Below are 72089 nucleotides of genomic sequence, written 5' to 3' on the forward strand. Positions count from 1 at the left end.
GAGTTAGGGAATTGGTCCTCAGGGAGCTGTTACCTCACCAGATTCTAAGCCTTTATCCTGGCAGATAAATGGCACAAGGCATAGAATGCTGGAGTTGGGAAGCTCTGAGTTCAAATCCTATCTCAAACACTTTCTAGTTGTGTGACCCTAGGCAAGTGACCCAACAACATCTGTCTACCTCAGTCTCCTCATCTGTAAAATGGGGATAATAACAGCACCTGCCTCTTAAGGTTACTATGAGGGGGAAAAAGGGCATATTTATCGATTTGGAAACTCATGCAAAGTAGATTGGTAAGGAGAGAGCAGCTGAGGTCATGGACACCATTTAGGAGACTATTACAAAAATCCAGGTGAGAGGTAATGAGGGTCTGAGTGAAAGCAAAGACTGATAGGAGAGAAGTTAAGAGATAAAGACCTTTTCTACTACTCCTTCTTCTCTTTCAGTTACTTATAGAATAATATATAATTATCTAGTGGGTTTTTTTTATTTGTCCCTACTAGGTTTTAATTTCAAGAGCAAGGATTCTGTAGGGGTGTTTTTGTCTTATACGTTGTAGAAAATGCTTAATCAATGTTTGGTGGACTCAAAGAGTCATAGTACTTCCCGACCCTTTCTGGTGGGACATGAAAGGATGGAAAGAAAGTCATATTCAGACTTTAAGCTGCATCTGTAATCACAAAATTTCAGCTAGAAAAGCCTAACCATAGAAGCCAACCAGTTTAACCTTTATCTGAACAACAACACCACCAATAATAAGAACTTCTATGACATAATCATACAGCCTTTCTTTGAAGGCCTTTCACCCAGGGGGAACCACCACTTCCTATGGTAACCCATTCCATTTTTGGGTGACTCTAGTTTTTAGAGAATAATCACTAAGATTCATATAGAGTCTTAGGGTCATCTCTAGAGCAGGAAAGGACATTTAAGATCATTTAGTCACTTATAATACAACTCACTGTCTTCCTCCTTACCTTCCCACCAGGAAGAAACCTCCATCCTGAAGCCTACTGTCTTAATTGGTGACTGTTTCTAGGACCACTATTTCAGGAAGGTCTTCAGCCATACTTGGTTCTTCACCTCACTCACACCTAAATGCACCACCCAGATATCTTTTTAACAACCACTTTGATCCCATATGGGTAATCTTCCTCCCCCACCTTCATTTCTAGCTTCATTTTATTTGTTGTCTTCCCCCATTACAATCTAAATTCTTTGAGAGCTGGGACTATATAGCTTGCTTTCATCTGTATCCCCTGCCCTTAGCACAGTGTCTATCATTATTAATTTTCTATTTTTGTCTATTTATTTTTTATTTATTATTGTCTATCATTATTAATCACTATTAAGTGATTAATAAGTTCTTCATCTATCTTTCCATACATCTCTCCATCTACATACCTCTCTATCTGTCTATCTCTATTTATGCATCTCTCATCCCTCTGGGCAGCTTAGTAGTGCAATGGATAGTGCCAGACCTGGAGTCAGAAAGGATCATCTTCCCAAATTAAAATCTGGAATTTTCCAGCTGTGTGACCCTGGACAAGTCACTTAACGCTGTTTGCCTCAATTTCTTCATCTGTAAAATAGGGACAGGCAATAGCAAACCACTCTAGTATCTTTGCCAAGAAAACCCCAAATGGAGTCACAAAGAGTCAGACATAACTAAAAATGACTGAATAAAATTATCTTATCATCTACCCACCTATCTATCTATCTGTCTGTCTGTCTATCTTGCTCTTATTTTAAGATGAAGACAACAGAGGCCTTGAAAAGTGAAGGGACTTGCCCCAGGTCAGACAAGCAGGAAATAACAGAGGCAGAATTCAAATTCAAATCTTCTGACTCCAAAATATAGGATTCTTTTCATTTATTTCTTAACAATATTACAAAAATTCAAAATAATCGAGATTAAATGGAACATAAACTATTGTATCAAGAAACAGCAAAAGTGTTTTTGCTTATTTTTTTATACAAAACAGAAGACCCATGGAGCCAAAATAGATATGATTACATGTTTCCCCTATCCTTACTGTCTGGTAACCCCGTGCCTTTGTAATGAAAGTTGCAGCTGGACTCTCTGATAACCAGAGTTAATTGTTAACCAGGTTTCTATGCATCAAATAAACTCCATTGCTGTGCTCTAGGAATTGCTTTATTACTCAGAAGGCATGTAGATGCAAGAGGGTACAATGATTAGTAACCTTCTGTAGGGGTCCTCAGTGGAGGGCCAACTCAAAAAGATGCATAAGGTACGTGACCCGAATTCATAGAAAAGAAACCACTGCCTCTTTGGGACTATGTGGCCCATAGAATGAATGGGTAGCTTCGACCTTCTCAAGCAGAGTGTGCAGGAAACAGAATGAAGATTGGCCCAGTAGCCCAGAAGGTAAGACCCAATCTGCCAGGCCAATGAACAGGAGCTGTTGTACTGATCTCATATCCCTCGTTAGACCCCAGACAGACGGTGATGAATTATTTGAAGTCTGGAATGATTTGTGAATAATGAAAATCGCCCACTTGATGAGGGACAGCAATTGGTGCTATTCAAAACCTGCCAGATATTCAGATCAGATGCCTGACATATGTAGGCAGAGTGTGAGAACTCATCCAAATAATTCATTTGGAAATAATGATAATATGATAGCAATAAGAGTAAGAGAGATGATATGCATGCGTGCCTGAGTGTCCACACATGTATACACATTATGAAGAGTAGTCCTTAAGGTGACTATGCATGCATCCATCTTCATGACCCTTTATTTCAGAAACATGAACACAGATATTTCTAATTTTTACTTGCTGAAATCATTGATACCATATGTTGATACATTGCAATGTAGGTTTTCAGTAACATACACAACATGTCGATAATGTTTGTTAATAGGCAAATAAACTAACCTGTGATATGACTGGTTTAAAGGCTCATTCAATGAATGAACAAAAGCAACCTCATTATCTCTACTTATCAATTCTTGTAGAAATTGCTTCCTTCTTGGTACTTAGAGCCCCAGTTCCTCAAACAGTGCCTGGAACTTAGTAGGTGCTAAATAAACACTTATTGATATTCCCATAGATCCTTCATAGAGACCCTGTCATATTCTTAAAGCCTTTCCTTCTCACTAGATGCTAAAATTTCTCTGGGGTGACCAAGAATAAATAAACAAAACCTATGAAAAATAAAAATCCACATTAATTATTGACCCTCTGTCATATAACCTTATTCTTCCCCAATGGGTCCTGGGTAAGCTACACAGTGCATCTGTTCCTAGGATGGGGGAGTGGAAGTTTAACATCTGTTTAGCTGCCTGAAGTCAACTCTGGAAGATGAAAGGTTTGAACAGCTTATGTAGTCATCGTTAAACAACATCTGTGGAACATCAACATTATGTGAGTTCAGATTACAAGGAAGACAAAGTCTCTGCTGATGGGCTTAGAATTTAGATGACTCCGACTGGAACTGTAGATGGGCAGAAGGTAATATAGCCTGTTACACAGAAGAGTTCATCTAGTTTTGTACCATTGAATGAGTGAGATCTGTCTCCCAAAGCAATTTCATTTGGCCCCTTTCCCAAACACTTCTTGCACTTTCTCCTATGGAAACGATATGTTATCTTGTCCAAAATCAAAATCATTTATCTCTCCTCTGAAACCTACTCCTCCTTCTAAGTTTCCTCCTTCTGTTTTGGGAACCGCCATTCTTCTATTCACACAAGTTCACAATCTCCTAGTTATCCTAATGTGCCAGTAAAAAAAAAAGCACATTCAAATTCTGTCTCAGACACTTACTGACTGTGTGATCCCAGGCAAGTCTGGTAACCGCCTTCAGGATCAGTTTCCTCATCTGGATAATAGTATTTACCTCACAGATCAAATGATATGTAAAGCATTTTGCAAACCTTAAAGCACTATATACGTGTTAGCTATTATTATTTTTGTTTTCATTCATTTCCCATATTCAATCAATTGAAAAGTCATGTGGATTGCATCTCCACCACATCTTTCATTCCATCTTTCTCTTCACACACCTGACCAACGCCCCATTCAGACACTCATCTCCTCCAACTTTGACTATTGCTATAGACTCACAACTGATCTCTCTTCTTGCATTATTTCCCCTTTCCAGGCCATCCTCCACACAACTGCCAAATTGAGAGCTCTAAAGTTTAGAACTGTCCATGCCATTTACCTGAGTAGGAGCTTCAGTGAGTATTCTCCCTGCCTCCTAACAGAGAGGTGGTGGAGTTAGAGTGACCAATAAGATGTATAGCTTTTGTAAATGGTCAATGTAGGAATTTGTCTTATTTTTGCTTTTAGAGTTTAGGGTTTTTCCTGCCTTTTTTAATAAGAGGAGGAGGTAGGAGATAGAGAAAATAGATTTTTGTTCGTTGAAAAAAATAAAAGTAATTTTTAAAAAAAAGCTTCAGTGGCATCCTGTTGCTTCTAGAACAAAGTACAAATTCTTATAAAGAATTTGACTTTTAAAACAAGGAGTTTTTTTTTTTAAAGCTCCCTGTATTCTGGTTCCAACCCATCTTTCTCAGCTGATTGTACATTTCTTCCCATCATGAACTCTCTGTTCTATCCAAATTAGCCAACTTGTTCCCTGTACAAGACAATCTAACTTCCATTTCTATGACTTTTTGTAGGCTGTTCCTCATGCCTAGAATGCTCTTCCTCCTCATTTTTATTTCTTAAAATTTTGTTTCTGAGTTGTGTTGCCTCCTTCAATGGGCCTTTCCCGATTCTTTGTCTTCCTGTCTTCCACCTTCTCACAAAACAACAATAACAAAGAAAACTATGTATTTATTTTCTACATACATATCTTTGAACATATTGTTTTCCCCAGAAAAATATGTTGAAGGTAGGACCCATTTAATTTTTGCCTTTGTATCCCAATGGATCTATTATGACCTCACTGATTTTGAGTTTCCCAGAGTGATACAAATCTCAGCCTATCGCTGAGTCTCCAGCCTGTCTGGCACTTCCGCTTGCTCTCCTATAAGTTCATCATATATTGTTTTCTAGATGTCTTCCTCAATTTCTCCAGGCATTATGAGGATACCAGGGGAGCACTAAGTCAGTCTACCTATCATCCCTTGACTTTCACCAAACAGCCCATTTTCTTTTCCTATCATATGTTTCCCTAATGGAATATTTTATCCTTGTTCTTTTGAGTTCCTCATTTGATAGAAGTTACAGGCTGTCTATTCCTATCATATATATGCCTCTCCATTACCCTCCTTGTGATAATTATTTTAAGTTCTTCAGAGACTGTGGAATTCCATGTCTTGTATTCACAAAACTATAAGGGGAGAGCATTAGTATTTAAAATATTGCCCTTTGTTTCCTGGAGAAATTGGGGTCATTAAAGGAGCTTTGCAATTTCCTGAAGGCAATTCAGTATGCATTCCTTCTCATTTTGACTCTGGGCCCCAATCATTGTCTGTTTGTACTGTCTGTTCCAGATAGGCATACTGAGAGATGGATCTATAGGTTTTCCATCCAACTGAATGTTATAATCTGGACAATAAACATTCTTCCTCCCCTTTTTCTTTCCTCTGTGGATTGTCAGACAATTCTTTTGAGTAGTTATAGGGATCAATCCATAAGGGATCTACAGTCTCATGAGGTTTAATGCAATTATCAAACTGTCATTCACAAACAGGAGTGTCTGGAGGACTTTACCAGGAAAAGAAAAAAAAAAACACAGGAAATCCCTCTTCTACTTTCCCTGGATCTCCTCCATCATACTGATGAAATGCCTCTGACAAGCATACATCTTCCTGTCCTATGCCCCACATAATACTTTATGGTCGAGTCACTAAATAAATCTGTTATATCTTTCAGGAAATCTTGAAATAATCTTGCTGAAAGAATGGGAAACATCTTAATGGAAGTGAAAATTTAAGTAGTCACTTTGCTATACTTAAATGCTTTTTCATAATCAATAAGCTCTTATATTTTTACAAGATTGTAAAGATGAAGTTAACTGTAAAAATATTACTTGTGAAAAGCTACCTCTTTCCTACCAATACTCTGTATAAATGGAAAAGTAGGGATATAGATTAATAGTTAATCAGTGAACAGAGCGTTGGACCTAGAGTCAAGACGACCTGAGTTAAAGTCTGGCTTCAGGCTTAACTTCTTTATGCCTCAGTTTTGTCAGTTATAAAATGGGGACAATAATAGCATCTACCACCCAGGGTTATTGTAAGGGTGAAATGAGATAACATTTGTAAAACACTTAGCACAGTGCCTGACACATGGTAGGTACTTTTTTCCTTCCTTCCTAAGATTTTTTTTTTTATGCCATGACATCTTTGCATCTTTCATATACATTGTATATGGATCATTCAATACTCTTACTTTTATCACCTCTAGCATGACTCTTTTATATAAAAGACTCGGTCCAATGAGACTGCTTTCCTATCTTACCTTCTCCTTAGTTCCACTTCCATTTTCCATTAAGTCCATTCAAAACTTCAATGTTCGAGTCAAAGTTTAGTGATGTTACCATTACTGATAGTGAGAAGTTTGTTTTAATTATTCTTTCAGATCTTTTCCATTTTTCTTCTGTTTGTTTTCCTCCTTCTGTATCCATTTTTTAATGTACTCAGGCTGACTTTGCTTTAATTGGATCTCTTGTCAAACTTTTCCTTAAACTGGTTTTACCCTTCATTGCTTCCTTTCAATCTGAAGCAAAATATTAATAACCATCCATCATCCTTCTCCATGATGTTTGCAAATGAATATATTCTCAAAACCAATATTGTTTTGGTTGACTTTTATATCTTTCTCTGCTTGGCAGATAAATCAAGTGTTTGCTGACTGAGGTACTTTTGGGGATTTTTTTTTTTGTTATGGCAATTGATTTATATCTGTTAAATTTTTATTATATAGTGACACATATAGCATACAGGTCACACATACTTATATCTGATGTGTTACATACTTTTTAATTTATCATTAACACATGATTATTGGCTACAAGGTTATTTTTGCTATGGACTATGCTTTTCATTACCAATCATTTGTCTAAATTCATCAGGATTGAGTTGTTTCAATCATTTGCCCTATCTTTTTTTTCTTCTTATACTATTATTATCTTACTAATTTCCTGATCTTTGTTCTGACTAATTGGTAGTTTGACTGTACATAGCTAATTCAGGGATAACTCCCGTATCAATAATGAATCTTTTTTTCTGTCAGTTGAAATATAATTAATTTCATTTTTATATCATTTGGTCCTTGCTATGTCCAGTGCCTATCAATTATTTTCTTGAAGAAATATTCAAGATGTAGAGTCATGAGGCTTCTGTGAATTATACATACACATATTATTATATATACATAGAGAGCTATATTCAAGCCTCTCATTCCTTCTTTCTGTTCCAAGCTTTCCTATGCTTTTCTCAGAATTCCTACCTATGGCTGCCTTTGCAATGAACTTATCATGTGTCAAAGTACATCAACTTCTTCACGTAATTTACTATTTTATCCTTTGCAACCTGTTTTGGTACAGAAGCTTTAAGTATTTTAATGGTGGTCTTTTGGCAAATACTTTAAATGAGTACAATAATACAAAATGACTGAACATCCCATAAAAGAATATTTTTATGGCCTTTGGACATAGTGCAAAAACCTTATTTTGCTTATCTCATTCATAGCAAGGATATTCTTTGAATAAGAAGCCCCATTTGGAGTATCAACTATCAAGTTAAAATACACAGATGATCCAGAACTGTGATTGTCAGCATATTCTCCCTCATTTCCCCTTCTTGTTGTTGTTCAATCATTTTAGTCATGTCCAACTATTCCGTATTGGAATAAAAGGAGACATTCAGAGATCATTCAACAGTTAAAAAGAGATTTACTTTGTTGTCATTTAGTTGATTAGTCATGCCCAACTCTTTATGACCCCATTTGGATTTTTTTTTTGAGAAAGATACTGACATGGTTCACCATTTCTTTCCCCAACCCATTTTACAGTTGAAAAAACTGAAACAAACAGGGTTAAGGGACTTGCCCAAGGTCACACAGCTAGTAAGTATCTGACGTTACATTTGAATTGAGGAAGATGAGTCTTCCTGACTTCAAGCCAGGTGCTTTATCCACTGCACAACCCAGCTGCCTTTATATCCTGTTTAATAAATGCTTATTGAACTGAAAAACCACAAAGGTCAAAATGACTATTACTACCACTAAGTACCCTCTGGCTAGTTGTTTAGTTTTCCAAAGTAGAAGAAATAGATTTTCACTGGGTCATTCATACTCGCAGACCAGTGGTGTCTAATGCAAATGGAAACAGGTCCACTAAATCATAGCTGAGGATTCCTGGGACTGCATATTGATAGAAAAATATATATTGACATTACCCATGCTCTATTGTATTTTTATTTGTTTTGTTAAATATTTTTCCAATTACATTTTAATTTGGTTCAGGTCACACACTCTGGCTGCATGTGTGTGTTTTTACACCTCTGTCTTAGACCATATCCCTACATGAAAAATGACCTGACATCTGTATGGTAACCCAAAGGAGGTATTTCCCTTTCCTTTTTCCAAATAAAGTTTTATGGCACAGTTCTTCATATTCTCCAAAATAAAAGGTTGTTATGGTAAAGGATGGAGAGAAAGAAAAAAGGAAGGAAGGAAGGAAGGAAAGAAAGAAGGAAAGAAATATTTTTAAAATTCAATTTTATTTTATTTTTAAGTCCATATTCTTCTTTTCTACCTCATCCTCTACTCTCCAACTCTACCCTTCCAATTTCATTGAAAAAACAAGAAAAATAAAGCCTGTTACAAACACATTTTGTTATTGTTTGTTGTTCATTTTTTAGCGGCGTCCAATTCTTTGTGACCTCATTTTTTGGGGGTTTTTTGTTTTTTTTTTTCTGTGTGTATTTTATTTTGCAAAGATGTTGGAATGGTTTATTATTTTCTTCCCCATCTCATTTTACAGATGAAGAAACTGAGACAAACAGGATTAAGTGATTTGCCCAGGGTCACACAGCTAGTAAGTGTCTGAGTCCAACTCAGGAAGATGAGTTTTCCTGACTCTGGGTCTGCTGCACTATCCACTGCACCACCTATCTGCCCCTACAAACACATATAGTCAGGTAAAACAAATTCCTTCATTGGTCATATTAAAAAAAGGAATGTCTCAATCTACACCATGAGTTCATCACCTCTCTAATGAGATGGCAACAGGCTTCATCATGAATCCTCTGGAATTGCAGTTAGTCCAAGTTCCTAAGGCTTTCAAAGTTGTTTGCCTTTATCATATTGCTGCTAGCATTAAAATGTTCTCCTGGTTTTTCTCACTTCACTTTGATTCAGGTCTTCCCAAGATTCTCTGAAACTATCCCCTTCATTTCCTACAGAACAAAAGTATTCTACCACATTTATATACCATAACTTGGTTAGCCCATTCCCCAACTGATGGGCACCCTCTTGCTTTTCAGCTTTTTGACACCACAGAAAGCATTATCATAAATATTCTCCTTGTTCTTTGATCTTTGGGAGGGGTATGCACCTGCTAGTATTATCATTAGATCAATTGATACATGCAGTTTAATAGTTTGGGGGCAGAGCTTCAAATTCCTTTCCAGAAGGTCTGGACCAGTTTACATTTCCACTGAAACACTGAAGTGCCTGTTTTCCCACAGTTGCTCCAACATTTGTTATTTTCTTCCTTTGTCAGCTTTACCAGTCAGATAGGCAAGAACTGGTACCTCAGAAAGAAACAAATATCTATTAAATGCTTATTGTGTTCCAGGCACTATGATAACTGGGGAATATAATTGGGAACAAGCGAACAAAGACAATCCTACCTCCAAGGAGATCAACTTATGAAAGATGATACACACAAAAGGAGGTGAAAAACAGAAAAGGAAGGAATAAAGGCTGACATGGACCCCTGCATAAAATGGGAACACTGGGAGGATATCACCAAGGGGATAAAATGGGTGGACCTTGCAGAGGGATATTCCAAATTCAGAGGGCTGCTTGGATGATTGAAAATTCAGGACAAGGCAGCCCCAGAGTCTGAAGGAAGATAAAGGATGAGGCAGTGGTGAAGGCACAGCAAATCAGAAGTAAGGCAATGGAGGAGGGCAACGGAGGCTGATTTGGCCCCTCCACAAGAGGGAGACAACCAGGATAATAAAGAAGGGTATCATTAAAGTTCCAGCTGGAAACCTTCCTCACATGTTTTCCCTGAGGAACCTGCTTCTCAAGATGATAACCCAGCACTCTTCAGACTATGCAGCTGGCTAAAGGTCACAGCTCTAGAGAACAGGCTTATTTTTTACTTTTGGTCTGAACCTTTACTGTGTATATTGAGCTCCTGGGTATAAGACACCATCAAATTTCAAAATATTTTTAATAAAACTGTGTAGAAAGGGCAACCTGTTCATTTTGATTCTCTATTGGGTCATTCAATTAAAGCCCATATTTGGGAAAACCTCAGCCATCCTGACCATATTTTCTATTAGTAATAATAATAGAAGATAATTATGAGCCTGTCTGTCAGATAGTTAAGGCACTAGTACCTCAAGTTAATTAATTACTAATTAAGATTTGAAAGGATGACAGTGGTTCTGACTTCATAATGCCTCAGAAAAATCTCACTTGGTAAAAATGAATTTAAATGTCCCATGATTTGAAAGCTGATAAGAAGGCTGGGCAATCTCTGGTACTGATCACAATTGGATGATGTGGCCCGGGGTGCTACAAGAAATGACAGCCCACTGTCCTCTTTCATGAGTTTGCTATTAGCAAGTTGGAAACAGAGATAAATGGAGTATTCATGAGATTTGCACTCCCTGCTGAATCAGGAAGTCCTGCCCAATCAAGTTAAAGGAATCAAAGAATCTTAAAACCCTAAATAACTTCAAAGTCTCTTCTTTATTCAATGAAAATCTTACCTGGTATTTTCCTAGTTCTTATGTACTTATATAATACACACTAGCCAGAGAATACATGATAAATGGATTAAGCTGTCCAATGTTACTTGTTGCCCTTTGATGCAGCAGGAGACCCCGCTGAAGTGAGAAATAGCAGATTGTGCTTGCCTAGAGTGAATGAAAAAGGGTCTATAGAGTTGTACCACCTCACTACTCCTAAGAGCATTTCCAGACCTGTTTAAATGCATACCTGGCCTAGGGCCAGCATTTCTGGCTCTGGGATTCAGAATCCTGTCTTTTATCAGGCTCCTGTGTGCATTATGTCAGGTAATGGCTCACATCCCCAAATAGTTGACATCTTCTAGTCATTTAGAAGATAAAATGATAAACTGTAATGGGTTGGTCCATTTTTTCCCTGTAACAAAATTGAATGAGTCAAACATTTTGCTTGATTATTGGCCAGTATTTTCACAGACACTCAAAATCCAAGATTCTTCATGGTGACCCCTGCCTCACTCTCTCTCCCAGAGCAGTGAACAACTCCTCCAGGAATGGGGAATGAGTAGATCCCAGATATCTGAAGAGTTACAGTTTGAACTTTGAATTGCTAAGATTTGAGTCAATTATGCCACACTTAATGGAAAGATCAAGTCTCTTGGTTTAAAAGATGAAGATGGGAATCTCCTCTTGGAGTTCTCTGCTTCCTTTAAATTTCTCTTCCTAATACCCAAGGGGAGATGGTGGTAGATTATTATAATGATGCTTCTGTGTAAATACTTCAAGGATTAGAGAATTTACCAATATGTGGGTTCCATCCACCATCATTCCCCACCATTATTTATGCAAGATAACGAGATTGCACAGTGAGTAGAGAGCTTGTCCTGGAATCAGGAAGACCTGAGTCCAAATCTAGCCTCAGGCATGTACCAACTGTGTGACCCTGGTCATCAATTTCTATTTGCCTTAGTTTCCTCATTTGTAAAATAGGGATAACAGTCTCCCTCAAAGGATTGTTGTGAGGATGAAATAGGTGCTATATAAATGCTTATTCTTTCTCTCTCCCTCCATCCCCTTCAATACAGACAATTAGACACAGTGGAGAGAGTTGAGTTGGAGTCAAGAAGACCCAAGTTTAAATTCTGATTCATTCACTAAGCAGCTGTGTAACTCTGGAGAAGCCACTTACCTGCAAAACTGGGATAGTAGCAACACCTGCCCCCACGAGATTGTTGTGAGGCTCCAAGGGCTTTGCAAACCTTAGTGTTCTATACATGTAAGTTATTCTTAGTAAGAGCACTAGAACATCTTCATGCATTGCTCTACCCAAAAGTACAGTTCAACTGGTTGAGTCTCATACAACCAGACAATTTCCCATCTGACATCTTGACAGCCCCATTTTATTTTCTTTCTGCAATCTCTCTTTGCTTGGCAAATAAATCAGGGTAGGAGCAGGAAGGGAAGAAATATGGTCAAAGTAGGTGACAGGGACAAGTGAACCCCTTAGCCTCCAGACCCTGTCTGATACAGAGGGCCCACCAAAGGATAACCATAGCTGGGGCTACTAAAACAGGCCCTCTACCAGCAACCAGCTCTTCCTAAAGCCAATGACAGGTAGCCTACCCTGCATATTCAGAGTTCATTCTTACAGATTGCTGAATTTGCAACCAGTAGGATGGTGGTGGGGGTTCAGGCTGTCAATGTTTCCTCAGGAAAGAAAATATGATATACCTTTTTCTGGGCATGTTTCAAATAATATTATTTTAAAAGCAGCTCAACCATGAAATGCTACAAAGTGGCGCAAGTAAATGGATGTTGCTAAAATGTTGGGCAACTTTGAGAAGGGGGAGTGCAAGCCAATCAGCAGAATGAGGGAAATGTTCAACTAGAATATGGCAATTTGCTGAAGTTAACCAAAGGACTGGGTCACATGCTCCTTGGGTTTGCTTTTGCTCTCACTATGACATGGTTCATTATTTATTTATTTTTTCTTTCCTTTAGCATCTGCCAGTGCCTTGTCTAAAATCATTTGGGAATGTGAACTCTATGCCCCGTTCTTTATGCTAGCTAACAGTCTTGACACAGATAGCTGTAGCTGCCAGAATGCCTGCCTGCATGAGAAAGCAGCCCCAATTTCTGTGATAATCCTCCTTTATCACAGGACCTGTTTAACAAGTGCCTTCCACATGATAAGGCCTTTGTTCGGTATCTGCAGGGCTGCATGGTTTGTTAGTCAAACTAAATCGATTTATTGGTGTAGGAATACCAATTGCATCACGTGGAGTCATATAATAAGTTCATTATGAGAGTCATAACTTCTCAAGAATAATCATCTTGACTTCAGGAAGGTTGAGACAGATGGAAAGAGACAGAGAGGGAAGGAAGGGAGGAAGAAGGGAGAGAGACAGAGACAGAGAGATGGACAGAGAGAGGGAGAGAAGAAAGGAAGAAGGGAGAGACAGAGACAGAGAGAAAAACAGAGACGGAGGGAGGAAAGGGGGGAGAAAGGGAGAGAGATGGAGAGAGACAGAGAGGGAAGGAAGGGAGGAAGGGAGAAGAGACTTAGAGAGAGTGAAGGAGGGGAGGAGGGAGAAAGGGAGAGATGAGAGAGAACAGAGAGATGAAAAGAGAGGAGGGAGGTTAAAACATAGGAGGGATGAAGGAGAGAGAGAAAGTGAGAGAGAGAGAGAGAGAGAGAGAGAGAGAGAGAGAGAGAGAGAGAGAGAGAGATTGAGATTTTTTAGTCTTCCAAAAACTAGTTGTCTGACTTCGGGTAAGCCACTTTACCTGCCTCTGCTTCTTTATTTGTGAATCTTAGGACTCGGACTAGATATTGTCTAAGATTCCTTCCAGATGGGAAATTTGATAATGATGATGATGTCAACAACGATGATGACATTTATGTAGCACTTAACAATCTGAGCAGTTCATATACATTTTCTCATATAAGTCTCAGTGAGAGAGTGTGAGATTGGCACAACAGATATTTTTATTCCCATTTTATAAATGAATACACTGAGGCTCAGAGAGTTTGAGTGAGTTGTCAGTGGTTACAGAAACAGTGTCAAGGGTGGAATTTCCATCTACGTCCTCCTTACTCTAAGTCTAGCATTTAAATATAGATATAGATGATGTAAACACACACACTACATACATATATACACACACATATATATCTATAAATATATCTACATATACATATATATCTATATAAAGTCAAATTTGTAAAGGTTGTAGTCTGTTATGGTGTACTTGATTAAATGGTGGGTTTAGGTAAAAAGATCTAAGCTTAAGTCCAGGCCCTGAAGCTCCTAGGTGATCCTTGGAAAGTAATTCATTCCTGAGTCTTGTTTCCTCAACTGTCATAGATTACACTCATTCACACACTTTGCAGTTCAAACAAACAATCCAAATAATCACCTTGCTATCCCTGGCGGCAGGTGGATAAAGGGTTGGACCTGCAATAGGAAGGGAAAGGACCAAGCATTAATTAAGCACCTACTATGTGCTGGGCCCTGTGCTAAGTGCTTTACAAATATTATCTCATTTGCTCCTCACAACAAACCTGGGAGGTAATAGCTATTATTATTCCCATTTTATATTTGAGAAAACAGGCTGACAAAAAGAAAGTGACTTGTTCAGCATCACACAGTTGGTAAATGTCTAAGGCAGGATTTGAACTCAGGTTTTTTTTTGACTGCAAATCAACTGTGAAGCAGCTAGATAGCACAGTGGATGGAGAGCTCTGTTTCAAGCCAGATAGACCTAAGTTCAAATCTTGTCTTAGGATAATTACTAGCTGTGTGACCCTGAACAAGTCACTTCTCCTCTGTTTGCTTTAGTTTCCTCATCTATAAAGCAATAACACTATCCCTCCCTTCCCAGATCAAATGAGACATTCACAATGGGCTTTGCAAATATTGAAGTGCTATAGAAATAACTATTGTTGTTATTACTGATATTCCTCATGCACAAGACTCCCATTTCTCACCTCTGTGATTTTGATTTGGATATTCCACAGGTCTGGAATGACTCCATCTCCATCACCTTTACTTACCAAATCCCTTCTTTTGTTCAGAACTCAACACAAGTCACAGTTTTTACATGACATCTTACCTGAGTCCACAGTTACTGGGGCCTTCCTTCCCCCATCCCCCATCATCTCAAATTGATTTTGTATTTTATTTTGATTTTATATACATATATCTATATCCATGTGTACTTGCTGTTTCCCTTGATTGAAAGGAAATCCTATAAAATTGAGAAATATTTGCTTTTTTGTCTTGGTGTCCCTATAGCCTAGTGCAGTGGTACAGAGGAGATGCCTATTGATGGATGGGTTGATTTACATCGAGAGCTTTATATGTACTTAGTATAGATTTATAGATGTATTTGGCAGTTCCTGGGACTGAATGTAAGTTCCTTGAGGGCAGGGATTGTTTCTTTTTTGTCCTTGTGGTATTGCTGTGCAAGGTGCTCGATTAAATGCTTGGTGATTTGATTGAATGACTTAAACCCAGGCCTTTAGGCTCTGAGTCCAATGTTCTACTACATTTTGTTTATAAAGTTCACCATCCCTCCTTGGACATTTCTCTCAACAAATTCACATCTTAAAGAAAGAAACAGGTGAAAGGGGTAAATGTAGAGGCCACAGGCAAGGCTTGGTAGGAGCTAACATCTTGCCAGGAGGATTTTAGTTCCTTACACCTACTGAGCTTTTAGCCCCCATTTCAATGTCTGAAGCATTATACTTGCTGTAGGGTAACAAATATTATTCCCATTTTACAAAAGAGTCAAACAAACCAGAGAGGTTAAACAGATTGCCCATGGTCACACAGCCCATGAATCACAGAGATAGTAAGGGAATTTGTCTTCTGCTTCTAAACAAATTGTTTATTCCACTATGAACAAGTCAATGAACTAGTTGAATAGCTCCAGTTCTGCAGGAGAATTGAGGGGGTAAATGGGGGAGCAGTACTATGCACAGAAATATTTATTTGGATAAGTGTTTCTGACTAATAAACAGATGTCAAGATGTTTGCAAAACAGGGGCAGCTAGGTGAAGTGCATAGCAACTGGAGTCAGGAGGCCCTTAGTTCAAATTTGGCCCCAGACACTTATTAGTTTTGTGACCCTGGGCAAGTCATTTAACTCTGATTGTCTCCCTACCTTCCCTCCCCCCCCAAAAAAGAAGTATGCAAGACAGTCCCTGCCTTCTAAAAGTTTTGCTTAGTGGAAGGGAAAATATGTAAAGAGAGCACACTAAATATAGAATTAAAAGTCCTACCCTTTAAATCATAACAATCCTGGCACTACCAGGCAATACAATGAAGTCTTAATTAGTGTGAAAAATGAATCCTCTGAAGTGGTCCCATCCATTTGAGTTAACATTATTCGAAGTAATAACTGTAAAATATACTAATCACTTCTAACCAAGCAGAAATATGTCTTGTGAATTCAAATAATGCGACCAACTTCAAGAAATTCATTATTTGTACGAGCTGGGACCTAGTCATAGCTGCCATTTGTATACATTCTTTTAAGGTCAGCAAATGCCTTTGTAGGTTATTCATTGAGTCACTGCCTTACAAACTTGCCTGTGAGGTATGTTCAAGGGGTTTCATTGTCCCTAATTTAGAGTTCAGGAAACCTTGGCAGCAAGAGGTTAAGTGATTTGTCTGTCCATGGTCACTGAACCAATAAGTGTCAGAAACTGGATCCAAAACCAGGTACCCAATGTCCCTAAGGCTTATTTAATACATCATTCTGCCTCCCTCTTACTACCTGGGAGATTTGGGGCATTTTATGTCACCTCTCGGTCCTCCTTTACCTTATTTATAAAATGAGAGGATTTGAATATATAATTTCTAAGGTCCTTATCAGTTCTAAATTTGCCCTCACCCCTCCTTCCCCCCCAAAAAAACCCTTCCCCTTAGGAGCAGTCTCTCTACTAGAATGGAATTTCCTGGAAGGTTGGAATTCTTTAGTATTTTATCCTCAGTGCCCCTACAGCTATGCGTTGTTTTTGTATATGTTCTGTTGGGGAGCCTCTGGGAATGGGGTATGGGGTATTCATGCTAGAAAGTGAGCTAGCAGGAAGATGGACAAGAAAGTCATTGGTAAACAAAGCACAGTTGAGATTCGCCTAAACCAATGGACCAGACAACATACTCACCACTCAGCTCTCTTGAAAATTCTGAGATGAAAGAGCAGCTAATATAGTGCCTTACACATGGACAGCATTAAAAATATTTTTTGGTTGAATAACAAAATAATAGCTTAGAGGAACTGTGGCTTAGTGGATAGAGAACCATCCTTGAAGCTGGGTAAACCTTGGTTTAAGCTTCACCTCTGACACATAGTAGTCATGTGTCCCTGCAGACATCCCTTAACAATGTGCTAGTAAATAATTAACAACTAGTCTACTCCCCCCCCAAAAAAAAGGTACAACACACTTTTAAACTTTGTGTGCAACATTACCATATTCACCATCATTTTCTTTCTTTCTTTCTTTTGCTTTTTGGAGGGCAATTGGGGTTAAGTGACTTACCCAAGGTCACATGGCTAGGTTTTTTTTTTTTTTTTGCATGTGTTAAGTGTCTGAGGCCACATTTGAACTCAGGTCCTCCTGACTCTAGGGCTGGTGCTCTACTCACTGCACCACCTAGCCACCCCGTATCATTTTCTTAAGTCTAGAAAATCAACAAAACAATAAATCAAACCCTTATTTTTACTATTTCTCCTGATGTCTCAACATTCCATGTTGTTGTTCAGTCATACCTAATTCTTCATGACCCCATTTTAGGGTTTTCTTGACAAAGTTACTGGAGTGGTTTGACATTTTCTTCTACAATTCATTTTACAGATGAGGAAACTTAGGTAGAGTTAAGTGACTTGGCTAGGGTCATACAACTAGGAAATGTCTGAGGCTGAATCTGAACTCCGGAAGATGAGTCTTCTTAACTCCAAGCCCAACACTCTGTCCACTGTGCCATCTAGTTGTACCTACTCCTGGCCAACTTCCCTAAGAGTGTGATTTTCAGAATAGAGGTCAGGCTTTGTTGATAGAGGAAGTTTCCTCACCTTGGAATCACCCTAAACCAATAAAATCACAAGCCGCAGTTCCTATGCAGGTCCTTTCAAAGCATACACTACCATATTTCATCCTTACAACAATCCTTGGATGTAGACGATACAAATATCATTCCCATTTTACGAAAGGGTCAAACAAACAAGAGAGGTGAAACAGATTGCCCATGGTCACACCATCACAGAGATAGTACAGGAACTTATTGTTTAAATAAACTTCTAAACACATTGTTTATTCCACTAAAACCAAGTCAATGAACTAGTTGAATATTGCCAGTTCTGCAGGGGAATTGAGGGGGTGAATGGGGGAGCAATACTATGCACAGAAATATTTATTTGGATAAGTGTTTCTGACTAATAAACAGATTTTATAAACCTCAATGGTACTACATTTAGGCTGGCTAATGAATATAAATAATTTAGGGTAAATTGTTTCAGTGGAGAGGGATATATTTATTGACACATTTCTTCATCTCTGACTTCATAACATTTTCCAGCAAGTTACTCAAAACATTTTTTTTTAATCACATATCTAAGACTGTTACTTTTAGCAGTCCCACCAGGCATCTCATGTTTTCTACTTCCCCAGGTGGAAATATGGAGCAGGCCAAATCCCATTATGACAAATTCAATAAGACATCCAAACTTTTTGGTTGCTACATACATTTTTATATAATTAATACATTGTTAGAAATCCAATTCCCAGCTTGCAAAATCTAATATAAAGAATTTTCTATAGTGAATTAGTGAGACAGTATGACAGAGCAGAGCATTCCCCTAAACTGTCTACTATGGCATACTGGGGTTCCACACAATGAAAATAGGGGATCTGTGAGAAAAATTCAATGCTGGTGATATTTTATTAGAAAAATGTTTTATTGTTGCTTTTTAAAATCTTTATCAGCTACTTTATAATAAAGAAAAAAGAAAAAATTTCTAACATAAAAATTTAATCTAAAACTGTTTATAATATTCTGTGTTCATAGTCTCCTACCTCTCTGCTATGAATAAATATGTACATTTTGTTATCCCCTCCCCAGGATCTTCACTGTGTTGATTTTTACCCCGGTTACACAAAGTTAATTTCTGTTGAGTGATATTTTTATATATTTGTGGTAGTCATCATATGTATTGTTCTTTTGGTACTGTTCATTGTTCCTTGCAACACTTAACACATCTTTCCCCATCTCTCTGAATCTTCGTTATGGTTTTTTTGTTTTGTTTTGTTTTTGTCCATGGCCTGTGACATCCTTGGTATAATGACCTCCCAGTGATGAAACTCTCTCAGTCAGTGGAAATCTATACCTTATCATCTTAGAAATTTATAAAGTATAATCTTAGAAAGTTGCCTTGGGCATTGAAAAGTTAGGTGACTTGCCCAGGGTCACACAATTAATATGTGTCAGAAGTATGTGGTTCTTGAACCCAGGTGTTACTATGAGGCCAGCTCTACATCGACTACATCAGTTATGTCAAATCCATATGGAAATGGGGGCCACTAAGCTCTACATAAGGATCCCTAAGTACTGTGTGTAGACTTAGAAAACCACAAATTAACATTATCTATATTTTGTTATATATTTATTTATTTTGTAAAATATTTCCCAATTACATTTTAATCTGGTTCAATCCCATATTTGACCCTACTGCACTGCTTCTTACCACTTATTACTGAACAATAATATTCTGACTTTCTTATGCCATAGATTTTGGGGGTTTTGGCTATTTCCCAATCAATATACACCCATCTTGTATGCATTTACAAAGATTGCTGCTTTGAACATCCTATTATACATTGGGCCTTTATTTCTCTTTTTGACTATTTGACCTTTGACACAGGTTCCCAAGGTGGGCAAAACTGCCCCCCTGGAGTGCTGGAATGATTGGGGGGGGGGTAGTAGTAGCCTTAGGTGCAATTGAAGGGGGTTTTAAGTGTATTAAATTTTAAATGTATTAAATGCAATATAAAGATAAGGGAGTGGTGGAAGCATAACGAAAGAATAGAAGAAAATTTTGAAAAACCATTCATACATGTTTCATCTTTTGTATAGTAGGGTTAAAGTCATAGTGATTACATTATTTTCCAAAAAAACACACAAATTGCAAGTTATAACTATCAACTAACATATAACTTGTTATAAACTAACATATAACTTGCAATGATCAAGTCCACTGACAGGTCTTAACAAGTAAGTTTTGGCAGGCGAGAGTGTTGGGTATTTTGGGGAAGTCCAGCATGTATTGGTAGGAATATATTCACGTAATGACTTGTTTACAATACGATACTATATGGTCACATGACATAATACAATGTCATCAAAATTTCAATGCAGGAAAGCCCCACAAATTTAAAATATATTATTAAATTTAAGATGCGTCATTTAAAAAAAATTTTATTTTTTTGAAATGATGCAAATTCAAAAGAAAATATTAAAGGGTTAAAGCAAGTAGATTTCCAGAGGGGGCACTGAGTGATTTTTTTAAAGGGGGCAGTAGGGCAAGTAAGTTTGGGAACCTCTGCCTTAGGATATCCCTGGTAATAAATTGGAAGGACCAAAGCAGTGACAATCTAGTCATTTTTTGTTGTTGTTGCATAAATCCAATTTGAAATCCAGAATGGTTAAACTATTGTATAGGCCTACCCACAGTGAATCAATGTGTCTGTCCTTATAATGTTGGGTTAGAGGGCCTGGGTTCAAATTCTATCTCTGATATGTACTATCTGTGTATGTGTGGTCTTAGGCAAGTCATTTCACAAAGTCTCATTTTCCTCACTTGTAAAATGAGTGAGTTGGACTATATAGCCTCTGAGGTCCCTTTTAGTCCTGAATCTTTGATTCTATGATTTTTTCACCATCTGAAGGGTGTGAAGCGAAACCTCAGTTACCTTAATTTGCATTTCCCTTATTTTTAGTGTTTGAGCATGTTTTCATGAGATCATTTGTAGATTATGAATCTTTAAAAAACTGAGGTTATCCTTTGTCTCGAGGTGATATTTTTATATTTAAAATAGTGAATACAAAACTATTTGTGTACAAAAATACTATTAAAGTCTTCCACCATCATCCTCCATAAGATTTTGCACATGATTTTATATCCTAAAATAGGATTTCCCTTGGCTGTGATGTCTTTTTGCTTACAGAAGTGATTAAGTGTTTGATGCCTGACTTGACTCTTTCAGCCTCATGTGAAAAACCATCAATTCTCATCCCCTCAATTTACAGATAAGGAAACTGAGGCAGTGACTTGCCCAAGCCCACACATCTTCATAAATTTCTCAGGTAGGATTTGAACTCAAATCTCCCTGAGTTTAAGCCCTAATCTCCATACACACCTCTCCCTTTTTTTCTCATAGATATTTTATCTAATTAGGTCAGGTTGAAGATCAAAACTTCTTATTTTTCAGTCATGTCCAACTTTTCATGACCCTATTTAGGGTTTTCTTAGAGGGTTTTTACTGGAGTGGTTTGCCATTTCCTTTTCCAGCTCATTTTACAGCTGAGGAAACTGGGGCAAGCACGGTTAAGTGACTTGGCTAGGGTCACACAGTTGATAAATATCTGAGACTGGATTTGAATTCAGGAAGATAGTCTTCCTGACTTCAGGCTCAGAGCTCTATCCATTGTGCCAGGGTAGTGAGGATATCCATAGTAGGAAATAATAGGCTGCTATACATTGTTAATAAACTAATATGTACAAGAAGCAGCGTATAAATATCATCAATTATATGTATGAATAGGAAAGTGGTGGGTCAGTTAAGTTAAAAAGACTTTATGAAGCACCCACTATGTGTCAGGCCAGTGCTCCAGGCATAGAGTGAGATCAAGGGATAACAGATGACAGCTTGTGTGCTCCCAGGCCTATTCTGGAGCCAACTTGAACCTACTCGGGAGAAGATTATTAAATTTCCAGTGTGACTATATACACCTCTAAAATCAGCAAACTACAAATCTGGGCTTAATGTTGATTATATAGACTTAAGAAAGTGTGAATAATGCAGGTTAAACCTATAATCTATCATGTATTTGTTTTCCCCCAGAAAGCTGGTTGTTAAAGATTTATGACATCCAAGCAATATCTAGAGATTTAGAGGAAGATCCCCATGAAGGATTTATAGGAAAAGCTAGATAAGAATTGCCCAGAGTCTGATGATATGGATTATTTGCAATCTGCATTTCTGGAGGGGATCCCCAAAATGATGAGATCCCAGATGCAAAGATATCCAAGCAGGCTAAATGTCAATGAAAATTCCCTCCAATTCTCTCTCTCCTTCATCTTGAGAATATTCCAGGCTCTCAGGTTTCTCACACTAGCACTGAAAGTTTCCCTTCATAGTTTTATGATTCCAAAATTCTCTGAAGCCAAATTGATCTGGGTTGATATTAAGAAGAGGACTGGGGTAGGAAATCAGCAAGTAAGGGTCCGTATTCTCATCAGTTCTACCACCCCCAGAAGCACCTTCTTTTTCTCTTCTTGGATGCTTTTCAGGTTGTGTGATTTCAGTTGCTTTGGGTGGCTTAGCAGTGTACATAGATGACCAGTATGTACACTCTGGGTAGGTAGGAAGGAAAAGAATCGAAAAGGTAATTACCATGTGTTGACAAAGAAAATGACCCTCCAAGTGCTCAGTGAAAACTCTGCCCTGCCTTCCCAAACAAGCAGTACAGAAGGGAACTCTGACTGCAAAGCATGACAAAGAAAGATAGGAGAGGGGACTGATGTGCACATTTGTTGCACAGGATTATTCTTTTTTGGAGAATTTGTCATAGTTAGGTGAAAAATGCATGGTTCCTGTGGATTCTTCCTCAGGTCATGGAAACAGCCTGGTCACATGGAAGCTATTCTGAATTGTTCATTGTGTAGAGTTTTACGGAGGAACAGACACAACTTTGCTCAGAGCGATACCATCAGGACTCAATAATAATAATGATGATGATAAGCCCAAAGACAAAATGAGACCAGTAGGAAGTAGGGTGGAAAGAATACTGGACTGAGAATTAGAACACTTCAGCTTTAGTCCCAACTCTACTACCAACCAGATGTGTGATTTGGGACAAGTCCCAAAAAGTCCCAAAAGGCCTAAGGGCTTTCTTGTAGAGTGTAATCTTATTGAGAGTAAGAATTGCTTTTGGGGCAGCTTGGTGGCATGGTGAATAGAGCACCAGCCCTGGAGTCAGGAGGACCTGAGTTCAAATCCAGCCTTTAACACTTACTAACACTTACACTTTAATCCAACAGTTAACACTTACTAGCTTGTGACCTTGGGCAAGTCACTTAACCCCAATTGCTCTGCCTTCCCCCCTCCAAAAAGACAAAAAAAAAAGAATTGCTTTCATTTCTGTCTTTATATCCCTAGGATCTAGTGCAGTGCTGAATGCATGGTAAATAATGATTATGATCATAACATTAAGAATGGTGAAGATGGTAGTTAGCATTTACTGCTTTATGGTTTCCAAAGCTTTTTACAGTATTATTTCATTTTATCTTCATAACAATCCTGTAAGGGAGGTGTTTTTATTATTCCCATTTTTACAGATGTAGGAACTGAGGCAGGCAGTGACTAAGTGACTTGTCCAGCTAGGGTTTGAACTCAATTCTTTCTGATTCTAGGTCCAGAGCTCTATCCACTGGGTCATTTAAGCAGGCACTTCATAGAGACTTGTTCAGTTGAATTTATTTTAATTTAATTGAATTCCATAAAATGTGGAATTGGTATCTCTAAAGCTTTTCCTTCACTATGATTCTATAATTATAATTTTACTTGCCTTATAAACTTAGATGATGTTTATCCAAACCCATTTGTAAGGGGGTTATTTTTGTTGTGGGTTTCTAACTGGAAAAAAAGTATTAATCTGTTTTCTCCCTCTCTCTTTCCTATCTAGGCAGTTACTTCTTCTAAACCTGATAGAGGCACAAGTTTCCTTTGGAGACAGAAGTAAAGAACTGGCAGGAGGAGGGGAGAATTAAAGGGGTGATTACCAAAGGTACTGTGTCACATTCTGTATCTCGTTTATCATGTACCGAGGAAATCTTCCAGGGTCTCTTCTGAAGTTTTGACTGGTTGGTTGCAGATTGCCAGCAATTTAGGGGGCAGGCACTCAGTTCTTGAATCAAAAGTCTGCATCTAATAGTTGATCCCATTAGTGCACTCAGTGCTTTCATCCAGCCACTGAGTCAGGGGGCCAGCAACCTGACTTGTTGGAAGGTAATACAGAGATGACTGTCAAGACTGTGACTTTTCATTTAAAAAACTCTGAAAGTCATTCGGTGATGTAGTTGGCAATAAAGGAATATTACTGTGTTCAGTCACTCCAAGGAGCTCACCTTTATTCCCAGCCCACCTGATCTGCACTGGGTCCAAGTAAATCAACAGTGAATTATTCACCAGCCTGACTTCAACATTTCTGGAGTTTCAAAACCCATAATAAAGTATACTCTTGGTATTATGAAAAAATATCCATCTCTTCATCTCTATTCATAACTGTTAATAGCTGGAGGGAAAACCTGTCTTCCTATTTCTTTTAATTTTAAAGCTTTCCTAATTCCTTTTTCACACGGTGCATTTATATATACAGGTGTTTCAGGAGAAATTTCAGGTTGAAACAATAATTTCTTGGAAGGTTTCGTTGGTGGAAGTCTAGTGTAGTCAAATATTTGACAGGTAACTATAACCACTCAGATGCCCTAAATCCAATCTTGCAAATGCTTAATGAGGAAGAAAAAAGTCACATTGAAGTGACCCCCTGTCGCCATAAAACCATGGCAACCTACACCTACCTCTCTTCCTCCTCCCCGCCCCACCCCCCAATCTCACTGCCCTTTTGCAAGGTTTGGCCCTTAGCTAAAGTGTTCAGAAAAAAACCCAACTGCTTACTAAGACGAAAATTTTTCGACTTCAGTCCATCATCATTGTGTGAGGCATGTTCCCTCAAACCTCAAGCTTGATCCCTGACCAAGCACTGAATATCTTCAGACTGAAATGTCCTCATGGGCAGTTGCCTACATAGTGAGAAGTGAAGACCCTGGTCAAGTGTGTTCTGGAGGCAGCTCCAACCACCCAATGACAGCAGATGGTTAAGTTTTCAAGGTGAGCATTTACACCTGGAAAATCAGCAAAGGCTACAAATTGATACTTGATTTATGGTGTTGTTGATTGTTTAGATTTAAGAAAGTGATAGAAAAACGTTAAGCGTTCAGATTAAATTTAGAAATGTGTCATGCCTGCCAGGAAACTGGTTGCTAAATATTTATCAGCACCACACTGAGCCCAGCCCTCTACCCAACATTGTTTCTAGTCAGTCACATTGCCTGAGATAGCACCATTAGATATTCAACCCCTAAGGCCAGTTATTACTAACTTTTTTAAATATGGAGATCCCTTTATGACATATAAAGTTTTCACAGACCTCCTGTGATCATGGTTTTATTAGTGGTTTCCATTGATTGGGAAAAGAATAGAATGACAGAAAGACAATATGATTCTGAAGAATTTTAAATGCATTTGTATCTTATTAATCACAACACAACAAAAAAATCATATTTCATTCCAAAAAGACAGAATTTTTCCCCTATTAGAAACAAAGGAAGCATTGATAATATAAAAATGGTGATAAAATGGTGATGATGAGTGTACCCATACATTTATAGAACTCTGGTAGTAACTTCTTGGACCCATGGGAGATTCCTACAGATTGAAAGATATTTCTTCAGACTAAAAAGCTACCTCTTTTAAGAAGGTGACAAATCCTGAAGACTTAAAGGGACTGCAAAGTGAAGGAAACAATTCATCTTAGGCCATGACAACTTAATGCAACCTTAACATGCATAGTAGTGTAATATTGCCTAAGGAGGGCCATTTGGGGTGAAATGCCACATTGGAGAGCTCTGGGTGCCCAAGAGGCAGCATGAAGACACAGAGATGTGAGGATTCCAAGAATCAACTTAGTCTATGTCAGTTTTGCCTAAAATTTTCCCTACATAAAGAAAGTCATATTGTGAACCCCTTCCATTTGTGGTTGCTCAGAAGGTACCCAGAATAAGCTGGGATGATAGAGATATTTAAATATTGGCCTAGAATGGTATCAGATCAATCCAGAGTCCTCATTTCTTTTTAGAATGGACCAGATAGGCACAGGTAAATTGTAGTCTCCTAGGAGTTCTCTGGCCCAAATTTTCTGGGCCAACAATGGGGTCCTTACAGGACAATCCTTACAATACAGGGAAAATCAATCCAGACTTAAATGCTTGCATGGAGTAGTGAATTTTATGAAGGCATTTTCTTTGTCACACACTCTGTTAGCCTTCACAGGATTCAGTGGAGGTTCTGTGAATAGCACAAGCCACTGTTTTGACTAGTTTTAAAAGTAAACTACAGGTCAGCTCACATCCACCTGACAATTCTTAATACATCCTCATGTTTGAGTTCAAGGAAGAGAGCGATGCTGTCTAAAATAGATGCCTTATTGATATGTCTGAAAAGAGATTTTCACTGGAATAGTTGGATAAAAAAAGTGGATATGTATAACTTCAACTAGCTAGCTAAATGACCCTGAGCCAGTCATTTATCTTCTCTGAAGGGCTCAGTATTCTAATCTGTGAAATGGGAAATGAATGAAAGGAAAATGCCTTTATCAACACTTACTATGTGCCAAGCACAGTGCTAAATCCCAGGGATTCAAAGACAAAAGACAAAGAATTTAAGGAGCTTATATTTAAATGGAAAAGATAATGGACATGACTACATAGTGTCCAAGGAGGGTTACTTTGGTTTAGAAAGTTACAAGGATGGTGAGTGGGACCATAGAGGAGCAAATTGACACACCCCATCCAGGAACAATAAAAAAGTTTAGGAAAGGGTAAAGTGTCTAGGATTTGGAGGAAGTGACTGGAGCACAGGGAGAATGAGTTACATAAAGACTCTATGAAGGGAAAAAAAGAATTTCCAATACCAGGAGTAATGATTTGCCCCTTTGCCATATTGTCTCCAGGAATGTGCTGGAACTAACTTGATTGGCTCATGGCAGCTTATTTTAAAAGATTTTTAGAGTACACATTTACACGTCGGGAAATTGACAAATGACATAAATTAAGGCTTGATTTGTTGTTTTGCTAATCGTTTAGACTTAAGAAAATGATGAAGAAAATGTTAATAGTACATAACTAAGCTTAAAATTGTGTAGTACATACATGTTGTTTTTGAGAGCCATCGTTCCTACAAGTTCTATAGCCACAACTACTGAAGACCCCAAAAAGAAAGTTCTTAGTGCCAAAGTCCTTGTCACTGTCAAATGGTTCAGCATCAGAAACTGATTTTATTGGTGGAAATGATATTAAAGAAACATTATCATCTGCTTTGCCATTGTACTCTAAAGACCAGAGGACCTTCCATTTGACTTACAGCTGACATTTTCCATAAGTGTCATCTCCCCTCTGAAAGTATGAGCTCCTTAAGAGCTGGGGCTGTCTTACTCTTCTATCTCCTTCCCCATCACTTAGTACATTACTCATAATAAGCTCTTAAAATGCTTCATCCATTCATTCATTTACTCATCCATACATTCAGGTTCTCCGACTCCACATTCAAAGCATTTCCCACTATACTATGGGACCCTCGTCAATTCTTCAGAGATTATGACATTCTATGGTACACAGTCCTACTGTACCTCTGGAAGGATATTGACATTTAAAAGATAGACCTTTGTTTCAGAGAGATACTTGGGGTCTTTCAAAGCACTAGAAAATTTCCCAAATAGAGTCCATCCCACTCTGCTTTTCTGTTCAATTCTGGGCCTACCGTGTTTCCCCGATAATAAGACCTACCCCGAAAATAAGCCCTCCCCTTACTGTGTAAGATTCCTCTAAAATAAGCCCTCCCCCGAAAATAAGCCCTATTGAGATTGCTACTGTAGTGAAGGTGATCCCCTGCGCTCTACGCTACACACTACATTACGGTACCCTCTGTATGCACCGTCCCCCCCCTGTGAAACGCACACCGCGCTTCAAGCTGCATCCAATCAGAGCTGCAGCAGTGAATGCGTCATCCTGTTCTTCCCCAGTGATTTGCTTATTGAATAAAGGTACATTTTTTTGTTCACATTTACCTGTTTATTAAAATTGCTGTCAATGTTCATTAAAATAAGCCCTCCCCTGAAAATAAACCCTCTGGTGTTTTTCTGTCCAAAAAAAATAATAAGACAGTGTCTTATTATCGGGGAAACACGGTAGTTCATTGCATTCTGCAAAGTGTGTCCAAGATGTATGTACAGATGTAGCAGCTCTGTGAGATGTCTATTCAGCTGGCTGCCATAGACTGGACAATGGGCATTCTTCATTTCCTTGGCTTTTCCTGTGTGGAGACTTAAGCCAAACACTTTTGAGTGCTTATGGATATCTCTTGAGAGGCCTTGCAATGGAGAGTTGAAATACACAAAGCACCACAAAGAAGGCCCTTTCAGAGGTGGTAGCTATCCTAAGAAGCCTAAAGGTCATCTGGTCTAATTCCTTTATTTTACAGATGTGAAAATGGACAAATTAAATATCTTCTCCAGGGTCACCAAGCTATTAAATTGCAGAGGCAGAATTTAATCCCAGGTCCTCTTACTACAAATATAGAGCTCTTTCCACATTACTGTACTGTACTCTCTCTGTCATAACTATTGGATGTCCCCAAACTGAGCCTTCCTTTAATCAGGATAGTGTAAATGGTATACTCAGACAATCTGTAACACGACTCCATATCCCAGGCTTTTGAAGCTGGCTTTTTTTGCCTGTTTGGATGAGCCCTTAATAACATTTGAATTTAAATGGTCCCAGATAGACCTTCAACTTCTTGCCAAATTGAGATAAATGTGGTATTGGGGAGCTGAGCTCCCAGTTTCATAGCTGTACTTAGAATAGAGACAGGTTTCCAAGCAATTCCTTATTGCGTGTTTTTTTCCTGAAATGTAAATCTTGATTTCTATGTGTATATGTAATGACTCGCCATTCTAAAATTCTGTATCTACCTACGTAAGCTTGCATATGCAAACATAATGAAAGGTGGCTAGGGAAGGGAGTAGGAAATAATTGGGAGAATCATCAATAAAATTACCCAAACCTTGCCTCTCTCATTCATCAGCAGGATTTGTCATGGCTGCCCACAACTGTGAAAACAAATGGTCAAGGGAACTGAGGATTCCTTCTGATGAAGCATTCTCCATTCTCTATGTATATTTTATAGGATTTAGAACTGAAAGGAACCTTAAAAATCATCTGGTCCAACAACTTTTTTTTTTTACAGATGAGGAAACTGAGACCAAAAGAAGAGAAATTACTTTCCCAAAAGTGTCATGGTTCATTTCATTATACTATGCCACATCCTTTGAAAGGGTATCACTGTATTACATTTTTATGCATATGAATTATTTATAATTTATATATGATAATTTATTAGACTACTATGCATGTTAAGGTTGCATTAAGTTGTCATGGTCTAAGATGAATTGTTTCCCTTACTTTGCAGTCCCTTTAAGTCTTCAGGATTTGTCACCAAAACATCCATTTCAAATTGCTCTGAAGGAGATGTTTATATTATAAAATATATATATTATATATACTGTTGTCAAATCATCCTCCATGGATAATGAAGCTAGGCAGTACAGTGGGTATAAGACCTGAGGTCAAAATTGACCTGAGACACTTCCTAGTTGGGAAGTCCTAGGCAGGTCACAACCTTTGGCTATCTCAGATTTCTTATTTGTAATATGAAGATAAAAATGCACTTGTTTCCCATGGTCCTTGTGAGGATGAAATGAGATATTATATGTAAAGCTCTTTACAGACTTTAAGTTGATATATATAAATGTTAGCTATAATAATCATCATTATTGTTATTAACATCATCAATAATAATAATGAAACAGTATGGCCACATCAGCCTGTCTCTACTGCTGTTCCTTAAATGAACAAGACCAAATAACATTATTTATAGTAGTAGTAAGCCACTTTGGCCCAATTCCATAATGCACACATGTATATGTATACACACATATACATATATACTCATCTGTAGAACATTAGGAAAAGCTACAACATATAACCAAGAAAGATTTCAAATAATAGTAGTAAAAGATATCACTGGGGAAACGTATGATAAGACTAGCACATGAGACAGTCATGCGGCAGATATAAGGGAGGACAAGCAGACAGCCAGAGTGATCCACTAGTATTCACATCATATCGAGAAAAACTAGAGAAGGACCTCCAGGATATTGAAAACCTACATAATAGATATGTTATCATCAGAAGGAGCATCTAGCAATCTTCGTGTACTGGTAACAGTTGGAACAGAGCTGTGATTGTTGCAGTAGAGAACTGAATGAACTTTCAGCAAATTCTAAATCTGCCACAATTGGGAAATTGTTTCTCTGGCAAGGGTGATCCAAAATCAATGTGAAATCTTGATACCATCCCCCACCCCAATTTCTTGTTCACTTACTTTTTTTTTAAGCAATCGGGGTTAAGTAACTTGCTCAAGGTTACAAGGCCAGTTATTTCTGGGTGTGGTGCTGAGTATCTGAGCCCGGATTTGATCCAGGTCATCCCGACACTGGAGCCAGTGCTCGGTGCTCTTACTCGCTGAGCCACCTGGCCGCCCCTTGTTCACTTCCTTTAAAAAAAAAAGAGTAGGAGGTTTTTTTGGCAAGTCATGCTAATTCAACAGACATGTGCTCTACTCCTTTAAAGTCTGCTCAATATCAAAATCAATGGTTTCATGTGAATAATTCCAATATGTGCTTCATGCAATATGACCAAAATAATGTGAAATCTCCTTCTTGAGTAACAACAAACTTCTCAATCAAAAGTAACCATTCGGCTAGATAATTCATGTTGACAGCTTGTGAATGATTTCATTTTCTTTGGCAGTTATCCTTGTGACCACTTCCTTGACACCCATTGTAACCTATGACTCTGAACCTAACTAAACCCTTGGTTCACACCAACAAAATTCAATCCTTTGATCTTTTCAATAACAATCTCTTTTTGGATCATGATCTTCCCCCATAATTTCCTCAGGAACCTCAAAATTTTGAAAAGGGTCTTCAGGTCCCATGTAAGCACTAAAGCTAAGAAAACATTGCATATAGAAGAGGTCTGATTTAACTGAACCAAAGCAACAAAAAAGCAAATTATTTTTATGAAAACCCAGAAACAATTATTACAATTCTTCTTTCCTCTTCAATGAGATAGATAGAACTATCTATCTATATCTTCCTTATTTTTTTTAAAAAAGCTCCTCATTTGACATTGGCCACAAGCCATCATTTTATATATGTCCTCCCTTTCACATACAAACTCCTAAAAAAAGAAATTTTCTCTTCTTGTTCTCATTCCTCTTCTCCTATTCCCTTTTATATTGATTTCAATCTGGCTTGCAAAATCACCACTTAAATGAAGCACGTTTGGCTTCAATGATCATCCCTATGTATATGTCTTCTAAACCTACATGTTCAGTCCTCATCTCCTTCCTAAGATCCAGTTTGACATTTCCAACTGATTGTTGAACATCTTCTGCTATTGTCCCACAGACATCTTAATATGTCCAAAACAAAATTAATTATTCTTAATTATCTTTAAATTATCTTTTGCTCTAAGGTCACTCCTCTTCCTAAATTTCCTGTTTCAGTTGAAGATACCATCATCCACCCAAATCATTCAAGTTCACAACCATGGAGTCATTTTTGTTTCTTCCCTCCATTTGATCCCCATAGCCAATAAGTTAACAAATAATGTTAATTTGGCCTTCACAACATTTCTTATATTTCTCCTTTCCATCTCTTTTCACATTCACTACCCTATGGTTCAGTTTCTCATCACCTCTGACCTGAACTATTCTAGGATATACTTCTAATTAGTTTTCCTGCTTCCAGTCTCTCCCATCTCCAATCTTCCTCCACAGAAAGTACTCATTAGCACATGGATGATACCTTCATTTGCTGCCATTAATATCCTATGCTTAGGTTCAAATACTTTTACAGGATGGTTCAACGTAACTTGACTTCCAAAACAAATTAATTCAGGAAAAAAATGAAGGTTATCTTAGACTGAATTCATAGAAATAAATTGTTCTGAAATAATCCAGCTGTAGTTTACATTGGCTATATCATACCTGGAATACCACGTATAGTTCTGTGCATGAGAAAGGACAGTGACACATTCTGTTGTGGGAAAAACCACACACAGAGCAAAAACACACATGACATAAGAGTATATGCAAAGTAACTGGGGAGATCTCAAGTGACTTGAGGAAACAGGAAAGAACTCTTTTTTTAATAATGTTACTTTATTTTATTTTTTTGCTTTTTGGAGGGGGGAAGGGAGGGCAATTGGGATTAAGTGACTTGCCTAAGGTCACACAGCTAGTTTTGTGTTAAGCGTCTGAGATAGAATTTGAACTCAGGTCCTCCTGACTCCAGGGCCAGTGCTCTCTTCACTGTGCCACCTAGCTACCCCCAGGAAAGAACTCTTATAAGAGATAGTAATTAGGTTTAGCCTTGAATAAAGATAAGAACTCTAAAAGGTGGAGGTAAGGAGGAAGAAATCCCAGTCAGAGGGAACACTGTACAGGAGCATGGAGGTGTGAGATAGAACATTATATATGAAGGACAAGTTTGGTTGGAATAGAGAGAGTATGTAGGAAAATAAGTCTGGAAAAATTAGAAGTCAGATTATGAGAGCCCTTAAATAACAAATAGGGGAGTTTGTACTTTGTCCTAGAGGAAATCACTGTAGTTTCTTGAGTGTGGGAATGCTATGGTTGGACTGGTGAAATACATGAATGAGTCAAAGAGGATTCTCAAATTTCAGTTTTGAGCAGGCAAGATCATGATGATGCTATTCCCATGGCAAGTCTGAGGGGAGGGTGTAAATAATGAGTTCAGTTTTGGATATATTCAATTTGGGATGATGGCTTCATGGTCAGTTGGAGATGCCTCCAAAAGGCAGCAGCATGATGTCATGAAAAAAGTGATAGATTCGGAGTCAGAGTACCAGAATTGAAATTCCATCCTTCTGTTTCCTCTGTGTATGACCTTAGAGTCTCAGTTTTTTCATCTGTAAAATGAGGGAGTTGGGCTAGATGTCCTCCAGCATTCCTTCCAGCTCTAATTTATGATCCTATCAACTGTGAGGGAGTGCTCCAGGCATCTGTCCTTGGCCCTGTACTATTAAACATTTTTATTAGTGACAGGGGTGAAGGTATAGATGGTATGCTTATCAAATTTGTAGATAGTGGAAAGCTGAGAAGAACACTCCATGTGACAGGGTCCAAATCCAGAAAGACCTTACCAGCCTAGAATGATGGGTCTAATCTAATGAGATGGAATTTAATATTAATAAGTGTAAAGTCTTATACTGCCATCTAAACATCTACACAAAAACTTGATGGTAAGGCTTATCTAAGCAGCATTTCTTGTGGAGGGGAAAAAAATAAAACCTTGGAGTTTTAGTGGATTGTGAACTCGATATGACTCAACAGAGTAATACAACAGTTACAAAAGCTCTTAGGTCTCATTAGGAGGCAGAATGCCTGGAATAAGGATTGTGATCACCCTTCTATATTCTGGGCTGCTCAGACCATATTTGGAGGAACACATTCAGTTCTGGGTAGTGCATTTTATGAAGGATATTGACAAGGTGGGAGCTGTCCAGCAGAAAGTGATCAGAATGGTGAGGGGATTGACATCTCCAGAGAAGTCTAATGCTTTTAATGCTTTCAAGTACCTTAAGAGTTGTCATGCAGAAAGAGAATAGATTTCTTCCACTTATACTTCAGAGGGAAAAGCTAGGAATAACCTATGGAAGCTGCAAAACTGGAGTTCTGTTCAATTTAAAGATTTTTAAAGCTTAAGTTTAATAAGATCCCCTACCTCACAGGGTTGTTTTGAGCATCAAATGTGATCATAGATATAAAGTTCTTTCTATAACCTAAATCACTACATAAATATTAACCACTTTAAGGGTGGAAACCTACTATGTTTATATTGAGGTTGTTATTTTTATTTATTTTGTTTTCATTTTTTTAATAACTCTTACATGCATCTAGAAGAGGGACACGCTATCAGTGATAGGGTAAGGCTAAGGGTGGAGTATTTTCCCTTTCAAGCAAAGGCAGGATGACCACTTGTCTTGTATGTGATAAGGGGAAAAGAATGAGCATTTATATAGTACTTACTATGTGCCAGACACTGTGCTATGTACTTTATGAATAATATCTCATTTGACCATCACAGTCCTGAAAAGTAGTTACTGTTATTATCTCTATTCTACAGTGAAGGACATGAAGGCAAACAGAGGATAAATGACTTTTCCAGAGTCACAGAGTCAGTAGGTATCTGAGGTTGAATTTGAACTCAGATCTTCCTGATTCCAGGCCCAGTACTCTTTCCACTAAAAGCCATCTAACTGGTAGTGGGGGTTCTTGTTTATTCAGTTCTGCACTGGCCTGGATGACTTTTGGAGCCTTCTGTGATTCTCTTTGCTTGAACATAGAAATTCTTTCTTCTCAAGAGAATTTCACAGAACAGTCTGACTGACAGCACACTCTTCAATATTCCCCCAAAGGAGTCATTTTAAGCATAGAGTCTACTCTACTTGCAGGATGGAAGCTGGAAGGATTGAGAGCCTGGTTACACTGCCTGCAGCTGTCCAATTTTAACAGGATCCCATCCTCCCTGCCAGAATGGCCATTGTGTTGGGTTTAGGTAAACAAGAAAGGGACAAACAGAGCCTTGGACAGGACTGAATTTTATTGCTGAAAAACTCCTATGGAAATCATTCTAGCATACCACTGTAGGGACCAAAGGAACACAACAAATAGGAACTCATAAAGAATCAGAATGGCAGCGTCATTCCATAAGGCCCCCAACCTACAAAAACACATATCAATTCCACTGCCCTATAGACATGGTACACTTGTCAAAGTATATTGGTACTGCCTCCAAATACTTCTCTAAGTATTAGAGAAAAATAGGAAGAAAACAGGAGAGAAATACATGGGTAGACAGATTGATGCTGCCATGTACAAGGTCATTAGGGACAAATTCTTCATTCTGGGGTATTTTTTTCCATTGTAGTTCAGGAGAAAAATATTGGAAAATGGAAAACCTAAATTAAGTCTTGCCTTGTACAATTAACATCTCACTGTTGTAGGAAAGTCTAGTGAATAGAAGTCTAGACCTAGAGATAGGAAGACCTGACTTCAAATTCTGTCTCAAACTCTTATAAGCTGCGTGACCCTGGATAAGTCATTTAATCTCTGTTTGCCTCAGTTTCCTCATGCATAAAATCAGGATAATAATAGCACCTACTTCCCAGGGTTGTTGTAAAGATCAATTAGATAATATTTGTAAAGAACTTGTCACCCCTTAAAAACATTATATAAATGCTAATCATCGTTATTATCTGTTATGTTGAATCAACAACTTTTCCTCTTTGGTTCTCACTTTCCTCATCTGTAAAATGGGAATAATCATTATATTATTCAGTTTCCTCATCTCTAAAATTAGGGGGTCAGATTTGGTCAGATTTATGCCTAGACAGTCTAAGATCCCTTTCAGTTCTACTTCCACTCTCCTCTCAGGGTTATTATGGGGGAGGAGCTTTAAAAATATGACTTCTTATTTTTCAGAAAATGAAACAGAGTAGGAAATAGAATCAAAGAATCTGTGAGCTCAGTCATCATCCAGTCCAACCAGAAAAATAATCCCCACTGTAACATACATAAGAGGTCATGCAGTTCATGATCTGCTCAGGGTAGCCCATTTGACTCTGGACAATACTAAATGTCAAGATTTTTTTCCCCTAACATCAAGCTCAATTGGCCTCTGTAATTTCCATATATTGTTCCTGACTCTGCTCTCTGGGGTCAAGCAGAACCAGTCTATATACTTGATCACAGCTGTCATATTCCTATCCCCATCTCATGCCTAGTCTTATCCAGGATAAACATCTCTGATGCCTTCAACAGATTTTCTTATGACATGAATTTAAAATTCTTCACCAACCTGACCCCCTTTTATCTTTACATTTTTCTCAGTTATTATTCACTCCATCCCACACTCTACAATCTAGTGACAGTTGCCTCCTTACCTTTCACATCTCACAACACACTTCATCTCATGGTTTCAAGCATTTTCATTGTCTGTCCTTCATGCCTAAAATTCTCTCCCTCCTCATCACTGTCTCTGGCTTCCTTCAAGTCCCAGCTAAAAGTCCACCTTCTACTCTTTTCCAATTCCCTTTTATGCTAGTACCTTTCCTCTGTTGGATAGCTCCAATTTAGCCCGCCTGTATCTTGTTTGTACATAGTTGTGGGCCTATTGTCTCCCCCATCAGACTGTAAGCTCCTTGAGAGAAGGGACTTTATTTTTCCTTTCTTTGTATCCCCAATGCATAGTGTGGTGCCTGACTTCCTGACTGATCTTGACTTCACTTGACTATGATGATGGCTCTCTTATAAATGTTCCCCAACTGATTAATGTCCTGAAACTGTGGTTCCCCACAATTAAAGTCCATTATACGAGTTCTAATTTGGAGTCTGATATTTTTAAGTTGCATGACTTTAGGCAAGTGTCTATTTCTCTGGGTTTCAGATTTCTCATCTCTAAAGTAGGGAAATGATGTCTGTGAATATATTTTAGAAACTATTAAGTTCTATGGGGGTGTTATTAATAATAATAAGATATTAAAACATATTGGACCCTAAATATACCCCAGAATATGATTAGTCTCTCTGATTTAAGCCTAAAGGAAATTAATTTCTCCTTGGGGTTGGGGGTCACTTTGAAATGTCTCTGCTTTGCATTCTTTTGTTCATCGATACCATCTTATCCAGGTTCTGAGATACAAGCAAGATGGTGTCACATTTTTCAGATAAAGCCAATAATTTTGAGTATAGATAATATTTAGAAAGGATCTTGTGTGGTGACAACTCTAAAAATTTCTGTAAAAAAGATGGATAGGAGGAGGCCACAGGAACAAGAAGGGAAGACCAAGTCTGAAGGCAAGAGGCAAGGCATGGTAGGAGGGGGACTGGGTTTTCATGGTTTATGGGCTTCAAAACTGATGTAGGAATGACTTCTTCTGTTTCATCCCCAAATATGCATGCAGCTCTCCCCCTCTCCAGTCCTCCCTTATCCTCAACTTTCGGGGACCCTCAAGGTATAGCAGGGAGATACTTGCAATCCATTTATACCATGGCTTGAATCAGAAGATGCAATTAGAATGTGGAATTTCACTTTAGCTACCTCATAAAAATGGGGTTTTATGGTCATCAAGAGGAGTGATATGTGTATATAAAAATTCCATATTTGACTCTCACTCAACTCTCCAATCAGCATTTACAAAGATAATTTATCCAATGCCAAATCAGCTACCCTACACAGAGCCAGGGGACAGGAGAGTGATTTCCAGTGACCATAGGCAAGTCTCTTCTCTCTGGACCTTAGTTTCCTCTTCCACTGTCACAGAGAAGAATTCAAAATGGTATCAAGGGATTTAGCAAATCAAAGTGAAACTGACCTGATGACAGCTAAGGATGCTTCATGATACAATAAAAGTATTAGCTCAATAATCCAGAGTTCAAATCCCATAATGTCCCTGGTTCTCCTCTCTGGGGTCAAGCAGAACCAGTCTAATTCCTCTTCCACATGCCACCCTTCAAATAATTGACCACAGCTATCATACCCCTATCCCTATCCCATGCCTACTCTTCTCCAGGATAAACATCTCTGATGCCTTCAACATATCTTTTGATGACATGAATTTAAAACCTTTTACCTCTGGCAAAGTCACTTAACTTTACTGGATGTCAGTTTCCTCATCTATAAACAGAGGAGGGTTGGACCAGATGGCCTTTACCATCCCTTTGAGCCATCTTTTCGGTATCCTATGGTCTTCTAGTATCATCTCCCAATACTCAAGAAATGGGTATGGCTCCAAGGGCTTTTTACAGCTCCAAGTCCTGTGATGTCTTCATGTAATATGAGAAAAGTGAAGAAATCCCTGCAGATACAAAATATTTCTCCTTGGTTCATGAACCCAAAAGTCTTATGAAATTGTGAAAAACTTTCTCAACAAATTAGACAAGAGACTCTTTTACCCATTGAAGTGCTTGTAGAGTAAGTATGTTTCCCAATCGTCTAGAAACTTTTCATGAGAATGTTGCAGTTATTGGCATTTGACTCATTCCTGCCTTTTCAAACATTCCTAACAGAGAAGTAGTAGGGGCTCAACTCTCTACAATTGTCTGTCTTTTGCATCCTCCGTATAATTATGTAAACAGATCAAATGTAAGTTTGACTTTTCCACTTTTCTCAGTTCTGTAATTCACTTTCCATGGTTCTGATTTGGTAATGGAGGTAGAGGGGAAGTAAACGAATATCCCCTAGCAGAAACTCTCTAGTGTTTCTCATCTCTCCGGGCAAAGAAGGGATTGAAAAGAGGGACCAGATAATTGTATTGATTGAACATGAAATCTATGTACAAATATTGAGAGATACATGATGTCTAGGGAGGCAGAGTACTATAGAACCCATTGCATGATGGGATGTGCTAGTGAAATCTCTGAAGGTCAGTGTGCAGATACAAATTGATTAAGTATTTACTGAAATTGCTTTTCAACATCCAAATGAGAATTGATCATGAGCAAGACGCAGGTGTATGTGAAAAGTTACCCTTTGGTATTTAGTTAAAATAATTGGAATCATCCAAATTTCTTGTCAGATGAATTCCACTTCAGTGAAGGCTTAGCTATGCTATAGTTAACAAATGGTATAATAAAATATTTTGGTAGCACAGCAATGGCTACAGTATTGGTTTTTTAATAGGGGAATCAGATTGACCCCATGACACTTTTTAAAATGTCAGCTTTCATTTAAAACCAGCATGCTTTGCCCCTCAGGGGGCCTGCCACAACCCACTTTCCTCAGTGGATATCAATTACCTGTACCCAGTGAGGTCAGCAATTTGTCATATTCTTCTTAAAACTTACCTCTTCTTCTCAAAGACCAGAGGTTAGCAACATCTTTAAACATCAGTCCCATAAGCAAAATCATTGATGCTATTGGTCCAAGATGTGTAGGCAATGTATAAAATGGTATTTTTTTAAAGAGAAAGAAAAGGAAAAAGAAAAGAAGAGGAAAGTGGATACAAAAAAGGAGAGAGAGAAAATTGTCAATTTCTATTTGAGTTTATACTTTTCCCAGGGGAAATAGAAGGGGATACAAGAAAAGTAAAAAGCATGGCCCCCAATTCAAGGATTTGTCTCATTATAAAGATGAAACATAGGAATATAAAAATGCTCTAGGGATCTGTGATTTTTGTGATCCTGGTGAACTTCCTTTCTCAAGGCAGTTCTCAAACATCCGGCTTAGATATGTTGAGTAACAGAGAGGTTAAGATACTTGCCTAGCTAGAGCCACACAGCTGGGCATTATCAGAGGTAGGATTTGAACCCTCTCTTCTTGAAACCAAGCCCTATCCATTACAGTAAGCTGGGAATGATCTGAAAAATACCAGGTAGAATAGAATCAAGTGCTTAATTGTGTAATGTCAAATTTATTATTGTGAGAATCCCCAGAAGGAAAAAAAATCAGTGTGTACTGAGGTGAGCAGAGAAAGCTTCACAAAAGAGGCAATTGTACCCTCCCTCTCTTTGTCCCTGACTTCTTATCCTTTTTTTTTATCCAAACGCTATCCTCTAAGACTACTATCCTTAGCCTTCTTATCTCTCTATATCAAGAGTTATTAAGTTGGAGTCCATAGAAGGTCCGTGGATAGATTCAAGTGGATCTGTGAGTTTGAATGGAAAAAAATCTTTTTTTTTACTCATTTCTAACTGAAAGTTAGCTTTCCATTCAATCATGAATTTTAAAAAAATCTGCAAAAGGATTCATGAGTTCACCAGGATACCAAAAGGGTGCATGAAAAACACACAAAAAAAGTTTGAAATTCCTGCTTGGCCTGATGCAATGTACTCTTATAGCTGCATTTCCCCACTATGTGTGGATGACCCTAGGTCATCCACATGGGCTTCGAAGAGGAGATTTTAAAAGGCAGAGAGAAGCAAGGAGGGTATTCTAATATGAGCAAAAGCAAACAGGCAGGTATGAGTACAAAATAGAGCAGTGTTCTCCAATGTGGGAACCAGTTCCTTTGGTAGTTAGTGGCCTGATCTAAAGGGAGCCATGGCAGGTTTCCAAGGGATGTGTGGTCAGTGAGTCAGAGGGTGGGAGGATGGATTACAACTTACCGTTCCTGTGATGGCCAAATATGGGATTTCTTTCCAACTCAACCATATCTAACCTCAACCTCTAATATGCTCTCCATGATGCAAGTTCCCTGTCTCCACCCAGAAATTGACCCCACTTTGAGGAATTATATTCTAATTGTTACCAGGTACCCACAACAACAACTGAATGGGTACCATTGGGAATATCCCATCTTCCCCAGCATGCTTACCCCATGTTTCTCATGTCACCACAAAGCTACAGCAAAATCCTTTTGGAGGGCAGGTTTTGTCTTCTGAGCAGTGACTAATGAGTAAATACCCTGTCTCACTTCTTTCATTTCGGGTGGAACAGTGTGAGTCTCATAAGATGATTGTATTTCCCCCAAAACCCACTTCTTTTCTGAGTTTTCCTCCTTCTGTTATAAGTACTGCCATTCTTTGCATCATTCAGGTGGTTCTTTGGTGTCATCTTTTACTCTACACTGTCCCTCCTCCCATGTATACAATTAGAGGTATCTGGCAGTTTCTACTCTACAACATCTCTTCCACCTGTCCCATTTTCTCCACTCATCCACCCACTGACCTAGATCAGGTGATCACCTCTCACCTGGATATTGTACTAGCCTCCTAAGGATTCTCTGTGCATCGAGTCCCCTTTCTCCAATCCATCCTCCACACAGCTGGCAAAGTGATTTTCCCATATCACCCCTCCCCCCCCAACTCCATAAATTTCTGTAACTATCAATCTACTGGTCCCATGGACTTTAATATCAACTATCATTTCGTTTTTGAGGCAGTTGTGGTCAAGTGACTAGCCAAGGGTCACACAGCTAGTAATTGTCTGAGGCCAGATTTGAACTAATATCCTCCTGATTTCAGGACTGGCACTCTTCCCATTGTGCCATCTAGCTGCCCTTAATATCAATACTATATCCTTTAAAATATCTCCCTTTGGTGTAAGTCTTATTTATAATGTACCTGAATTTATAAAGTCTTATATAATGTACCTGAAATGTAAATAATTTTTGAAGCACAGTAGTACATAAGGGAGTATATTCATATTGACTGTGAGTTTTCAAAAAACATTTTTTACTAGTAGAAGTAGCTTGAAAACATTTGGAAACCACTCTTAAGAAGACAGTAAGGAGAGAGAGAAAGAACAAAGACATAAGAAAAGAATCCATATGGTTAGGAATGCTAGGGGGGCCACCAGCTATGAAATTATGCCATATGTTACTGCTACTGAAGGCCAACAATAAAAAGTGATAAAACAATGCCTGGGACTCAACACAGATTGCACAGAGACTCAGCTAAATAAAAGCCATCCAAAAGCCAGAAAATGATGCATCCTTTTGCTACTTTCCTTGTTTTGAAGAAGTGTTATTCATATGGTATTACCCCTCCGTCTTCAGCCTGATCCTTGGTGATTGAATCCAGGTAGTTCAGAGAGCTCAGGATAAAGCATCTAGAGATGTTTAATGATTATTGAACTACCAGTCCTGCTGAGGAGTCTGGTGTTTTCACTTAGAGAAGAATTTGTCTAGAGTGCTGAGAAGTTAAGTGACTTGCTTAGGGTCATACAGCCAGTATGTGATAAATGTGGCACTTGAATGCCAGTCTTCCTGACAAAATTCTCTAGCCAATATAATACTGAGTATACTAGAGAATATAAAGGTGACTTGAGAGAGTAAATCGCTTCTACACTGAGAACTTTAAAAAAAATCAACTTCATTTTATTTTCAGTTTCAAATTCTCTTTCTTCTTCCTTCCCCTCCCCCACCCATTGAGAATGTAAGAAAAACAAGATCCATTATTTAGATATATGTATAGTCATAAAATACAAATTCTTGCATTAGCCATGTCAAAAAGAAGAAGGAAAGGGGTGTCCAGGTGGCTCAGTGAGTAAGAGCACTGGCGCCAGAGTCAGGAGATCTGGGATCATATCTGGTCTCAGATAATTAGCACCACACCCAGAAATAACTGGCTGTGTAACCTTGTGCAAGTTACTTAGCCCCAGTTGCTTTAAAAAAAAAAAAAAAGGAAGGGAGAGAACAAAGGAAAGGATGGAAAAATCACAGAAGAAAGAAAGAAACAAAGGAAGGAAGGAAAAAGAAAATGAAAGTTTCACTCTGAGTTGATTGATTCCTCTCTGAAGGTGGATAGCATATTTCATTATGAATCTTTTGGAATAATGGCCGGTCATGTTATTAGAGTTCCTAAGACTTTCAGAGTTGATTATCTTCACAATATTGTGTTTATTATATAAATTGTTCTCCTGGTTCTGCTCACTTCTCTCTGTATCAGTTCATATAAATCTTCACTTTTAATAATAATACAATACTAGGATCAAGAACTCATGAAATAGGGGCAGCTAGGTGGTGCAGTGAATAGAATACCAGACCTGGAGTCAGGAGCACCTGAGTTCAAATCTGGCCTCAGACACTTAACACAAAAACTAGCCATGTGACCTTGGACAAGTCACTTAACCCCAACTGCCCTCCAAAAAGCAAAAACAAAAAAGAACTCATGAAATGTTAGAGATGAAAAGGATGTGAGAGATCATCTAGCCCAATTTTTATTTTATAGAAGAAACCCAAGTTTCAAAGAAAAATCTGAAGATTGTGCAGCTAGTTATTGGCAAAGTCAAGATAAGAATTCAGATCTACTTTTCAAATGTATTCCCAGATAGGTTAAGTGATTTGAGCAAGACCATGAGGTAGTAAGTCTCAGAAATGGGATTTGAACCCAGGTCCTCTGAATTCTAGGTCTAGTAGTGATTGCCTAGAGCTTTCTGTTGCTTCTAGTTAAAGCTGCGCTGCAGAAAGAACTTGGAAAGCAAAGGCTCCTAACCTAGGATCCACCATGGCACAAGTAAATCTACCTTTTGCTTAACATGTTTGAGCCACTTGCATTATCTATGTAATGTGGTCAATGTCACATGCACTACCTACTGGCCTAAAAGGGTATTTGTGAAGAAAGGGCTTGCATAAACTTCAAAGCTTTATATAATTCAATTAGGTTCAGTATACTTTGATTAAGCAACCTCAAGGTACCAAGAAGTGTGCCAGGTTCAATGGGAATGCGAAGACAGAAATGAGAATTCCTTGCACTCAAGGGGGTTCTTCTGAAAGGGTGGGGAGGAGGGGCTATAACTTCCACAGATAAATAAATATAGAGTAATTTGAGAAAGAGGTGGGGTAGATCATGGAAAGCTTCTCTCAAGACATGATTCTGCAGTTTTGAGCTGTGAGAAAAGGAAAGGATTATTAGAGGTGGAGATGAGGGGGAAGGGTCTTCTATATGGGGGAAGAAATTGTGCTAAGGTCCAGATATGGTGAATGACATGGTGAGTTTGGGATGCAGAAATTTAATTTGGTTGGAATGTTTCCATTTGTACCATCTATCCCTCTCCTTCTAACTCTCTTTTATGTGTTATCTTCCCCACTAGAATATAAGTTCCTTGAAGACAGGGACTGTCTTAATTGCTTATATTTGAATCCCCAGCCTCTTGCACAATGTCTGATGCATAATAAGTACTTAAAAAATGTGCATGCATTCATTCATTCTGGCTAAGTTACAAGCTCTCATTAACTGTCCTAAGGGATCTATAATATGGAACCCAAACCACCAAGTGGGTTGTCCTTTTCCACAGAACTTGTTTTAGAGAAGTGTTGTTTATATTGAATAGCTTAACACTGTAAATTTGTAAAATGTTAAATGTCTGTTTAGGGAGAGGTTACAAAAGATTTAGTGTGGGGTGTTGAGGACTATTATGAATGGGATGCCTTGTTGTAGAAGGGCTCCTATCTCTAATCAAGAAGAGGTAATTGAGTTGTAATCGAGGCAGTCACTGCAATTGGAGCAATGATAATTACTGAGATAATAGCCCTATAATGGAAGAAGAGATATGTGTCTTCAGGAGAAAGAAGAGAAAAAGTTTGTCTTAGAGGAAGTATAAAGTGCCTGCCGATGATGGCACTGAATATTAGTCCTCTGTAATGTTTAAAAAGTTTGAGAGACATAATTTCTGAATAATTAGTCATTTTATTAATAATATTAACATTTTAATTAAAGAGATTAGTGGCACACTCTTGGCAGCAGGGTGGGCTCACAGTTTATATGCCCTTGGAAATGTGTGGAGCAATCAACTCTGATTGGTTAACAATTGATTAACAATTAATGAGAGATATTACAATGAGAAGTGGGCTCACCCCAATGAGGGGCTGAGAGGGTGACATCTTGCCACTCTTGGACAAAGAGACTACACCCAAACCATTCCTAGCTTTGGGTAACTTAATCAAAGAATTTATCTCCACTCAAACCCAGTAGAAGGCCAAGGGTTTCTCCACCTTAGATTAAATTCCTGGTAAGATTGGGTGGGGCATGACCAGGACTGAGGAGACTTAATTCAATCTCATTATCAGTAATGTCCTTCAAGAGACTGACCTTTGAAATGAGCGCTATCGAAAAAGGGGGAACCCCAGATCTCCCCAAATTATTGGTAATGAATAATTATTTCTCTTACCTTATAATGATCAATGCAATAGTAATAGTGCATGCAAAGATGACAAAGGAAAGGTAGCTCCTTGTTGTGAGTCAGTCAACAGCACTTATAGAGGCTACCCTTTAGCACTAAGGACTACGGGAAGTTCTCCTCCCCATCCAACCTCCCCAAAAAGGAGATTCTGCTGTCAATGTCTAATGGAAAGCCCAGCAGAAGTAAAAATGCATGAGAGCATGAATAGGAAAAAACAGCAAATACAGGACATTCCAAAAAGTCTTAGTTCATTTAAAACTTTGATTAGCTTAAACTACACTGAGACTTTGGGGATATCCTTTATATAGAAAGTGCACTCATTTTTACATCAAGGATCTGACTTTGGATCCTCACTCTTCTGCTTACTGTTTGTGTGTCCTTGGGCAAGTCACTTAAATTTTCTTAGCCTCACTTTCCAGCCCAGTCTCCTCATTTTATCCACGAGGAAAATGAGCATCTGAAAATGGTTAAGTGACTTGTCAAGATCACATAAGGAGTAAGTGGCAGAGCCAGGATTCAAACTCAAGGCCTATGACTACAAATTCAGCATTTTTTCCAGGGCACCACCCCAGTGTTTCACATCTAAGAAGATATCATAAGAATAAGTTTCTAATAAAAAAACTTACTCAAAATTTAGGGCAGCTAGAGGGCGTAGTGCATAGAGAGCCATAAGGCCTGGAGACAGAAAGACATGAAGTGAAGTCTGGCCTCAGACATTTATTAGTTGTGTGACCCTGGATAAGTCACTTAACCCTTTTTGCCTCAGTTCCCTCATATATAAAATGAGCTAAAGAAGAAAATGGTAAACCATTCCAGCATCTTTGCCAAGAAAACCTCAAAAGGAGTCGCAAAGAACTGGACATGATTGAAATGACTGAACAAATAAAAACTTATAGAACAGGAAAAAGAAAAGTTAGGATGTGGACATATGTTTTACATGATCTCACATGTATAACTGTATCAGATTGCTTACCATCTCAAAGAAAGGAGTGTGGAGAGAGGGAAGGATAGATTTTGGAACTCAAAACTTAAAAAAACTTGAATGTTCAAAATTGTTTTTTAGATGTAATTAGAGGAAAATACTACATAAAAAAGATTAGATGCTAGAAGACCCAGGTTCAAGTCTTGGCTCTGAAACTTGTTATCTATATGATGTTGGGCAAGTCACTTTTCCTCTCTGGACTTCCATGATCTTTTCTGTAAAACTGGGAAAATAATACTTGTACTAGTTCAACTTCTCTCTACAGGTCTTAGTTACTTATCTGAAATATGAAGGGAGGAGCCGAATTAGATCTCTTCCAGTCCTAAGTCTCAGTCCTAGCTATATCCTTGGGTACATATGGACAGACATTATACATTGTATAGTAATACAAAGGAGTTGCTAAAGTAATCAGCTGCTGCACTAGTGAGTTGTGTCTGTCATTATGCAGCGATAGTGTTGGTGATGGCCCCATAGTGAAAATCATCAATGTCTGATGGTTAAGGAAAGAGGGATGTATGGAGCTGCTAAAGAGGTTTGTTGGGAACAAGAATGACAGGTACATCAATGAAATTACCCTGGAAAGTGAGAGTGGTGTCAAGGTTCTGATGATTACAGGTGATTCTATGGAGAAAATTGGCCTCTAAGCATTAGTGGAAATGTAGATGTCTCATGAGTAACGGGGGCACCCAAGACTTCAGCAAAGGTGACCAAGGTCTTGTACTGCAGAGGTGTAGGTGAAGACATTGACACTGTTAAGGGCACAAGTATAACTATAACAGAAATAGTAATAATCAAGTTAATGGACTTGTAATTGAAAAGCTGGTGACTGCAAATGAGATGAAGAAAACTGAAATGCAGAGGGTCTGATATGGGTGATAATAGCGATGACGTTAGAGGTAATGGAGTTATAATGTAGATGATGCTAAAAGTTAATGTAGGTATAATGAGACAATCGCTATGGAGTGGGAATAGATGATCATTTTAATGGGACTGATTGGGCTTAAAAATCAGGTGAGAGCTATATGTAGACTATCCATCAGAGCAGCTAGAGGTGAAGATGGATGATCAGGAAAATAATGAGCAGACACTCCAAAGGTCCTCATTATGGTAGGAATGCTCCAGGCCCTAGAAATGAGATAATAATGCTAATGGAAGAGATGATGCCCATCATGAGCATCAAGAGCTTGCCATGGCATTTAGGACTCTAATGGAAGAGGGCTAGGCATAGCCTGATCCAGCTCTGAGTGTTGCAACATCTCCGTGTCACACGCAGGACTCTGATACCAAAAGTTCCCATGTGTTGCTTGGCTTGTTACTGATGCTACTTTTAACACAAAATACCAGTTATTTTTCCCCCAACACAGTCTCCTGACATGTAATTCATAATCCAGAATGAACAGATGTAGCTGTAACAATCATCAAGGTTTACAGTTTAATTCAGTTCTTTAACTAGGTGTGGCATCACTCAGTGTCAAATGCAGTATTTTATTTGGCAGAGTGACCTGGAAATCCAAGCATGGTCTAAAGGGGGAAGGAAGAGGAGGAGAAATGGAAAGAGAGGCAGAAAGTATGGAGGGAGGGAGTGGGGTTTGATTATTTTTTTTCTTAAATCACCAACGCCTCTTCCAAGTTGTGAAGTATGAGCCAAATCCTTCAGCATACAGCGCTTCAATTCAGAGATCCCTTGCTGGGAAGATTATCCATGACAGACGGTGCTGAGAGTGTGATCAGAAAGGATAGTATTGTGTTATGGGCATGTTACAACTAATGGGAAGCATTAGCCTGAAGGCTGGCTAATATTGTATCAAGTCAAGGACGCAAAATTCTAACACAAAACTGTAGGTAGGTTTTCTGGTGTTTGGTTTTATATTGAACATTTAATATGATCCAACCCCACAATTTAATCTTATTGAACCTAAGTCATAACAGATAAACCCAAACAAGGAAGAGATCATATGTTCACCTCCCACAAGAGGGAAAAGTCAAATTCAAATCCATTCTCAGATGTATGCAGCAGAAAAGCATGGAGTAACTATTTCAGGAGAAAAACAATTTAAAAGAGAACTTCGAAGTTTGCAAAATGCTTTACAGACATTTTATTTGAGCCTCAGGACAATCCTATGAGATAGATGATGGAGGCATCATCTTCATTTTACAAATGAGGAAACTGAGGCTCAGAGAGGGTCGTAAGATGATCAATTTATAGATTTAATGTCATCTAGTTCAATCCCTTCATTTTGTAGGTGAGAATACTGTAATCTGGTAAAGCTAATTGAATTGTATAAGGCCACATAATTAGTAGATGTCTGAGTCCATATTAAAACTTGGCATTCCATGGGGTGATTAGGTGATGCAGTGAATAGAGCACTGGACCCAGAGTCAGGAGGATCTCAGTTCAAATCTGGCCTCAGACACTTAACACTTACTAGCCATGTGACCTTGGGCAAGTCACTTAACCCCAATTGTCCTGCCTTTCCCCCTCAAAAAAGCAAAATAAATAAACTTGGTATTCCCCTCCCTACATCCAATTGATGATGGATTAAGAACAAAACCTCATGCCTGTGACTGTTTCTGGAAAATTAAGGCACAATGGCTACTTGAATTGCCCTCAAGAGTATTTCCACTGAGCTGTTACTTTTCCCTCCATAACATTCCATAATGAGAAGGGGTAGGTAGGGTGTTTAAGGGAAGAATGACTTTCAAAGATACCTTAGAAAACAATAGTTCTCTGTACTGTTCTCTACATGCTCCCCTTCTCTATCCCACTGACTGATCACACACACACACGCACACACGCACACACACACATTTATACTCAAGCTATCTATTTTATCTGTAATCAAAGCTAATTCTCAAAAGTGAATTTCAGCAGAAACTTAACAGAGCAGATAACTTTTCCCTGGGGAAAATCAGCTAAATAGCCTGGATTTGATCCATTTTGGTTTTGGTTTTGTCTCTTCAGGGCTTTTCTTCTTTTCCTTCTCATTAAAGTTTCCCCTAAGTCATGATCATGTTCTCCCCCTTGCTCCTCTACCTTGGAAAGTAAGACCGAGGGCCCAGAGGAATGTCCAGACTTGGTCATCCTGAACACTGCTATTGAGATACAAACTGTGGGCAGCAGATCTGGGTAGGTACAAGTCACTTGTAACATGCTCCCTTTCTATTCAGGCAAGGTCAGTTGCATAACTAGGTGTTTGTGTTTCTAGAACAATTCAAACAAATATTTTTTGAGTGCCTTATCTGTACAGGACACTATGCTAACCATTATGGGGTATATACAAGTATATATATATATATATTTATTTATATGGGGTATATAGAAGTATAAAAACTAGTCACTGTCTATAAGATGATTATAATCTAGTTAGTGATGTATTGTATATTTATAATGCAATATATATTATATATGTATTATTAATCTGTTTAAGTAAATTATATAAAATGAAGAATGCTATCTATACACATGACTAGCAGTTAGTATCAGGGGTCGAAAGTAGAGAGACTTAAGGATAAACAAACACAGAGACAGGAAGTGGTATTCACCAGTATTCCTGAGAATACTGGTGCCTTACTGTGACTGAATGCATTCAGGAGCACAGGGGACCCTGGAGTATGATCAGAGAAACCTCTCCTTTCTGCAGCTCTTCATAATTTCAAAGTGTTTTGATCTGGTCTCTCAATCTCAACAAGCCAAATCCATTAGGAACAAGATGTGTCCAGCATGCCCCAATTTGTGGATGTACAGAGGAACACTTCTCTGTTTCCCCTCCATGCCTGCCTAAGCTTGGTGCATATCTGACTGATTGCTGGCTCCTCTCCTAGTTCTTGGCTTACTTTCATTTACATTGCTGGTTGTTTGCTCATCTTGCTTCAACCTGGCTTCTTCATCAGTATTTGCCCATGGCTTTGGCATCTGCACCCCCATTCTCTGTTCTGAACACTCTAGCTGTCATCAAAGCCTAGCCTGTTTCTGAGCCCAGGTTCGATCAGTCCACAGGGCCCTGAGGTTGGCATCTAAACCATTATCTTTTGAAAAAGTTCAGGATGACTTTTATATGAATTATTTCCTTAGATCCTCACAACAATAACCCTGTGAGATCAGCATGGTAGTGATTATTTCCATTTTATAAATGGAAAAACTGAGGCCTACAGAGAAGAAAAAGTTTACACCCAAGATCACAGAATTATAGAATCTCAGAATTAAAAGAGATCTCAGCAGTCACATAGTCCAACTCTAATACCCAAGCAAATCTCTATTGCAATATACTCAACAAATGGTCATGGTCATGGTCATGCAGCCTTTTCCTGAAAATATCCAAAGATGGAAACCACTATCCTCTGATGTAGTTCGTTCTACTTTTGGAAAACTCCAAGTGTTATAAAGTTGAGGGATTTTTTTGTTTTCTTACATCAAGACTGAATTCTCCTTCTCATTACTTCCAATCTTTGCTCCCAGTTCTGTCCACTGAAGCCAAGCAGAGAAAATGTAATCTCTGTTCATGTAACTGATTATTACACTTTTAAAGACAGCAATCATGTCCTTCTCAGATGGAATTTTTTGTTTTCCAGAATGAACATTCCAAGTTCCTTCAACAGATCCTCACATGGAATAAGGTCTTTCATCATAACTACCTTTCTCTGGAGGAAGGTCCTCCCAATCTTCCCTAAAATATAAAATCTAGAATTGAATATAATACTCCCAATGTGGTCCAATTGGTTCAGAATACAAGGGAACTTTCAGATTTATAATCCTGGAAATGATGCCCCTTAGTACAGCCAATGATCACCATAGCTTTCTGGGTAAATGCTTTGACTTCTTGTATAAATGATCCTTGTAACCATAAAATGGCATTGGTGTTTGAGAGATGGAGTAGGTAAACCTTGCTAGGCAGCTTTTTCAACATGTAGAAATCTTTATGCCACAAATCTCTCAAGAGTGAAACTTCACTTATATTCTTCTACTAACCATAACCTTGACCCATGATCCTATTCACTGGCTTACTACCAATACTAAAATTCCTTTAATGAGCTTGGCTTCCTACTTTTAATGGAAACACAGTATAATCACTGAACAAAAACTGGGCTCCAGTGGAGAAAAGAGTTTCCTCCATAATCTCCTAAGAGTTAAAGCCTTAGGGAGGCAAGATCAGTGGACCCAATTCATTGGGGTAGGAGAGTAGACATCTAGGCTGATGGAGAATACTCAACCTCACCAGATCTTTGTTCAGGTGAACTGCTCACTAGTCATATTTACCTCATCTTGTATTCATGAAGTAGATCTTTGGGAACCCAACTAAGGATTCTATTGTTAGTAAGGATTCCATTTATATGTAACCCAGTATTACAGGCTAAGATCTTTTCTAACCCTGACTCTGTCATTCAGCAGATTAGCAATTCTTTCCATTTTTTTTTTTTTTGTTGTTGTTTGCTGTTCTGAACCAAGGGAACTCTACTCTGGGCCAAGCTCAGGTAGAAACTGTTCATCAATCAAATGTCATTCTCTTCACAGGGATAATTGTATGTCTCATATTCTTATGACTGTTGCTAAGGATTCCATTTTTATTCTACAGAAGACATTATTGATAAAGTTGTGCTTCTGTACTGAGCTAGGAATTTTCTTCCTTCATTGCTTGGTATTTCAACATATACTAGGTTTGTATTTTCATTATTGATCTAATAATCTCTCATTCACATAGTTTGAGTAGTAAATAGGACATATTAATTCTTGCTGGAACAAAATTGTGTAATTATTGTTTATCTTGGGGCAGGACCTGTAATATCGTTAGTAGAGAGAATCCTTAGTAAGGAAGCTTCTTCCACCAACATAAGTCATCTTAAATTATTTACCTTACAGTCTAAGAGTGTTGCCTAGGGACACTAAGAAGTCATGTGACTTGGCCAGGGTCACACAATCAGTATGTGTCTCAGGTAGGATTTTGAATCCAGGTTTTCCTGATGGAAGTCTGTTTCTTTTAAAAATCTTTTTAAAAAATTTTTTATTCATTTTGAATTTAAATACAAAAAGACAAAAAAAGAACATTTCCATTTATACAGCACAACATAAGAAGAAGAGTCAATATAAAACCATAATTTTCCATTTCATACTGTTAAGTTTAACTATTTTGGCTACTGTATTTCATACCTTTGATATGTATTGTACTTACGGTCCACTAAAACCATCAGATCTCTTTCAAACAAACAGCCACCTTATCATGCCTCCTTTATCTTGTACACAGGAAATTCATTTTTTTAAAATTTACTGAATTTCATCCTATTTCATTTGGTCCAGTGTTCCAGTCTGTTAAGACCTTTTTGATCTCCAATGTGTTAGCTATCCCTCTGTACATTGTGTAATCTGAAAACTTTGAAGAGGATAGTATACATGCCTTTATTTCACATTGAGAAAAATGTTAAACAGCAAAAGGTCAAGTGCAGATCACTGGAATACTCTACTAAGCCCTCCTTTTCTTGTTAAATATCTGTCTGTTCATCTGTTCATTTATTGCCTATCTACCCATGTCTATCTGTTTATTTGTCTGTCTGTCTATCTACCTATCTATCTAGTCAGGTTGTCTGCCTTTGAGGCAGCTAGGTGGTGCAGGATGCCAGGCTTAGAGTCAGGAAGACCTGAATTCAAATTTGGCCAGAGACATTTATTAACTGTGTGACACTGGGTAAGTCACTTAACTCTGTTTGCCTCAATTTCCTCATCTATAAAATGAGATGGAGAGGGAAATGGTAAACCACTCCAATATCTTTGCCAAGAAAACACCATATGTGGTCACAAAGAGTTGGATATGACTAAAATGATTGAACAAAACAACTGTCTATCTACTTATCTATCATTCTCTCTATGCCTATTGATCTTCACACATATGCCCTATATAAGTGCATGTATATTTCAGTACTTTAAAAATCTATAAATTCATGATTTTGGGTGCTCTTTCAACTAACAAAGATCATAATTTCTCTAAAATTTAGCAGAAGGTCTTTGAGAGTTTTCTGTGGCAAAATAATAATAATAATAATAATCTTATAACCAATCTGCTAGTGATCTTATCTGGACTAAGTTAGGCTAGTCTTTGGTCAATAGACATTTTCTGAAAACTACCATTACTTTTCCTAAGGAAAGTCCCTGAACCTAATAATAGCTATTACTTATATAGTATGATAAGTTTTGAAGATTGCTCTATGTAGATAATGTCATTTGACCCTCACAACAAAGTGCTTTTGGTATTTGTTATATTCTATTAAAATTCTCGTTTTACTAACTCCAGCTAAGATAGCTAAGTGACTTGCATAGGGTCACACAGTAAATGTCTGAGGCAGGAGTCAAACTCAGGTCTTCCAATGATCTCTCAGTTATGACATTCAGATCCCTGGCTTAGACAGGATAGGTAGCACAGCCGATAAAATGCTGACCTGGGAATCAGGAAGACCCAAGTTCAAATCTTGCCTCAGATACTCACTAGCTTGTGTGACCTGAGACAAGTCACTTAACCTCTGTCTACTTCAGTTTCCTCATCTGCAAAATAAAGATTATAACACCTGACTTAAGGAGGTTGTTATGAAGATAAAATGAGATATTTGCAAAGTGCTTTGCAAATCTTAAAATGCTGCATCAATTCTGTTATTATTCTTTAATTAATATAAATATTATTATTATGGCTCAACACCTAAATCAATACCACACATGGTAACAAAACAATGGAAACACTTTCCAGATTATTTAAAATATATTTAGACCCTGCCACTCCATGATGCATACTACCACCAGGGTTATACCAACAGTATGGGTTTATCTAGGCTTTATTATCTAGGTTTCTAATTTAGGGGCACAGAGCTCATCAGATTTTTTAAAAATTCAGAATCAGAATAAAGAACTAATTAATCTCATCTTTTAAAAAACCCAACACTGTTTTATGATGAAAGAAGCTTGTGAAATAGACATTAGCAGTTTCTCTCTCCCAAGACCCCAGATTTAAAGGGCTGACTGGAGCTTTTATTAACAGCAGAGAATTATAACCTCTAAGAATGGAACAATCTGGGAACATGAGGGTAAATAGTGTTTCCTCATCTGTAACGCTTGTACAATGTGGGCAATGGACTGAATCATCTCAGGTCCCATCGATCTCTGAGGTTTTGGGACTCTATTTTTTAAAAATGCATTTGTTAAAATAGTGAACAAAAATTAAAGCAGTTCATCAGTGTTTCTTATCCTTTCCTGAGTTCCCCTAGGAACTTGAGCTCTATGGGGTCCCCCACATGTTGCAATAGCAGTAGGCTGACTCTAAAATCAAAAAGAAGTTCTCAGAATCCCCTTAGGAACAAATCCCCAGCATAGTCAGCTCTAGTCTATAGGGAATCTTCCTTCTCAGAGAAAGGAATTAAGAAGGCTGTTCTCATTCCTGATTTGGGGAGGTGGTACTGATCTTCCCAGACATACAGACAAACAAGTCAATCAAATTGAAGTCCCAGTTGTGAGGTTGGAGGCAGGGGGACGCAGAGGGTAGAGATGCACATGGAATGTTATAGCAGAAGCCAATCAAATTCCATCCTTCTACAGATAAAGAAACTGGTACCTATAGACTTGCCCAAGGTGTCATAAGCTATGGAAGGAAAAAGTGGGTTTTGAGCTTAGATCTTTTTACTCCAAGACCTGTGCTCTTTTCACCCAATCACCACCCCTTCGAAACTTCTACCCATCCCAGATGCCCCTACTGGGTGAGGAGGGCACAATGCTTTAGGATATATCCATAACTCACCCCCCAAGAATGGTCTTGACCCCACACATCCTGAGGAACACTGCCTCTCTCTTTCTCTGCTCTATCATTTAGAGTACTTACTGCTGGTCACCCATTAACCCCATGAACACCTGGTCACTGTCGGACTCTTTCCTCACTCCTTAACAAAATCACAATTCCAGGAAACCAATCATTTTTATCAAATACAAGCCCTTGTCTACCTCTTATGCTTATCATTTCAGGCAGGTATTATTAGGTAATTCAATCACTGGCAAGAGAAAACTGCCACTGAATTAATGAGGAATGAGCTCCAATGCCAAACAAGAGATATTCTAAGTAAGGGGCCTTGAATAAGGAATTGAGAGGCAAGGACTATAATCACAGCAGATGACAACAATACAGAGATGCATATTAAACAGTTGCCTGGGAGCCAAGATCAGGAAATCCTCTAAGTCCCTGCATTGTTTTTGAAGCCACGTGTGCTCCTTCAGGCCACGACAGCCACATTTTACAGCCTGTCCACAATCACTTTGTGGCTTTTACAAGACAAGTCTAGGAGACAGACAAGAGAAGCCAGGAGGGCATGTCCCTAAGGATGAAGAGAAAAAATGTGGCATAATCCTATAAGAATGGAGGAGGAAGACAAAGGCTTAGCATGAGATGAGGCTGGCAATAAGTTATAAGCAGGGGACAAAAGGGGGTATTGTGGAGATACAAGGAGGATGAAAGATGGGATAGGATTTTTGTCTGGGATATCAAACAAGAAAGAGAAAGTAGAATTACTCATTTCTGACTTTTTTGTTTTTGTTTTGTCTTTTTCCCCCTAAGAGGAAGAATGCTCTTCAGACTGGGAAGGTCAGAACAAAAATGATAAACAGTGGAAATGAAACCAGACTGAAAAATGGAAATGCTAAGAGAACACTTCCATGTCCTGAGGGAAACAACATTAGGTGCAGTGAGTAGAATTCATTCTAGATTTAAGGAAATTAGTTCAAATAACTCCTTACTACCCATGTAGCAATGTGAGAGTTACTCAACTTTTCTGGGGCTCAGTTTCCTCATCTGTAAACTGGGAGAGTTGGACTAGATGATCTCTAAGTGCTTTCCAATTCTAATAATATGTCTGATTCTTTGAGTAGTTCTCACATTCCAGGGTTCTGATTAACTCATAGATATGATTAATCAAGTGCTCCTGGTGATTTTTAAAGTAATCATGATAGTGGAAGAGGTACCATAGGACTGGAGATGGAAAAATAAAGAGGATACTTCTACCCAAAGGACATCAATGTTGACATTGGTTCCTGGTTAAATTACAATAGATTGTGAAGGCATGGGTGCTAAACATGGGTCATCACTATGAATTAGCCTGGGTTCCTCAAGAACCATTCACGTCAGGCTAACTTCATCTCCTTTTTTGACTAGGTTATTCAACTGGTAAGATAAGGAAATGGACATATGACAAGTCCTCCCATTATATCCTTATGGACAAATTAAACAAGTAGGAATGAGAGGACATTTAGAAGGACACCCATGACATCATGTGTCCGCTGGAGGGCTGTATCTTGGCAGGGGCTATCTTGTGACATTTTTCTAAGACAAGTAAAATTCTGAAAATTTGTTGCCAGCTCAGAGGAAAGTACAGTTTACCTGGAGGAACTTCTCAAACACAGCTTCCCGCTCCCCCCTCCCCCCATAAAGGATTCTTTGACCCAAGGGAGATGACTGCAAGAAGTTTTCAGAAATCACCATACAATGAATCAGATTAGAAGTAGTAGTTTGGTCCAGTGGAAAGAGAATTATATTGGGATTCAGTTAATGGGCTTGGAGTATTCGATAAGCATTTATTGAATGCCTACTATGTGCCAAGAACTCTGCTAGGTACTGGGGACACAACAACAAAAATGCCTGTCTTTAAGGAGCTTACATTCTATTCTGCTTCTGCCATTACTATCAGGTAACCTTGAGCCAGACATTTATTTTCTAGGTCATAGTTTCCTCATTTTAAAAATAGGTTGTTGGAATTCAGGGAAATCAATTTGGAATTATGCTTTAAAAATAACTAAAATGTCCACATCTTTTGCCACAGAGATCTCATGACTAGGTATACTCTACTATCCCACCCTGGGAAGGTCAAAGATAGAAAGAAAGGTCCTATATCCACCAAAATATTCATTGTAGCACTTTTGGGGGAATGGCAAAGAACTGGCGACAAAGTAGGTGTTCATTAATGGGGAAATGGCAAAACACATTGTGACGTATGTATGTAATCAAACGTTGTCATAAGCAACAAAAAAAGTGTAGAATGCAGAGAATCATGGAAAGATTTGTATGAGTTAAAGCAGAGTAGAGCAAACAGAACTAAGATAATTTCCACAATGATTACAGTAATGTAAATGGGGAGAGGGAGCAAATAAACACAATTAAATTGTGTCTAATTATGATGTTTAACCCCAAATATATATATATATATATTATAATATAATTAATATAATATAACATTTAACCCCAAAGAAGAGATGATAAATCATATCTCTGTCCCCTCATTATAGAGAGAGGGGTCTATAAGGTTATTTGATACATCATCAGACTATGAGGAATTTTGTGCATACTGTCCATCATGGACAAAGTGTTGCTTGGTTTGGTTTAAAAAAAAATAAGTTTACCTTTCAAATATTGTTGTTGTTGTTTTTTTTACAAGGGAAGGTTTACTGGCCAGGGGATGGGGAGAGATATTCAGAAATTATTGTTAGGTGAAAGCAAAATGGTAGCTAACATAGCTAACATTTATACAGTGCTTTATTGTTTGCAAAATGCTTTACAGGTATTAACCCATTTTATCCTCACAACCTGTTGCTGTACTATTATTACTGCCATTTATAGATAAGGAAACTGAGGCAGAAAAAGATTAAGTGGCTTGTCCAGAATCACACACAGCTAATAAGTTTATGGACTTGAACTCAAATCATTTTGACTTGAAGTCCAGCACACTATTTACTATATGACTTCACTGTCGCTAAATGAATAAATGAATGAATGTTCCTCTAAATGAATTAATGAATAAAAGAATCAGATTAGATAATATCTAAATTTTTTCATCTCTAAATCAATGATTTTGTAATCTTATGATCAGGAGCCATGAGTCTACCACATTTAAGAAGAGAATAATTCTGCCATCGGGGACTCTGGGTGTGGAACATGAAATGCTCTCTCTACAGCTGGTGGCAGCATCAGGCTGTACTAGCCTTTCATATTCTTCCTCATTACTGATTAAATATGAAGGGGAAAAAAAATCAGCACTACAACCCTGGGGGGAGCCCACAATTATGTCAAGTCCCTGGCACAATCCATGTGGTAGAAGTTCCTGCTTTTCCCCAAATCCAGTCCTTCCAGCACAGCAGAAAAATCCCCCCACTTTGTCTATTGGATTTGGTTTTCATAGAACTCTGGTCTCCTGGTATTTATCATGCTGTGCTTCATCAGAGGTTTAATCAGCGTTGAATTTTTAACAACACGTTCGTCATGCTCACTTAACTTAAAAATCAAGCCTGTTTAGGCACTGGTCAGTCCCACTTACTGTCTCAGCCAGTCCAGTTGTTTCCTTTGAGTTTCTCATCAAAGAAAATAGGAAGTGTTTACAAAGCTTCTGTTTGCACATAAATCCCATAGCACTTTGCCTGTTGAAACACTCCAGCCAGTCTGATTCCAATTTAAGAATGACAAGCTTAGCACTCTTAGAGCCTATAAGGGAACCTCCAGAGGTAATCTAGTCTACTCCTGTGCCCCTAGGAAAGGTATACAATTAATCCACCATAGAAAGTTGTCTATTTTTGTTGTAGTATAGTTTTCATTGAAAAGCCAACTCCATATAGGTAGAATGGGGTAGTAAAAAGAAGGGTTGGTCTCAGAATCTAGATGCCCTGGGTTCAAATATGGGTCCTGACATGATTACTGGCCATGTGGTCCTGGAAAAACTGACTTAACCCATGCAGCTCTTTAAAAATATAACCTGTTGAGTTGTTTTCTGTCGGCATCAGGTATATTCCTATCTTGAACTTTTGAAACCACTTGAATTCACAAATCTGGTCCAAAAAGAGAAAGAAAACAGTCAATTCCAAAGAAGCAGACAGGTTACACAAACTAATATATGAATACTTACTGGGAAACAAATTATTTGATATTGACTATAAAAGCAATAAATGCCAGACAAAGATTGAACCTCAAATTCCAAGATCTCTGCAACCTTGTTAGTAGAGATATCTCATACCAGCTTGAGGAAGGAAAAAGGCAGTCAGAGGGAATTTTCCAGAAAAATTTTACTATGGAGACTCCAGGGAACCATCACTTATATTTATTGTCACTTAGTCCCCAGGTTATTTTCTCCTAAGGTTCCCCCACCCAACCCCTTCTTCCCTTCAAGCTTACAACCCTCTAATTGTGAGGTCTGCTGGAATGGCAGTCACGTTTGTGGGAGAGGCAGACAGACAGACACAGACAAAGAGAAGAACAGAGATAGAGAGAGAAACAGAGAGAGACAAAAACAGTGAGAGACAGAGAGAGACAGAGAGAGAAGAGGTCATACAAGCAGAAGGCAAAAGGGAAAGGATCGTATGCAGGAGGAAGAGGTGGTCAACAGTATTGAAAGTTGCAGAGGATGAGTATAAAGATAAAAGAAAAGTCATTGAATTTAGGAATTAGCAACTCCAGGGAGAACAAGGTTGATAGACTTGTCAAGTAGCAAGGTAGGTTGTACAGTGATTGAGGAATGAGGGAAATAGAGACAAAGTATAGAAGACTATTTCTAGAAATTTAGTTGAAGGCAGGAGAAGCAGAGGAGGATGCATTGAAGGGATGCAGAGTTATTTTATGGATAGAGGAGAAGTGAACATTTTTGCCTTTATTTGCATCCCCAGTGCTTAGCACCAAAACATTGTAAGTCATTAATAAACGCTTATTGATTGACTTGCTGACTGCATATGTCTTTAGACAGAAGGGAAGAGACAATAGATTGTGTGATACTGAAGTAGATTGGCAAGCAGGGATCACTGGGGCAAATCTCCTTGGGGGAAGATTAGAGGGAATGGGACCAAAGGCACAAGTAGAATTTGTAACCTTAGTAAGAGCAAGAGTCACATCAGCCTCTGAACCCAGAGAAGACAAATGAATAGAGAGGTTTTTCGGTATTGAAGAGATGATGAATTAATGTAGGTTAGCCTTGATTTTCTCAGTAAAATAGAAGTAATTGAATGAGGAAAGATAGGAATGTTCAGTGGAGGTCAATTCAATTGATCAAGCACTTATTAAGCTCTTACCATTGTGAAAGACAGAGGCAATGTCGAACAGCAGATAGAGGGTTTGTCAGAATTAGGAAGACTTACCTCTAACATAAATACTAGCTCTATAACCCTTGGCAAATCACTTAACCTCTCCATTTTTGTTGTCCCATGCAGCTCTCTCCTATAAATTATAGACAAGGTGTCAATAGGCATTGATAGAAATGATTTTCTCATCAGGAGCTCCCACAATGAAAATTTTCTGTACTAGTAGTTTGCAAACTTTTTTTTCTCATACCCCTATTGGAACATTCTCTCCACAAATGTATGCCAAAGACCACTTAGAGAGACCCCTAACATGGAACGTATCCAACCAGTCTATCTCTTGGCTGGCTCATATTCTGTTCTTATACCGGCAGGTCTGGGTTCCCAAAGAAGCACCATCATGATGTGGCCATGATTCAAATTCTCTTAGGGCCCTATGGGTAAATCTATTGTGGGGTGGAATATATACTCCCCATAATGGTCACTATAGCTCCTCAGCCCCTGCTAATATGCTTCCCATCTATACAAAATCAGTCAGTTATAATGATGACACTATTAACTCTTAAACAAAAAAAGTATTCTTAATGATAAAGTAAAATCAATAATACTCAGTATATCTCAATTAAACCTTGCATCTGGGTCATACTCTCTCAACAATATACAGTTATGAGAGTGGGTACATACTTACAGAAACCTAGAAGGGAGACACTAGCAAGAGGAAAACTCGTATGCTTGGGTCAACTCATAACTCTGCAGTGTAAGATTGGATGTTGTTTTTTCCTTCGATAACAACCTACCCACACACAAAGCCTATCTGCTAATTGCTCCCCTTCTTGTCCTAACTGCTCTCCTTCAGGGAAAATTTGCCCTTTTAATCTCAATCTGATGAAGCAGCGACAAACATTTTTTAATTTACAACCACCCTTTAAAGGGCACTAAGAAGTTGTTATGTTAGGGTAGTGATAAACAGCTTCCTTAATCCAGTCAACTGGAAAGTTCCTTGGGTTGGTTTTCTGGGCAATACAGACAAGCCTAACCAGCTCTTTACCCAACAGAGTACTACACTGTACAATCACTTTTCTTCCTGGGCTTAGAGCAAAGTATATGTAAAATGTGCTTTTCCCTCCTCTGCCTTTCTCTTTCAAACCAGATGGGAGCAGTAGAGAGCAACCAGGCACCCTTGAGAAATTTTACCTCAGACTAGAAAGCACTTAGTAGAATCAACTGTTTTCCACTGAGCTTTAGTCTTTTTCTAGCCAGCCAATCATCATTTGAGACCTTCTAGTCCAAGGACTGCTCATACTATTGTCTTCTCACTCAGCTCCCTGCTGCTTTTTTAAATGCTCATGTTTTCTTAACTCTTGCAGATTTTCTTTTCAGTTCAGATCAGAGCTTTCTGGTGCTGTGAATAATTCTTCCCTTTTGGGGTAAAGCTGACAAAACCCACCTTTCTGTTACTTATGAAGTCAACTATCCTTATTCAATCATCCCACATAATTATTCAATTTACCACTTTGTGAGTTTTAAACTCTAAAAAGAGTCCATGCAAATGAGCTGAAGGACCATAATGGCCTATAGCTTTAGTCATTTATCTGTCTACAGATAAGTCTTCCCAGAAAATATTTGGACTAAGAGTACTTAGGGCACCACTGGAGTTTATTGAGTTAGGGAGTAACATGTTCCAGTCTAAGTATAGGAAAATCACTGTTTGGAGATAGTATTGGAGTGGGGAGAGACCAATTAGGAGCCTATTTCAATAGTCTAGATGAGAGATGATGAGATGGGGAACCAGGGTAGTGGTTACTCATGCTTTATGATTCACTATGCCCAAAATGAAAAGGGCATTCTTACTTACCAGCAACTTCCCTCAAACATAAAAACTGCCCTCTAAAGGGTACCTGCCATATTCACAAGGCAATATGAGCAATGGGCATGGAAGTGAAGTTTTCCCAACGGCACCAATGTTTCTTTAATTTATAACTGCTTTGAGTAACTGAAACCCAACTCAGAAGGCGGGAAATTGGAGACTTGCATAACAGAGGAAAAGGTAAAATGGGAAAGTGTTGCCAGATAAGGGTAGGGGTGGTTGAGTTGAAGACAAGTTCCAAAATTGGCTTGGTTATTAGAGTGAGGGTGGGATATGATCCTTTCTTCTCACTCTTGGTTTTTATCAAACTTTAAATGGTTAATCACATACCCCTTAAGGTCAGGTCACAACTCCCCTGAAGTACATGAATCTTCAGTCCCTACTTTGGAGATCACTATATTATACCATTGAAATCACATATCTAATGCCTATATGAAAGACACTGTGGTAGGCAGGGGCTATACAAAGGAGAAATGAAATGTCCCCTACACTCAAGGAACTTTGGAGAGAAGAGGTTTAAAGTAGAACAACCTTTGAATCTAGATGAATAAATAGAAAGATTCCATGTATTAATGAGGGCCTAGTTGATGTTAGATGGGAGGCAGGTAGCAGTTTTGATTCTTTCTCCAGCCTAGTTCCAAGGCTTGAGTCTAGGACAAGAGCACATGGATGAAGGGGCTGATCCAAGGTGGAAGAATGTAAAGAAAGGAAGGATAGGTGGACAAGCTCTCCAAGGCTAGGGGGCAGTGCCTTCTTGAACTGATTAATTGTAAGAACAATAAGTCCCGAAAGACAGAAAGGCCAAAGTAGAGGTGATACACTCGGAGAAAAGGAAGGGATTGAGAGACAACAGGTTCCAGGTTAAGATGAAGCTGAAGATGAGACTGAGGAGTAAGGAAGAAGGAGAGAAAGAGAGGCAGATTGTGATCAAAGAGGGCAATTCCACATCTCCAGATCTTAGAAGTAGAAGATGTTTTGAGGCAATGATGAGACATAAGGTGTCTCTGAGGTAGAACAAGGAGTTGCTGAAATGGAGAAACCAAGAGGCCATAGGTCTTCAATATGCATATTGAAGTCACTGAGGACAAGGGTGGGACTTGAGGTGAGGACTGTGAGCTAGGTGCTGAAATCATTCACTGAGGATAGAGGGAGAACCACCTGGAGATTGTTAGGTGACAGTACCAGGGTGACATGCACAGGGGCTCATAAAGAGACACATTTTCCAAGAGAGACTATTAAGTGAAAGTGACATGGGGAAGATCTGAGCGGGTCAGTAGGGAGAGGTCAGGGAGTTCCCTAGGCCATCTCAAGTCTGTCTGGTGAGTGAGAAAAAGGAGCAAGGAATGGGGCATTTTCTGAACAAAACCAAGCTTCCACAAACCCTCCTTTTCCAATGACCGTATCCTTGATGGTGTCTTTTACAATGCTTACCATCATACATCATTGTTGGTAACATGCTACAGTTTGTGAACACCCACTTTGCATCTGTTCATTGCCCTTGGGTTTATTCATAATTCTGACTTTTCTGAGATTGTGCTGTTCCACAGCTCACAAACGACTAACATGACTGACTGCTGCTGTTAAGGAGATGAGCTTTGGAGGCAGCGAACAGCATGACAATACTGCTTATAATTTCCTAAATGGAACTCAGTCTGATCTGCACATTCTCAGTTTGGGGCCCAGGTCACTGGACATCTCAATCAACCAATCCAACAACAAGCATTTACATAAGCACTTACTTAATGCCTATGAGCCAGGCCCATTTGGAAATGCAAATAAAAAAATGAAACAGTTCCTGTTTTCAAGGAATTTACATTCTGCAGGATAGTTAAAAGGTGTAGCTCTGGTGGTGGTCTATCCACCATACCACCTATCTGCCCTGGAAGCTCTGAGTCAGGAATATCTGAGTTAAAATTCAGCCTCAGACTTTGTGACCCTGGGCAAGTCACTTGACGCTTATTTGCCTCAGTTCCTCATCTGTAACATGGGGGTGCCCTGGAGAAAGAAATGGCAAAACATTACATCATCTGTGTCAAGAAAACCTCAAGGACAAAAGTCCATGGAGTCACATATAGTAAGACACGACTGAACAATAACAATAAATCAAATACAAGTCCCACAAAATATATGCAATCAGTCAATAAACATTTATTAAGTACCTACTATGCACTGAGCCCTATGCTAAGTGCTAAGGATACAAAAATAGGCAAAAATAGTCCCTGCCTTCAAGGAGCTTATAATCTAATGGAGGACACAACATGCAAACAACTATATAGAAATAAACTATTTGTAGTATTGTTATTGTACATACAGGATAAATAGGGAATAATCAACAGAGGGGAAGGTACTAGACTTAAGGGGAATTGGGAAAGACCTCCTATAAAAGGTGAGATTTCTGCTGGGACTTGCAGAAAGTCATACAATAAATACACAATAATCGGTAGTTACAAACAGCTTGGGGAATCAGGAAACTGAGCCTTGATGATCAAGTTCAGGGTTCCAAGAGGCAGAAAGGGGGAGGGAGAACATTCTTGGCATGAGGGATAGCCTGTGAAAAAGTAATGAAGTGAGGGAAGAAATATCCCATTCGGGGAGCAGCGAATAGAGTCTGGCTAGATCACATAGGACAAAAGTGGGAGGCTATGAATGACTAAATGTTACACCAAGGATACTGCACATTATCCCAAAGGCAGTAGGAATCCAGTCAAACTCCCAGAGTGGAGGAGTAACATGGTCAGAGCCAGGCTGTGGGGCTGTTAGTTTGACAGCTATGTGGAGAATGGATGGAGAAGGGAGAGACTGGAGGTAAGGACACTCATTAAGAGGCTATCCAGAGTAAAATGGGACACAACCCAGACTAGACGGTTGGGATGGCAATAGAGAGCAGAGAATGATCTGAGCTCTTAAGGGAGTAGAATCACCTGAATCTAACAACTGCTTAGATAAAGGGGATGGGAAAGAGTAAAGCATCGAGGATGATTCCTAGTGAACCTGGGTGACTAGAAGAATGATGTTGCCTTACTTAGGCAAGGAAGGCAGCAAGATGGCTTTAGGGAGAAAGTTCTGCAGCATACATATTTGTCTAAGATAAAGATGTTGAAGGAAAAACTTGATGAACTACCTTTCAAGGCACTGAACTACAACTGTTTTAGTTGGGGCACTATGAGTTTTTAGTTTGTCGTCTACTTTGTTTTTCCAATGCAACTAGTCAGACAAATGTCTCATGTTTTTAATTGAGGAAGCTTTGTAGTGGTTTGGGGATTGATATAATTGTTGTTTTTCATTTATGTCTGACTCTCTGTGATACCATTTGGGGCTTTCTTGGCAAAAATACTGGAGTGATTCACCATTTCCTTCCCCAGCTCATTTTACAGATGAGGAAACTGAGACAAATAGGGTTAAGTGACTTGACCAGGGTCACACATCTAGTAAGTGTCTAGGGTCACATTTGAACTCAGGTCTTCCTGAATCCAGGCTTGGCACTCTATCCACTCAACCATCTGGTTGCCCCAGTTGAATTAGTACATTGTTATCCAGTTATATCCCCATGGATCACTGTGGCATGAAGATGATCTTGTGTTCTTTTGTTTTTTAATTATTTTTTTCAATCAGAAAGCAATTGCCTTTTCTCTCTCCTACCCCAAACCAAAATGTCACTCTTGGTTGCAGGTCCCTTCTCAGTCCAACATGAATATTTGCCTCAGAACTGGGTAGTTGGCAACAAAGTTGCCAAGTGACAACCATTCCTATGGTGATGCCATGGTGTGGGTCTGGGACCTCCCCTTCCTCTGGTATCCAGCCTCTCCTGGGTGCTAGAGTGCTCCACACCGTTACTCCTGGACATACCTCTTACCTAGGGTCCACAAATATCTCTGCATGACCTCCTATGCTAACCTGGACCAGAAAAAAAAATGATTCACCGTGTTCTTGTTTTTCTTGGATTACTCAATCATAATTTGGTAAATATAAAGGTTCATCACTAAAAGACTGAGCAAAAGGTGATTTATTTTTGGCCATAGAAACTTAGAAAATAGATACAAATGGAAAATGGCTCTCAGTCCTATGACATAACACTTAAGTGGTACCAGAGTAGCAAGCCTGGGGTCAGGAAGGCCTGAGTTCAAATCCAGACTCTGACACTTACTAGCTGTATGACATTGGGCAAGTCACTTAATGTCTGTTTGCCTCTGTTTCCTCATCTATAAAATGGGGATAATAATAATACTTTCCTCCCAGGGTTGTTGTAAGGATCAAATGAAATAATAATTATAAAGTACTGAACATGAAGCCTTGCACATAGTAAGTACTATACAGATTTTAGCTATTATCATCATCATTATTATTATTACTTTAATAGTGATCATGACAGAACAATAAAAAAGGAATCACACAGTTCTTAGACTGACTACAGACATAAATCTATTGTTCTTTGAATGATTGTTTTTTGTGCAATGACCAACAATTTGCTACATGTCCCTACTGACATCATCACTCTTGAGGAAATGAAAAGACGTAGAAAAGTAGCAACTAAATGGAAAGAGAATCCTAGGTTACCATTGGAGAGACAAATGAAGGGATTCATGTAATTGGTTTCATCATTCTCTCAAAGACAACAAGAAAAATACATCATGAGAAACCTGGTCATCTCATATCACAGTATGAGGAGTGTAAGGAAACAGCCTACCATGAAGATGATTGTACCTTATGGACGAGTATCTGTCAAAGAGAATGAAGGAGAAGAGAAATCCTACAAGGCACTTGACATCGTCCTCCAAAGAAAGCCAATGAAAACCTAGATACTCAATAGTTTTGATGTGAAGATACACAGATGGGGAGTGGGGAGGGAGGGGAGAAGATAACCAACTTTAGAAAATACGGTTTGGGATCAAGAAAGAAGAGGCGGAAGGCTTCTGGACTAATCAGATACCTGACGCTTGTGTATCACATGCACGACCTTCAAGAAGAATGTACTGGGGTGACAATCATCAAATTACATTTTGTAAAAGGAAATCAATTATGTCTTAGGGGACAGGAAGTGATTACTTACAGACATAGTTATTTCAGATTCAGCTGCCTTTGTGGAGTCGGATAATCAACTGGTAATAAGGAAATGGAACAACACATGCCAGACGCTGTGCTAAGCATTTTACAAATATCATCTCATTTGATATTTGATAGTAGGAATCCAAAAATACCAAATTAGAATAAAGCATAAAAATGAAAAGTGTACACAGTGTGTGATTATAGTAGCTCCAAGTTGACCTCATTTGAAAAACTTTCAACTCAAAAAAAAAAAAAAAAAAAGCTAATTGGACAAAAACACCACCACTGACTTATCAGCATTTCTTAGAAAAGTTTACTGATGCAGTATGGTAACCAGAATAAGGAGGCCAACAGGGCCTCTGATGAAATCACCTCAGCGAGGAAAGCTGGAAGTCATGGGAGTCAAGAACAAAGCTAATTGAGTGAACGAGTTTATTTGACAAATGACTATAAAAGAGAATGGTGGAATCTGTGATCAATATCCTCTTACAATGAAGTGAGAAAGCCGTGGTGGAGAAAATGAGCTTGAAGTGAACTGGGGGTGAATTCAGGGAAACCAGAGCATCTGGAGAGTAGCTTAAACCAGAAAAAGGCCAACAAACAGCATAGAAAAGGAACAGACCTTTTGTGTTTTATAGTGACTTATTTTCATTGGAAAGAGTCATGAAACCAACATATTTGGATTCAACCATATCAGTACAAAATATGCTATTTGAAGAAGCGGTCAGGGCATTTAAAATAAAGGAAGAATAGTCGAGCCTAGACAGATTTATACAAAAAGAAACCAGTGATGGAGGAGACATGATTTTAAAGGCACTTAGAGGTAAGTTCTCAAAATAATTCAAAGAGGGAAAGATTCGAATAGAATGGGAAAGATAACTGGTGGTGCTTTTACTGACAAAAAGGAAGTAGGAAGGTACCAGCAGCTATCAGCCTACGCACCCTCTTTTTTTTCATCTCTATAAAATGTTTATGAGAATGCTCTATGCACAAACCTGAAGTATCCCCCTGCTCAAAACATGATAAGGGAATAGGAAGGCTTTTGCAGATGATTTTCTATAGCAGACCAATTCTTCACAGTCACACAACAGCCTGAGAGGCATAGAGAGTGTAAGAGGCTGCTGAATCTCTTATGTATTGATTTTTAAAGCATTTGACTCAGTAGAATAACATGCAACCTTGATCACACTCCTCGTACCCATTGTCTCCCACACGTTTATTAAAATTATGCAAAATGATGGGACAGAATTGGTGACAGAGATAGCTTTAGTCAACAGACTGCTGAGTATCCACATCAAGCAAGTGAAAGACAGGAAAATAAAGATTCACCTGAGGTGTCTCATTGCCTTGGAAGATGTTCTGGACAGAGGGTAAATCAGTCAGTCAGAATGAGCCAGTCAGTTAATAAGAATTTAGTAAGCATCTACTATGTGCCAGGACTCAAAGGAAGACCAAAAATAGGCCTTGTCCTCTAGGAGTATAAATTCTCATAAGGGAGGAAAATATAAATAATTAGGTATGTGCATGATAAATACAGAATAAATGGAAAGTAATATGGAAGAGAAAGGTACTACCAGCTGGTAGGGCTGGGAAAATTCTCCTTTACTGTGGAAATACACTACTCATGCACATATATTTGTATATGTATGAATGTGTATGTACATATGCATGTGACCCACACGTACATGTGTATGATATATATGCATGTATAATTATAAATGTGTATTATATACAGGTGTGCTTGATACATACGCATTCACACATTTTTGTGTTGTACATATGTATAAATGCGCGTGTTATGCACATATGTGTTGATATGACTGCATATACATATGTATGTATCGTGCATTTGCACACACATGCAGTGCATATTAGATACATGTATTGTGTGTTCATATGCATGTGTTATAGTAAATTTATGTATAATACATGACTATGCATGTTGTGTGTATATACATATGTAATGGCTGTGTGTATATATACACACAATGCATTGTAATGTTGTGTTTGTATGTATGTATGAGCTGTGCATGTAAGTATATGTACACATGTATATGTCATATATACATATGTATATATGTTAGCTATATAATGAAAGTTTTGCTTTATTGTCACTTAATACATAATTATAAATGTTTATATGCATATAAATCTATGTAGGTACAGTTATGGATGTAAGTATAGGTATAGATAGATACACATATCTTACGTCATCTGATTTCATAACAACCTCACATAGACAGGTCAGGATTTATACATGGAAAAAACTACAATTCAAAGAGTTTGTGACTTGGCCAAGGTCATACAAAGCAAGTTGTAGAATTCTGTTATTTCATACATTCTGAAGATGACTCCTTTGGCCACAAGGTAATGTTAATTTTGCCTATTACCATTTGATATGGGTATTGCATGTACATATATACAACAATATTAGGCACTATACCTGAGCATACATACATGCTATGTATCACATCTATACAGTATACATATTTTGTATACACACAAACATACCCACACATATATACATCATAAAAGGTAGCTGAGTCTTGAAGGAAGTAAGAAAACGACAACAGAGGACAGAGATACAAAACACTAAAAAATTGATGTTTCATTATTATTATTACTTTAAGTTTTTGGTATGGACCTCCAATTTCATTGTCATAGATAACTCCTATTTCAGGTCCACAAATCATCTGTAACTTACAGTCTCCAAGTTACTGGTGCTCTGAGAAATGGTGGCTGCTCAAGGCCAGTGATATTCAACTAGTAAATATCAGAGAGAGGACTAGAACCCAGGCTTTCAAGACCGTAAGAAACTTGCTCAACTATGACACAGTCTTCACTATGTTGTGATTGTTCTTATTAATGTCATAGTTGAATAAAAACTAAGATTTAGACAGAGTTTAGTGGGCTATAACATAATTCCTATTTCCTTTCCATTGTCTTATTTTTCTGGGTCAGAGGAAAATGAATGTAACCAATTCTTTATCTTTAGTTAGAAATACTTGCATGGTTTTAGCTTGTAATAAAACAATTCACTAGAAATAGATAGATTCATGACTAATGGGAAGAGGAAAGTACAAATTCAAGATCAAAGAAGAGAGAGGAACTAGATTAAGAGTTATTAAATAAGTCATATTTAAAAATAAATAATATTGTTTATATTTTTATATTTATATATACATATATTCATATATTTATATTTTTATATATGTATGCATTGTATATATTCATTATATAGCTAACATATATACATATATTATTTATATACAAATCTATTTTTATATAAAAATAAATAATATAAAATACATAATAAAAATAAATAAATAAAATAAAAGTTAAATAAGTTATTATATTTCAAGACAGAGAGGCAGAATGGTGGGTTAGAGTTTCAAACTTGAAGTCAGTAGTCTTGGATTCAAATTCTGTCTCTAGTTCTTGTTAGTTGAGTGATCACTTGAAAGTCACAACAGGGGCTGCCAGGTTGTGCAGTGAATAGAGCACCAGCCCTGGAGTCAGAAAGACCTGAGTTCATATCCAGCCTCTGACTCTTAACACAGAACTAGCCATGTGACCTTGGGCAAGTCACTTAATCCCAATTGCCCTACCTTCCCCCCTCCAAAAAGCAAAAAAAAAAAAAAGTCACAATGTCTCAGAACCTCAGTTTCATCAGTTATAACATGGGAATAATAATATCTGAATTTCTATCTCTCTGACTTGTTACAAGGAAAGCCTATTGCAGACCTTTATGTTATACATACAGTAATTTAAATATATTATATAAATGTGAGCTGTTGTTGCACACAAATGTGTTGTTATTGTTGTTATTTTCATCCACAAATGTCCTCGGGATGACTTTGCTTATTTGGATCTCTTGCCAAGCTTTCTTTAAAGTAGTATTACCTTCCATTGCTTCTCCCTGCTTCATGAGATGCTGTTGCTTCTAATCATTCATCATCCCTCTTTGTAAGAATTTGCAAACAAATTTATATTTTAAATGAGTATTGCCTTTGGTCACCATTTCTCTGCTTGGCAAGTAAAGCAAGAATGTGCTGACCAAATCGCTTTCTGAGTCCTTTAGGGCATCTTCTTATTTACATCATTTAGATGACAGTATAAAATATATATTTGGTGTTGTCTTTTTTTCTGGCCATTATCCATTTTTATTACCAATTACTTGATTAAAATCTAGGAGTGAATTGTTTTAGCTATGTGCCATATCATTCTCTCACTTCTCTTTTTTTCGTAGCTTTTTCCCCCCTCTGATCCTTGTTCTGACAGGCCAGTGGTCCAATTGTCCACAGATAGTTGATTCAATGGTGATGACTGCATTCCAGGTCAATAACAACTTTTTTTCCTGTCTGTAAAAATATAAGCAATTTCTTTTTTTGTGTGTTATCATTTCCTGTTTCCCATGTCTGGCACCAACTATCTCTTTTCTCAAAGAAATTATTTGTGGTATCCAGGCATAAGACTTTTCTTTAGTCAGTGAGTCTTTAGCTTACTAGCTTGTTCTGTCTTCCTGAATGATGCTTTTCCATCTATTTCTCACCATTCTCACACATTTCCACCTTTGCATGTTCTAATCTCCTGGTGAGAGTGCATGATGCCAGGATTCTCCACTGGTATCCTTGAGATGTCAGGAAAAAGTGAAGCCAAGCTCCAGCTGTTTTGGTAGACACCCTTCCTCCCCCCAATTTATGAGAAGACATGAATAAGAGTCATGGGGGATGGGCAGAACTGATGCATTTTTGTATCACGGCAGGGAATATCTCATTAAGAAGATCCCAAATCCATTTGAGTATTCTCATTACTATCATTTTACAAAAACAGCTAAAGCCCAGTTCCAGTAATGGTATACCTTCAGAGGAGTCATGGTGTAGAGGAATGGTAACTTTTCTTTTCTTTTCTTTTTTTGCTTTTTGGAGGGCAATTGGGGTTAAGTGACTTGCCCAAAGTCACATGGCTAGTAAGTATGTTAAGTGTCTGAGGCTGGATTTGAACTCAGGTCCTCCTGACTCCAGGGCCTGTGCTCTATTCACTGTACCACCTAACCTGCTCCCCCCCCCTTTTTTTTTTTGGTAACTTTCTTTCAGAGGATCTGGGTTTGAATCCCAAGTTTACCATTTACCACCTGTGTAACTTGGGATGATCGCTAGATGTCTCTGGGTTTCAGAATCTCCATCTGTGAAATGAAGAGACTGGGCCAAATTATTTTTTCATTTCCCTCCCAGCTTTTATATTCTATAATTCTTTAAGTCAAAAATTCTTTGAAATGAAAAAGAAAACCTAACTATATATTATCAACCAATCAGCAGACAATTATTAAGCACCTAC

This window comes from Petaurus breviceps, unplaced genomic scaffold (genome assembly GCF_028583685.1).
Source record: "Petaurus breviceps papuanus isolate PSGF00001 unplaced genomic scaffold, PetGlider_PUasm1.0 90692, whole genome shotgun sequence".
Classification (NCBI taxonomy): Eukaryota; Metazoa; Chordata; class Mammalia; order Diprotodontia; family Petauridae; genus Petaurus; species Petaurus breviceps.